Source organism: Esox lucius, chromosome 7 (genome assembly GCF_011004845.1).
Source record: "Esox lucius isolate fEsoLuc1 chromosome 7, fEsoLuc1.pri, whole genome shotgun sequence".
In the NCBI taxonomy this organism is placed as follows: Eukaryota; Metazoa; Chordata; class Actinopteri; order Esociformes; family Esocidae; genus Esox; species Esox lucius.
In genome coordinates this window covers 42,591,388-42,663,476 of record NC_047575.1, presented here as the reverse complement: position 1 = coordinate 42,663,476, position 72,089 = coordinate 42,591,388, and the positions used below count along the sequence as shown (strand labels likewise).

General features: G+C 41.4%; 2 protein-coding genes across 3 annotated transcripts in view; both read left to right on the top strand.

Annotated features, from left to right (window-relative positions):
* Positions 1-24,426, top strand: part of LOC105008995 (globoside alpha-1,3-N-acetylgalactosaminyltransferase 1-like) — a 26,883-nt gene extending 2,457 nt beyond the window's left edge. The window contains exons 2-10 of the mRNA XM_013140743.4: positions 3,460-3,514; positions 7,199-7,225; positions 13,996-14,031; positions 14,708-14,842; positions 21,343-21,394; positions 21,717-21,872; positions 22,422-22,546; positions 22,671-22,833; positions 23,073-24,426. Coding sequence (XP_012996197.3) covers positions 3,460-3,514; positions 7,199-7,225; positions 13,996-14,031; positions 14,708-14,842; positions 21,343-21,394; positions 21,717-21,872; positions 22,422-22,546; positions 22,671-22,833; positions 23,073-23,273 — 950 coding nt within the window. The 3' untranslated portion in view covers positions 23,274-24,426. The remainder of the gene's footprint in view (positions 1-3,459; positions 3,515-7,198; positions 7,226-13,995; positions 14,032-14,707; positions 14,843-21,342; positions 21,395-21,716; positions 21,873-22,421; positions 22,547-22,670; positions 22,834-23,072) is intronic.
* Positions 24,427-41,125: 16,699 nt separating this feature from the next.
* On the top strand, positions 41,126-63,928 carry LOC105009827 (globoside alpha-1,3-N-acetylgalactosaminyltransferase 1). 2 transcript variants are annotated; one of them, XM_034293317.1, is made up of 11 exons: positions 41,126-41,273; positions 47,846-47,900; positions 49,673-49,699; positions 54,544-54,633; positions 54,764-54,799; positions 55,272-55,406; positions 61,135-61,186; positions 61,467-61,622; positions 62,373-62,497; positions 62,660-62,822; positions 63,071-63,928. In XM_034293317.1, exons 1-11 carry the CDS (start codon positions 41,264-41,266, stop codon positions 63,269-63,271), a joined length of 1,050 nt encoding a protein of 349 aa, XP_034149208.1. In that variant the 5' UTR covers positions 41,126-41,263; the 3' UTR covers positions 63,272-63,928. The 2 variants fall into 2 exon arrangements, with proteins under 2 accessions (XP_034149208.1, XP_034149209.1); XM_034293318.1 differs by lacking the exon at positions 54,544-54,633 and having other exon boundaries at positions 41,127-41,273.
* The last annotated feature ends 8,161 nt before the right edge of the window (positions 63,929-72,089 follow it).

Sequence of the window (72,089 nt, the reverse complement as noted above, 5' to 3'; positions counted from 1 at the left end):
GTGTGGTGTTCCCCTGTCTGTGCGCAGAAGGGAGACAGGCGGACTGAAGACATCGGGTGTAACACGGCGCACTACAGGTTGTGATCTGGCCTGTCACCCGATCGGTGGTGGGATTGTGCCTCACCAGCCAGGTGTGGCCTAGAATCAAAGGGACACGGGGTGAAGCGATGATGAACAAATTAACCTCCTCTGAATGGTTAACCGACAGCAGCAGACGGACAGGACAGGTCCTGTGGGTGACACACGCTAGTAACCAGCCGTCCAGAGTGGTCGCTTCTATGGCCTCCCGCAGTAGTACAGAGGTTAACCCTAGCTGTTCCACCAGTGCGGCATCCACAGCTGTCATCCGCACCGGAATCAATAAGCACTTGGCATTGAACGGACTGACCTAACACGGTGAGAGTGGCGTGTGGCGTGCAGGGACATAAGCAAGGCAGGTCAGTGGTAGTTGGGGGGCTCGCTGGTCTCCTCCCTGTGGCTAGTGAGCCCTCCGGTTTGCCGGCTGCTGGGGACAGGAGGCGAGGTAGTGGCCTGGACGACTGCAGTAAAGACAGCTGTTGCTGTTCCTCCTACATCGTTGTTCCTCCTCGTCAAGTTGGTGCTGCCCGACTTGGGCATGGGTTCCGATTCGGACGGTTTCGTCCCTCTGCTTGCGCCCTGGGCGAACGGGTGTTTGGGTTCTTCTGCCCTTCCCGTAAGAACCAGGACCCGAGCTGTCAACTGGGAAGATTGGCCCCCCCGTCTTCTCTTTCTCCTGCGCTCTGGACCCCGGTTGTCCACTTGAATGGCGAGGGATATAGCGTCGTCCAAGCCTTTGGGCTCAGGATAGGAAATCAGGTCATCCTTTAGCTGTTCACACAGCCTGTTATGAAAAACAGCCTGTAACGGTACCTCGTTCCACCCACTCTCCTCCACCAGGGTACGGAATTCAATAGCGTAAGACGCGACGCTGCATGCGCCCTGGTGTAGAGCAAACAATCTTTTGAACGCGTCCTTACCCCAAACCGGGTGGTCGAACACCTTCCTCATCTCAGCTTTGAAAGCAGCGTAGGACTGGGTGGTCAGACTCTGTCGCTCCCAAACTGAGTTGGCCCACTCCAATGCTTTGCCACGTAGCAGACAGGACTCACGTTTGCCAGAGGAAACCTACCCCAACACTTCCAAGTCTATTGGTGTTGTACATCTCAAAGCACCTGCCAGTGTTGTATTCCTTGATATAATGTTTTCCTTTTGACTTTATAAATCAAATTTTGAACTACACTAATACTAATATTTACCGGTCAGGTATCAATATGTTTTTTGATATAACTTAATTGACCACCCGGAACAACCACTTAGCTTTTGCTTGCCACCGATGACATCATTGCCAAATAACAGAGCCATTGTGTGGTGACTACGGAAGATACAACCCCATTTCCAAAAACATAATATAAATGCAAATAAAAATAGAGTGCAAATATGTGAAAATAATTAATCCCTGTATTTAATTGAAAATAGTACAAAACAACATAAAGTGTTGAGACTGAGAAATATTATTGGAAAAATACATTTTTGAATTTGATGCCAGCAATATGTTTCAAAATAGTTGGGGGCCATGTTTACCACTGTGTTGTATAACCTCTTCTTTTAACAACACTGTAAGCATTTGGGAACTGAGGAGACCAATTACTGTAGTTTGAAAGTGGAATGTTGTCCTATTCTTGCAGCTTCTCAACAGTTCGGGGTCTCCTTTGCTAAATTTGTCATTTCATAATGCGCCAATGTTTTCAGTAGAGGACAGGTCTGGAATGCAGGCAGGCCAGTTTAGCCCACGGACTCTTTTACACCAGAGCCATGCTGTTGTGATATGTGCAGAATCTGGTCTGGTACTGTCCTGCTGAAATATGCAAGGCATTCCCTTAAAAAGGCATCATCTGGATGACAGAATATGTTCTTCCAAACCTGTATATATTGTTCAGCATTAATGGTGCCTTCACAGATGTTCAAGTCTCCCATACCATGTGCACTGATGCACCCCCATACCATCACAGATGATGGCTTTTGAACTGTGCACTGATAACTAGCCGGGTGGTCCCTCTCCTCTTTAGCCTCGAAGATGCGGCGTCCAAGATTCCCAAAAATAATCTCAGATTTTGATTTGTCAGAGCACAGGACAGTTTTCCACATCGCCTCAGTCCATCTAAAATGAGCTTGGGCCCAGAGAAGGCATTGGTGTTTCTGGATGTTGTTTATGTGTGGTTTCTTCTTTTCTTAGAGTTTCACTTGCACTTGTGGATGCTGTGACAAACTGTGTTCACAGACAATGGTTTTTGGAAGTGTTCCTGAACCCATGCGGTCCACTACAGAATCCTTTCTGTTTTTAATGGATTACTGCCTTGAGGGCCCAAAGATCATGGCCATCCAATATTGGTTGCCGCAACACTGCCAACATGAAAAACTTTTCCTCCATTCGCTTCAGTATTTTGCTGGTAGGCTATCTAGCGCATGAGCGCAAAATTATGCTTTACAATGCCGGCACACAGAGGTGGTGCGAGATTTTGGGAAGGCAGCTGCCTTCGAGTTTTATGTGCAGGAAAATCCCTAAGTGTTGTTAATTTTGTAAATGACTATTTTAGCTGGAAATGGCTGTTTTACAATTTAATATTTACGTATGTGTACAGAGGCCCATTTTCTGAAACCATCACTCCTTTGTTCCAATGGCATGTTGTGTTTGCTGATTCATGTTTATAATTTTAAAAGGCCTAATTGATCCTTAGAAAACTCTTCTGTGATTATTTTAGCACCGCTGAAGTAGCTCAACCATTGCATTTGTGGGTTCGTTTACAGGCTCAGAATGGGGAAAAATAACTTTCTTCTGAAACTTGTCAGCCTATTCTTGTTCTGAGAAATGAAGGCTATTCCATGCGAGAAATTGCCAAGAAACTGAAGGTCTCGTACAATGATGTGTAGTACTCCCTTCACAGAACAGCGCAAACTGGCTTTAACCAGTATAGAAAGAGGAGTGGGAGGCCATGGTGCACAACTGAGCAAAAAGACAAATACAATAGAGTGTCTAGTTTGAGAAACAGATGCCTCACAGGTCCTCAACTGGCAGCTTCAAAACATTAGAAGTAATATATTGATCAAAAGGATGATATTCAGATCTATTGGGTACCTGCACTCATTAAAATACTTTTTAAAAATTGAAATCATTAAAATAAAAGGAAAACCTCAACATTTACTAAGCTAATCAAAGGTAGGTTTGCTCCAGTCTGACTGATGCACCTGTGTGTGTGTGTGTGTGTGTGATACAAGCTACAGTTTTATTTCTTATTTCAACCTTTCCCCATTATAAGAGTGATATACACAACTTTGAATTACATTATGTATTTAGGAGAATGTTCCTCTCCAACTCATATTGGAAGGAAGAAATACATACAGTATTGCACACTTAACAATGCTTCCTTTTTCTATCAACAGAACAACTACATTGCCTGCTTTTTGTAGTAATAGCTGGTGGGATAATTATTTTCTGGTAAGGACATTTGAGAAGCCTGTATTTTACTCAGGTTGTAATCGTTTTTATATCATTATGATTGTACACTGTTACAAATGTCAAGGTGTTTATAGTTGTTTCAACAAATAATATATTATTATTTAGTTCCATAGCTTTTTTTGTTAAATCAAATGGTTGTTTACAAATGTTATCTGAATGTAACTTTTTTAAGTTTGCTTAACTTGTGTGTCATATGTTTGTACGATTAGAAATCATTATATGGTTATATTCCCTAAATGCATAGAATTAGTTCATAAATAATTGTATATGATGTTAACATATGATTCAAGTTGACATAATACTATTCAATGATGGGACACTACTAGCTTATCCCAAACACATAAAGGTAACCGCTGTTAACAACCTTATTCCACAAACTATTTCAATGCATAAGGTCATGGAAATTCCATCTATGGCTTCCTTTTATGTTCCTGCACTTGTCACACTAAGAACGTATCACATCCCCACATGATCATGCAACAGGCTAAACAGGGCAATGCTTGAAAATCAAATTCCTGTTAGTATGTTATCTCTGGATTAAAATGATGTTCCAAATGTTTAAATTGAGTTTATAACTGGTAAGGGACTTTGATATTTGCACTTAAATATACAAAGCCTACTTTCCCAGTTGAATTAAAACATACACATTCATCAATAAAAAAATTCTTGGCCATTAAAACAAACTGATCCAAGGGGGTCGGTTATATCATAATCCAGGAAATAACCCAACATTAACTATTTTGGATGTTTATCTCCACCTTCTGCCAAGAAAAGATTACTTAGTGAACTCACTGACTGAGCATCATTTTCTACATCAGACAATTTGGATTGAGAATGACAGGACTCAGTGTATGAAGGATTTCTGTGTTGATCTCAACTTTAGCCAGCTAATTACTAGGCCTACTCAGCCAAATCTGAAGGATCCTGATAAGTAACCATGTATTGGTTTAAACAGACAAACACACCAGAGCGATAACTTGCCAGTCATGTTTTTCCTCTGGATATTATAGACCATTGTCCTATTGGTTGTCATTGATGTAAGGATGCCTAGAGCTAAGCTTTGCTTGGTAACTAAAATGAACTACACAATCGTTTGCAATTTGTGCTGGATATTTGTGCTGGATATGTGCTGGATATTCACCATAGTGACCTGAAATATACTTCAGCTACTGTATATCAGAGCTTGAATCAACCTAAAGTTACTTCTCACATTTCAGAATCAATGCATAACACAGGTATGAAATGCTAGATCAGATTTCTTCGTAAATACACTGTCTGATTGTAAAGGAAATCCAGGTAAATTTGGGAAAACTGTTAAAAGCTTAACATTTTTTTATACATTTTTCTCTTCCAGAGCACATACAGTCAGCTGATTATTATGGATAAAAAGTCTATAATTGATGCATTTAATCACTATTTTATTTTGTCAGGGTTCTTTTTGAAAGAGCAACTGTTCCTACTTCCTGTGGGATGGAGCAAGGTGCAGTTGTTGCTCTATATGACATCCCAAAAAACGTTGATCAATGTTTATGTTTTCTCCTATTTACTGAGGGTGAGGTCCTGGATGCGTTGCTAACTATTGACACAAGGAAACCCACTGGGGCAGATAAACTGGAGAAGGCTTTATTTGTACAGTATATGCAGCAACACTTATTGATAGCTCAGTGGCCCATATTTTTAATCTAAATCTAAACTCTGGAATTATTCCACATGTATAGAAAGTTGCTCATGTTCTACCACTCATTATATTCGACTGCAACATCTGTAAATCAAGCCAATGCCAATTTAGAGTCTGATTTCCAAGCATTACAGGAGTCCCTGTTTGAACAAATATATTATATTCTTTAGATCGCTAAATAAATAACTAATCGCTAAATCCTTTTCTAATTGCTAGTTACAATTGCTGACACTAATTGCAACTTAAAAAGACAGAGGTGTGGGAAATTTACCTTTAATTGCCATTTTCGCCTGTGTGTGTCACCTTGTGTGCCTGTAACAAGGCCAAACATTCAAGGGTATGTAAACTTTTGATCAGGGCCATTTGGGTGATTTCTGTTATCTTTATGATTTAAAAAGGAGCCAAACAACTATGTGAGAATAAATGGCTTCATGTGATCACTATCCTTAAATAAAAGGCAGTTTTTAGCATGATCAGTCATTTTTCATTTTCATTTTCAAAATATTATAATTTCTGCCAGGGTATGCAAACTTATGAGCACTGTAACAGCAGCTCTTCTAGCTGCCGACAGCTTGGTTATACAACGCCATTTTTACGCACATCAACAGTCTTGTAGTCCATATCTACTTTTCTGTTTCTTAATTTACAAAATGCAAACATTAAACATACTTGAGACCGTGAATATCCAACTTGTGGTAAAAACTGTATGCGTTCCCACACCAAGCCCCAGTCCCTCTATGTGTAAAACACCGGTTTAAAAACACTGTGCACATACTGCCCCCACCTGGTGACAACCCGAAATACATATACAGTATTTTATTCAACTGCAACATCTATATAAATCAAGCCTTTGCCAATTTACAGTCTGATTTCCAAGCATTACAGGAGTCCTTATTTGATCTTAAATCACTGCTAAATGCAAAAAAAACTAAACAAATTATATTCTGTAGATAAATCACTCAGATCTAAAGATCAGCTTTTTTTTTTTAAATACCCATCACTAAGTTAATAAAGAACTTGAAAGTGAGGGTTATATTCTTATAGTATAATGGAGCCTGCTTGTCTCTGGCAAACATTGTCATTTTTTGTTTATGGGCATATAATCTATATACAAGCAGCAGCTTCCACACTTAAAGCATTAGATGCTGAATTTCACTGTCCTTTGCTTTATATCAGGATAGCTATAGGACTCATCTGTGCTCTTTGTATGAAAATATTGCATAGCCCTCTCTATGTAAGAAGAGAGAAGCCCTCTCTTATTTACAAGGCACTCCTGCAGACAGGTGGAATAAACTAATGACCTGCCTGTTTAACTGAAGATACACATCCTTCTGATCTGGATCTTTGGTTGGGCCAACTTCAAATGTTTTATTCAGGTAAAACTAGTTGAGTAAACAAAAATAACCATGGAACCAGCTTAAAATAATACTTTGATAAATAATGCTGAATTTAATTTACAGCACAGATCATCAACTTGATTGGGCCAATTTCTGTTGAAGCGGATGATCAGGGGGCCTTAATTATAGTAATTTGTGCACTGCAAATAACAACTACCCAAAAATCGGTTTCATGAGAAGAGAATATAAATTTTTTTGTTTGGAAATGTTATATTGTAGGAATAATTCAAAATATTTTCTAAATTAAAGTACATTTTTGCTGGTGATTATAGAACATAGAGTTCAAAATGTTTGGACCATGACCCATTTGACAATTTTTTTGTTGACTGATTTGTAGTAATATATCATTATACATCTATATTAAAAATTTTCTATGATATACTATGTAGAAAAATAGAACAATGTTCTTTTACCCTTGTCTGATGCAGTGCCAAAATCTTAAGGAGCCAATGATACTCACTAGCGGGACAGTTTTGGCCTGCAAACCCCTGTTACAAACCCCTGTTACAAACCCCTGTTACAAACCCCTGTTTTACCTTTGAGTTTGTGTTACTGACTTTCTTTGTATCTATTCTGTTCTGATCCCAGGTTGGTCTCTACACCTGCATCTCTCCGGTAAGAAAACATTTATTGCAGTGCTTGTTGAAAGCTGTGCTCTTACATGGGTAAATGTCAAATGGGTTATGGCTGCACTTGGTATTATGACGTTAGATCAGTGTGTCAGGACATTTAGATTAGATTCAACTTTACTGTCATTGAACAGTTTGAGTACAGTACAACGAAATGCAATTAGCATCTAACCAGAAGTTCAAATAGGGTAGGGCAGGATAAGTATTAAGCATAATGTACAAGTGGGGAATGAATAGTTGTGCGACGAGGCAAATGCAATAAAATGTATGACTGTGCAGTCAAGGAAATTGGAGGTGTAAGGTAGAATGTGCAACTGAAATGCAGGGATAGCAGCAATGAGGTTCCCAAGATAGGCATGTAAATGTAACATCTGAAAACGTCCTTATCAAACTTTGCAAGGCTGAGTCAGAGTGCATTAGTACAAGGGAGTGGTGCAACAAGGTCCCAGGTAGCACTAAGTGGTGTGCGGGTGGGAATAGTCAGTTTATTACATCAAAACATGGTTCTCAAATGTCCATCAAACACCTCTGCTTATCTCACACAAGGTTACATCTTTATTGCTTTGCTTTTAAATAACCTCTACCATAAAACAACCCTTTACAAAGGTACACCTGTCAAACTCGAAAAGGAAGGTTTTGAGTGAGGAACAGAAGGGTTATAATTAAAATAGCACTGCAAATTGAACGCTTCTGTTCCTCACTCAAAACTTTCCTTTTCTACTTTTTTGGAAAGGAAAGAAAAAGGTGCAGTTGTCTGTTAATATTTTCCGGAGCTGTATATAAATCAAAAATTATAGCAAAAATGTACAAATATATACATAACAACAGTGACTAGAAGCAATTCCAGAAAATGTAGAAATGGGAAAATGGCCAGTATGAATAGAATTCTTAAATATTATAAATACAGTTAGGTCTGGAAATATTTGGACACTGACACAATTCTCATAATTTGGCTCTGTACGCCACCACAATGGATTTGAAATGAAACAACCGAGATGCAAATTAAGTGTAGACTTTCAGCATTAATTCAAGGAGTTGAACAAAAATATTGGATGAAATGTTTAGGAATTGCAACCATTTTCAGAGTAACCTAATTTCAGTGGCATGCTCGATCAGGTTGAGATCAGGTGATTGACTCAGCCATTGCAGATTATTTCACTTCTTTGCCTTAAAAAACTCATGGGTTGCTTTCGCAGTATGTTTTGTGTCATTGTAAATCTATAAAGTGAAGCGCCGTCTAATCAACTTTGCTGAATTTGGCTGAAACTGAGCAGACAATATATCCCTATACACTACAGAATTAATCCAGCTGCATCTGTCTTCTGTCCAATCATCAATAAACACTAATGACCCAGTGCCTTTGGAAGCCATGCATGCCCACGCCATCACACTGCCTCCACCATGTTTTACATGTGTGGCATGCTTCGGCTCATGAGCCGTTTCAAGCCTTCTCCATACTTTTTTCCTCCCATCATTCTGGTACAGGTTGATCTTTGTTTCATCTGTCTAAAGAATGCTGCTCCAGAACTGTGCAGCCTTTTTCAGGTGTTTTTTGTCAAAGTCTAATCTGGACTTTCTATTCTTGAAGCTTATGAATGGTTTGCACCTTGTGGTGAACCCTGTGTATTTGCTCTTGTGCAGTGTTCTCTTTATGGTATACATGGATAATTATATGCCTACCTCCTGGAGAGTGTTCTTCACTTGGCTGGATGTTGTGAAGGGGTTTTTCTTTACTATGGAACGGATCCTATGATCATCCACCACTGTTGTCTTCCGTGGACGTCCAGGCCTTTTAGTATTGCAGAGCTCACCAGTGTGTTCATTTTTCTCTCAGAAGGTATCGAACTGTTGATTTGGCCACTCCAAAGGTTTTTGCTAGCTCTCTGATGGATTTTTGTTTTTGTTTCACTTGCATTGAAAGCTCCTTTGACCGCATGTTGTGGGTTCACAGCAACAGCTTCAAAATGCAAATGCCACACATGGAATCAACTCCAAACCTTTCACCTGCTTAATTGATGAAGAAATAATGAAGGAATAGCCCACACCTGTCCATGAAACCGCTTTTGAGTCAATTGTCCAATTACCTTTGGTCCCTTGAAAAAGAAGGGGCTTGTAACAACTCGTCGCGGTGTAGTGTTGGAGGAACCAGGCGCAGGCAGTACTCTCGTTCGTGGGTTTTTATTAAAACAACAAACAAACCAAACACGAACGGAAAACGAAACTAACTACTGATGAAAATAAAGTGCGCGACAACACGTCTTAACAATCAACATTCAACAGTAATTTAACAACACTCACCGGTATACTAACAGACAGCAACAATGACAAGCAACAGCAACAATGATCCACAATGTGGGGAGCAGAGGGGAAACATATATACACATACAAACGAGCTAGATTGGGACCTGGTGTGGAAGATGGGAAACATGTGACAGTCCGGGATGTGTTCGTGAGAATATGGGAACTTGTGGAAATATGGCACGGTGGCGCTGCTGCTCACCGCACCATGACAGGGCTACATATTAAAGAGATGTAATTCCTAAACCTTCAATTTGTATGTGAATATCCTCAAATTGAAGCGGAAAGAGTTTAAGCCCCTATTCATTATTTCACTGTAACTTAAATATATTTTGGTAAACAGACAAAATAACAAAACTTGTGTCAGTGTCCAAATATTTCTGGACCTAACTGTATGTGTTATAGTGCTAATCTGCTAATGTTTATTAAATGTACATAGAAAGTGACCAGAGCATATGAAGTGTTCATGTGATCAATAGATCAATGTTGCTGGTTGAGGAGCCTTATGGTCTGGGAGTAAAAACCGTTTGTTAGTCTGGAAGTGTGTGACCTGATGCTCCGATAACATCTACCATGTGGCAGCAGTGTGAACAGACCATAGCCTGGGTGGCTGTTGTCTTTTACGATGTTCCGTGCTTTCCTAAGGCATCGTGTATGGTAGATGCCTTGCACGGAAGAGAGATTGCAGCCAATGAAGTGCTCCACTGACCTCACCACCCTCTGGTGGGCCTTGCGGTCAGCAGCGGAGCAGCTGCCATACCAGACAATAACACAGCATGAGAGAATGCTCTCAATGGTGCATTGTAAACGTTGGTGAGAGTTTTTGCGGACATGCCAAACTTCTTGTGTCTCCTCAGGAAGTCTAGGCGCTTTTGGGCAGTTTTTACCACGGAGTCTCTTACCTCTCTGTATTTGGTCCCATCGTTCTTGGAACTGAGACCCAGGATGGTGGTGTCGTCCACAAACTTAAGTATGAAGTTGGAGCTGTGTGTGGCCATGCAGTCATGTGTGGACCGGAAGTACAGGAGGGAAATTAGTATGCAGCATTGAGGGGCTCCAGTGCTCCTCAATGTGCAGAGGAGGTGAGGTTGGCCATCCTCACCACCTGGGGTTTACTCGTCAGGAAGTCCTGAATCCAGTGGCAAAGGAAGGTGTTTAGACCCAGGGTTCTGAGCTTGGGAACGGGCAGGCACAATAGTGTTGAATGCTGAGCTTTAGTCCATGAAGAGCATCCTCACGTATGTGTTACCCTTTTCCAGATGAGAGACACAGGTGTGTGTAGTCAGGGCAATGTTATCTTCCGTAGATCTGTTGGGGTGGAATGCAAATTGCAGGGGGTCCAAGGTCTCAGGAATGAAGGAGCAGATTTGGGTTCTGACCATGACTACAGGGCGGTAGTCATTCAGGCAGGCGATAGAAGATTTCTTCAGTAAAGGGACAATCGTGGTCTGTTTGAAGCAGGACGGGAATGCTGGTTGAGACAGGGAGGGGTTGAATATAAGGGTGAAAACCCCCTGAGAACACCGGCCTGGAACGCCATCTGGCCCTGGTGACTTCCGTTGGTTAACTCTTTTAAAGGTTGTCCTCACATCAGCCGTGGCTAGGGACAGAGTGCAGTCTTCCTGGTCCTCACTGGAGGAATTGTGTTGGTCGCCTTAAACCGTGCATAGAATATGTTGAGCTTATTGGGGAGAGAAGCGGCAGACTGGGCACCACACCACATTTGTCTGTTGTCAGAGCCGTGGTAGTTAGACTTGAACTTATCCCTGCATTCTCTTTTTCCATCTCCGATAACCTTCCGTAGGTCAAATCTGGATCTTTTCAAAGCCTCCAGTTCCCCAGACCTATAGGCAGAGATCCATGCCCTGAGCTTAGCATGGACATTACCATTAACCCAGGGCTTTTGGCTGGGGAAATTCCTGACCCTCTGGCTTTCACCATTGATGCACTTGGCGATATGGGCTGAGACAACGTCTATGTTTTCATCAATGTCCCCATCAATGTCCCCATCAACTGCAATGCAAAACATCTGCCAGTCTGTGGTCATCTGCCAGTCTTTGGTCTTACTCGTCATAGGTCTTCTAGTATGCACGTTGTATCCACCTGCAGGGGTATGTAGACATGCTGTGATTATAGTGGGGCTGAATTCTCGCGGAGGGTTGAAGGGCTGTACTTTTACAGTGATGAGCTCCAGGTCTGGTGAGCAGTGTGTTGAAAGTACTGCAACATCCGAACGCTAGCGAGAGTTAACCAGTATGCAGAACCCCTCGTCTCAACGCTTACCTGATTCCGAAGTTCTGTCCTGCTGGTAGATAGAAAAACCAGCTGCGGTGATGGCCGAGTCAGGCACCATAGGATTTAACCAGGTCTCAGAAAATGCCAAAACGCAACAGTTCGCAATGTCCCACTAGAAGCAAACCCCTTAAAAACAATGGATCCCCTTCAGTCACCCATCCTTGGATAACCCCTTTTCCTTGAGATGCATTGATCTCTGGACTCCTTAGCACACACACACACACAAACACACACAAAATGCACACAAAAAATACACTGTTTTAAACATAAGACTAATAAGACCCCTTTAGTACCAAGGAACACTTACACAGATTATGGGAAGGTTCTAAACCCTTCCAGAATGACCAACTTGAAGACACCTGTTCAAGGTAGTTCAGAAACGTTTCACATAAATCACTCTTATCTGCAAAATTGGAATCTGCGCATTCTATTTCTAACTTTTCTTTCATCTTTTTCTAAAAGTGTTAGAAATGTTAGTTGTTTATAAAAATAGATAGACATTGTGTTGCCATGGTTATTACATTTTGGCCACTTTGTGTAACAAAAAAATCAAGGTCAATGGAAAGAGCGTTTTGCCCTTGAAGCTAAGCACAATGTTTGGCACAAGCCTAACAGTGCACATCATCCTTAGAACACCATCCCTAATGTGAAGCATGATGGTGGCAGCATCATAATTTTGGGAATGCTTCTCTGTGTCAGGGCCTGATCGTAGAATGATAATTCGACCTAGATTCATAATTGGTTGAAATAACACCTACCCTGAGTTGTTCCTGAAGGCCGTTATTCACCTCTGTCTCAGCCTGGAATTCTTAGCGAAATCCAATTTCATTAACGGAAACTGTGCATCCTGAGCTACAAAAGCTGCATTGCAAGTGTAAAAAAAAAAAAAAAAACATGAAACCAGGCAAGCCTTGTTAACAAGGGGGACGCAGTCAGTCACTCACTCACTCACTCAGTAAGAGATATTCTTCTTGGACGGCTCCCGCTTACGCGGTCCTGCAAAAATCCCTTTTTTCTAAATTCAGTAATCTGCTGCACTAGCATCCATTTCTTTTTGCCTGGATGCTGACAAAACAGGAGGCAGAAATTGGTGACTTCAAACTGGCACCATGCAAACTATGTTCTGTAGCCACCAAACACCGCCTCTGTTATTCGGCAAGGATGTCATCACTAGCTAGCGAATGCAGAGTGGTTGTAGCGGGTTGTCAATAGTTACGAAAATGCAGATTGATACCATTGTGAACAAAACTGACCGATAAACATAGGAAGCATCAGTGCTGTTGAAAGTATGATTAATATAGCAAAGATTCTAACATTATTTTGAGGAATACAAGATTCTACGTTTTAGTTGCAAGTGTTTTGGATTTGGTTTCCGCTTGCAATGCAACATTTCTGGCCTTTGACGCACAATTAATGAATTTGGACAATGCTGATATTGCTAATTCCAGGCTGTGACAGAGTTATATAATAATAATAATGGGTTGTGGTGAAAGATTACTTAAGGTAAGCACTATTAAACCCAAATATGAATTTAGGTCGAACTGTTCCTCTATTAATAAAGGTCTTTGCATCAGGGCTTGGAAATTTGTGACAATTGAGGTCAAAATAGACAAGAGGTAAGGTAAGAGAAATCCTGGAAGATAACCTGAGAGAGACAGGGAATGGCCACTGTACCAATGCTCTGGGCCCTTGAGGGCATTTTATTTAAGTGGGTGGCAGGGGAAGAGAGGGGCAAATCAAAAGCAAACGAGCCACACTCCTGGGGTGGCTTCTGAATCTACGAGGCAGTCTCCCAGTGGCGGTTAGGAGGAACGGAATATGGATGGGAGGGGAAGAAAACAGTCTTGTATCAGATATTTGAACTGCCTTAGGTACCAATGTTTCTAACTTAAGTTTTCTTTGCAAGACTATGACCATCTTAGTTTAAGTGTTACATTTTTTGACTGGTCTCTCTCTCTCTCTGTCTATCCGTCAGTCTTACTTTAAGCCTTCCTTTGAGAAGGGTTTAACATGGCTCCAGGTACAGCAACAGATTTTGCTCAGTGTAATTGCTGCCTGTCAACTACTGCACAACCTGTACCACACTGTTCTCTATTTAGTGTCAATAGCTTAACCCGAGGGAAGTCCCTTCCTGTAAGAAATAAATCCACTCCTGTTTTTCAGTTTGCAGACCAAGCAAGCCATGCTTATGGAACCAGTGTAAGTGACTGCAAATGCAGACATTGGCACCACATTATAGCTTTTTGTATCATTGTATTCTATATTGACGCCATTCATAGATTGCATGTTATGTCACAATACAGTTCTGAATGTTTGGGCTGATGACCAACTGAGAATTTGAAACAATGCTTCCTCAATGGAAGCTGATAAAGATTTGGCTTGAAAATACAATACCACCCCTAAAGGCAAATATTTGACAGAGGTGCAATCCGCGAATAAGTTATGAGGAGGTGTGGTAAATGTTTGATATACTACAACTAAGAATTGTTTATAGGCACAATGCATAGTGGATACAGACCTTAGCACAGTTCTTACGGTAGCTGTGGTTTATTATCCATGTAACAAACATTGCATGTGCTCAGGCCTGAGAACAGCTATTATAGCTGATCCATAGTCATTGTCAACATGGGCAGAGGAAATTCAGCGGAGCAGAAGATTTCAGCATCTAAAAATACATGTTCTAAAATTATTAAACATGTTTGACTCTGCTTTTGTGGCTAATTCAGTAAACAAAACGTAGCGAGACAGAAGTGCATAAAAATCAGATCAGAATATTGCCACTGCGGTCTAAGAGTACGCTACACTTCCTCTAGTGGATACGTTTCAGTCTGGGGGGGATATTATTATTGTGTTTATTATTATTTTTATTATTCAGGAGGACTGACGTGCTGACTGTAACCCCATGGCTGGCTCCTATTGTCTGGGAGGGGACCTTTGATCCCCAGGTCATAGATGAGGCCTTCAGGTCCTACAACCTCACCATTGCCACCACTGTGTTCGCTGTGGGAAAGTAAGTCACAGAGCAAACAGCATGCATTTACATATAATGTGTAATAGTTATATCATACCAGTGATACTGTTTGAAAGGAATCGGTCAGCTCCACAGAATGGCTATTGCTCCTTTTAGATTAACCCTTTGTTTTATGAATTGTAACAGGCTGTCTGACACATTTTTGTAATCTATGACATGTACCCTAATGGTCAAAAGTTTTAGAACACTCCGTCTTTTCAATTTTTATTAAGTTTAAGCAGTTCACTGGACTTTCAATGTATGCAGTTTAAGTCAAGTGAATCACCTGAAATGGTACAAAGGTAACCGATAAATTGCCAAGGATTTAAAAAAGTTAATGTTAACAAACACTGAAAATGTATGTACAAATGTAATAGTGATAATAAATTCTTTTTTCAGGGAACACATAATGGGTTAACTTACAGCTGTTCTGCAGCAATTTAATTAAATAAAGCCTTGAAAGTTGATGCTAACAATTCCTACAGGTGTCCAAACTTTGGTTGATTACTTCCAAACCATCTGTCTGTTTTAAAGCAGTGTTAGCAAAGCCTGTGTTACTATACACTCTTAAGCAATTTTTTTACTGCAGGAAGTAATACACTCACTTAAAGGATTATTAGGAACACCTGTTCAATTTCTCATTAATGCAATTATCTAATCAACCAATCACATGACAGTTGCTTCAATGCATTTAGGGGTGTGGTCCTGGTCAAGACAATCTCCTGAACTCCAAACTGAATGTCAGAATGGGAAAGAAAGGTGATTTAAACACTTTTGAGCGTGGCATGGTTGTTGGTGCCAGACGGGTCGGTCTGAGTATTTCACAATCTGCTCAGTTACTGGGATTTTCACGCACAACCATTTCTAGGGTTTACAAAGAATGGAGTGAAAAGGGAAAAACATCCAGTATGAGGCAGTCCTGTGGGCGAAAATGCCTTGTTGATGCTAGAGGTCAGAGGAGAATGGGCCGACTGATTCAAGCTAAAAGAAAAGCAACTTTGATTGAAATAACCACTTGTTACAACCGAGTCAGAATATGGCGTAAACCGAATGAGAACATGGATCCATCATGCCTTGTTACCACTGTGCAGGCTGGTGGTGGTGGTGTAATGGTGTGGGGGATGTTTTCTTGGCACACTTTAGGCCCCTTAATGCCAATTGGGCATCGTTTATATGCCACGGCCTACCTGAGCATTGTTTCTGACCATGTCCATCCCTTTATGACCACCATGTACCCATCCTCTGATGGCTACTTCCAGCAGGATAATGCACCATGTCACAAAGCTTGAATAATTTCAAATTGGTTTCTTGAACATGACAATGAGTTCACTGTACTGAAATGGCCCCCACAGTCACCAGATCTCAACCCAATAGAGCATCTTTGGGATGTGGTGGAACGGGAGCTTCGTGCCCTGGATGTGCATCCCACAAATCTCCATCAACTGCAAGATGCTATCCTATCAATATGGGCCAACATTTCTTGTTGAATCAAAGCCACGTAGAATTAAGGCAGTTCTGAAGGCGAAAGGGGGTCAAACACAGTATTAGTATGGTGTTCCTAATAATCCTTTTGGTGAGTGTATGTTGCTATTATATATTGATCATAGCACAACAGCTTAAAATCCCATTTTAACACTGATTGAATTATGCAAGTCAACTGTGAACAGATGACTTTGCGTCGAGTGGCTGTAAGAAAGCCATTGCTAACACAGTAAAATAAGAAAAAGTGGATTGCCCGGGCCATGAAGCATCGCTAGTGGACAAATGTAACGATTAATAAAACATTTTAATCTCTGGTTCATCATGTAGGGTTTTTGTATGCCGTTCATCATGTAGGGTTTTTGTATGCCGTTGAGTAGGTGAAAGGGTGGTTCCTCAGCATGTGACACTGTTTTTTTCCCCCTGTTGTCAGACTTAAATAGGCAATAGCCCACGGCAATTAGCGTTATTGCCCAAATTGTACCCAGGCAATTATCACCCCTCACTGAATGCATGACATCAATGGATGAATGCATGATCCTCCCAGATGAATGATAGTCTTGGTTGAAATTTAATTAAATATAATTTTTCCATGACCTGTCATAGATGTGTGGTGGTGTGCAGGAAAGGGAGCCAAATGCAGAAGTAAAACAAAGTAATTTTCCAAAAATCGAAAGGAGAAACAACTGAACACAATCCGAACAAAATCCCCAAAAGAAGGGAAGCGTCAAAGCGCAAACAAATGGATTACGTGTTCTGTAAAGCACTCTACACTACATCCAACATAGAACAATACCACACAAAGACGCCCAGAAACACAGGAACCTTATATATGCAACCTAATGAGGGAATGGACACCAGGTGCGTGCAATAACAAGACATGACCGTGCCGTGGGAGAAGGAGCGGCGTGACTAGAAGGCCGGCGATGACGCACACCGAATACCACAACGCGCATCCTTGTTACAGTACACCACCACAACCCCCCCCACATGTGTGGCTCCGGTGGACGCCGCGCAGGATGCCAATCTGGAGAAACTCAGGATCAAGAACATCCACCGCCGGCACCGAGCAACGCTCCCCCGGGCCATACCCCTCCCACTCCACCAGGTACTGCAGGCCGCCCCCCCAGACAGAGTACGCCGGGCCCCCCTCGATGTCCAGAGGGGGCGTAGGGACCTCCCGCACCTCAGACTGCTGGAGGGGACAAGCCACCACCGGCCTGACGAGAGACAGATGGAACGAGGCATTAATCCTGTAATCAGGGGGAAGTTGTAATCTATAGGTTAACTCGTTCACTCTCCCCAGGACTTTGAAAGGCCCCACAAACCGCGGCTTCCGGCAGGGCAGGCGGAGAGGAAGGTTCCAGGTCGAGAGCCAGACCCGGTCGCCCACAGCGTAGACCGGGGCGTCGCTACGCCGGTGGTCAGTAGCGGACTTCTGGCGGTCCCAGGACATTGTTTCTGACCGGGGCCCTCAGTTCACGTCTCGGGTCTGGAAGGCCTTTATGGGCCGTTTGGGGGTCTCGGTCAGCCTCACCTCTGGGTTCCACCCCGAAGCTAATGGGCAGGTGGAGCGTGTGAACCAAGACCTGGGGATGTTCCTGCGGTCTTATTGCCAAGACCGGCCTGGGGAGTGGTGAGAGGTCCTGCCCTGGGCAGAGTATTCCCAGAATTCACTCCGCCACTCCCTTCCAGTGTGTCCTGGGGTACCAGCCAGTCTTGGCACCGTGGCAGAGCCAGCCCGAGACCGGGGCTCCGGCGGTGGACGACTGGTTAAACGACTAGCCATAGTCTTAGAAAATACCAGCGCCAAATCGTCATATTCAGAGGGAATGCGCACTGCAGAAACATTGTCTGGACTTTCCACTGAGGTCGCACCAACGGAAACGCCTAGACACCTCTCCTGACATCCCTGAGACCACCCTGTCAACACCCTCTGCGACCAGGAAATAGTTGGGTTGTGCGCCTTCCCAGCTGCGCCTGAGTCTATGAGCGCCTTATACTGAGAATTAGCAAGGAAATCGGGTAAGGCCACCAAAAGTTGTCGCAGCGAGCCCTGACTCGGTGTAATTCATCAAATGTAAATTCATCAAATGTAAATACAAAATTTAAATCTATAACATTATTCATGAAATGAAATATCAGACATTCTTTAATAATCACCAGTTCAACAAACGTATTACACAGTCACTGTTTTAATACTAGGAAAGAAAGAGAAACTAAATGGCACGCACATCCTATCCCATCTCACTTTGAATTTTCTCTACTTATTTTCATGAAGATTAATATTCTACAAATATATATATTTTTGGCTAAATATTTGTTCACAAAGTGGTACACCAACTATATTCTTTACTGCTAGAGCTATGCATTGGCATTGAAATCAACTTGATAGCCTAGGGTGACAATTTTGACATTACTTACTCATGTCAACAATAGACAATTCATGTCACCTATAGATTGGCTGTCAAATTATTTAATATTTTTTACATTTGTAGGGCCTAATAAACAAACCGAAATACTATAGCCTGTGTTCTTAGAAATAATCATTCTATATTTAGTCGTTTTTTTTCTTATGACAAGATCTTCAGTACAAACACATTATTGTATTTTTTCAAATTCATTAACCATGCAAAATAAATTCTGTAATTCATTATATTTTAGACAGTTCTACTGTAAATGGTTTGATGACGACCCAGTAGATGAACTGATGCTCTGGCTGGATGGTGATGCTGCGGAGGAGAAACAGGGACAATTCCTACGCTAATGACAAAAAATGGCAATGTTCGTTTGAAATGGTTAATGTTCGTTTGAAAGGCTTAGTGGTCCTAGTACCCCATGGAGCTGGTTTGGGATGAACTGGGAAAAAGGGTGAAAGCAAGTGCATACAAAAAATTCACATATCAACAGTGAACAAAACATTATTGTAGGCACAGCCCCTCCTGTTGTTAACAGAAAGAACTGCAACAAAATGATGTATTTATTATTTTTATTTCTCACCATAGCGGTATCACTTTCCTCCCGCCTTCTGCGGCTTGGCGACATGAACATTCACATTGACTTCTCAAACTCACCTCTGATTTCACTGCTGTCCTGGACTGCTTTAATATCACCCAACATGTCAATTTCCCAACCCACATCAAGGGCCACATTCTAGACCTAATTTGCACTGTTGCCCTCAACATCACTCACATCTCCCCTTCACTATTAAACTGTGTGGACAATGTGAAACTGCACTGCCGTCACGAGGAGTCGGTGGAATCCCTGAATCCTGGAATATTCAGATGCATGTTTGAGACTGTGTGTGAGGGCGATTCAAGACTTCAGAGGCACTGTGACGCTCATCTTCAAAGGGACATCTAGAACTGTACAAAACAAACTGTTAGTCTGTATGTTTGAAGTGTACAGGGAGGAGATAGCCAAGCAAGTGGATGAGACATCATTTGTTGCCATAAAGGCAGATGAGACAACGGATGTCTCCTGTAAATCACAAATGGTGGTTGTGTTGCGACATGTTGCCTGACAATACAGTGACAGAGAGGTTTTTGGAGTTTGCGGAAGTCAAAGATAAAACTGGACTCAGCCTCTCTAATAGCATCAAAGGTGTGCTGGAACCACTGAAGCTGGGAGAAAAGCTGATCGCTCAGACTTATGATGGTGCGGCTGTAATGAGTGGAAACGTCCGAGGGGTACAGACACTAATGAAAAAGACACCCACATGACCGGGTTGTTCACTGCTGTGCTCACCAGCTGAACCTGACCTTCAGCAACTTTGTTCAGCAAGGATGAGCATCCTGAAGGTGTTTTTTTTGCAGATTTAACTGCTTTTGCCACCCTTTTCTCTGGCACTCCAAAGCCTGTTGCGCCACTTGCTAAGGCAACGCAGAGACGCATTCCAAGGCCACCTCTGTATGATGGAACTTGAAAATCTGTATTTACAAGTATTAAGTACATGTTTATTACAAGTGGAATATGCACATGTGCAATAAAGGCAAATGCAGTGCAAATGCCAATACTAAATGTGCAATTAAGGCAATTAGAGGAGGGCAGAAAGTTTACCAGTATTAGGTATAGTGGGATAATAGTTGTTCCACTCAAATTTCTGCTGTGCCTTTTTGACCAGGGTTGACCAGGGTTGAGGTGTTGAGGCACCAGAAGATGTCCTCAGAGATGTAGACACCTGGGGGGGGGGCTTCAGGCGGGGCGTACAGCTTAGATGTTTGCCTCTTTGTTGTCCGTGTCAAAGCGGGCATAGAACCTGTTTAACTTGTTGGTGGCTCTGGGGTTAGGGTTCTTTGGCCTGGTAGTCTGTGATGGCTTGGATGCCCCGTCACATGTATCAGGGTTCGGAGTTGTTGTAGAAGCGCTCCTCAATCTGCAGTTTGTGGTCATTCTTAGCCATCTTGATGCCCCTTCCGTGTGGAAGCCAAGGGTGGCTTAAGTGGCAAACCAACTTAGTCTGCGTGTTGATAATGCTCTCGACATCGATTTACTTAGCGGAGTTCACATAGTGTAGTGGTTCGCTATCCAACTGTCAATGTTGTCTGAAGAAACGAACCAGCCATGGGGTGATTCATGTCATTGTTTTCCTTATCAGTACAGTATAGCTTTTAGCTAGCCATCCTCAGTCTCTTTCTAATTTTATGTGTTGAATGTAGTGTAGCGAAACCCTTATACCTGTTGTTGGTTTGGATGTTAACTAATGTAGGGATGTAGTTTTGAGAACTGTGGAGTTTTGACTAATTGGTTTGACAATGCAGGAAGAAAACAGACACCACACCTCTACACATGTATTACGTGCACCCAAATCGGCTGTTTAATTTGCGTAGTAGTTAAAGACCCAGTCTATCAAATTGTAAACCGCAGATCGAATCCAGTCAGGGCAACAACATTCATCCCTTCTAATCGCAGGCCGGTAGGACTAGGCTTGTCTAGTTCCTTTTGTTTTGTTTATATTCAAAGTGCCATAATTCTGGAGGGGACTGAAGATTACTCTTTTTAATCTCTTTCCTTCCTCACAGATATACTCGTTTTCTCCGTGACTTCTTAGAATCAGCTGAGAAGCACTTCATGGTAAGAATCAACACCAATTACATTGATGAATGTCCAGCTTAATGTTAGGGAACCTAGGTCTGTATTTGTAGGGTACACAAGGTAAAGGAGGGATGACACAAGGTAAAGTTTTTTCTTTCTGTGTAACCATATAAAAAAAATTCAGGCCATGATATGCCCATTCATTGTAAAAGTGGTGCTGTTGAGACAAAAAAAGGTCCCTAAAAGTTGTCATTTATGCACAAATGTATACCCCATATCATCAAAACCACTCACATTCAAACTAAATGGCTAATTTTATGAGTCAGGAAATTCCATCAAATTAAATTCCATGTGATTCCAGGTGGGGCTGAATGTGCAGTACTACGTGTTTACTGATATGCCAAGTCACGTTCCTATCACCGTGACTCTGGGTGTCGGCAGACGACTCAACGTCGTGAAGGTGCCGAAGTTTGACCGCTGGCAGGAGATATCCCTCCGCCGCATGGAACTCATCCAGGTTACACTATTATTATTATTAAATGCATCATCTTTACTTTAGTAATACTAGTAAAAAAAATTAAGAATTAGTATTTGTAGTAGTAGTGGTGGTACTGGTAGTTGTTTATAGATGGTCTACAGATGCCCCAACTATTAGCCAAATTGCTACGGAAATCCGCTTTTGTGACTACAGCCCACAGTGTTGAGGGTTACAGACCGGTAAGGAGAGGATGTAGGGTGCATAGCAGTTAGTTGTAATGTTGTTGACAGGACTGTAGTTGCTAGGATACACTCTAAATAGAACCATCCGTGATTTATTGCTTATGAACAGGATCCTCCTTCCTGGACGCTGGGCGGTCTAGGAAGGTGGTAAACGAGCTAGTTATCGTCCAGAAGGGTGTACATTGTGGCTCTGTGGACTACATGTTTATTGTACACTTTGTGAGTTACTGAGTACAATAATACCCAGAATACACTTTGCCTGGTCTCAATCACAACACTCTGCACCGACTTATGTTCAGTAACATTAATATTGCTAACATCCACAATCCATGTATTTTGGGAGCAGACTGCTATAGAGGAATACATCCACCAGAGGGCGAACTACATCTTCTGTCTTGACGTAGACATGATCTTCCATGGCCGTGTGGGACCAGAGGCTCTGGGGAAACTGGTGGCTGCTATACACCCCTGGTAACACACACACAGAGACACACACACACACACACACACACACAGAGACACACACCCTTACATCCTTAATACGTTTTTTTTTCTTGGTTAAATGAAGGTTCATTTAGACTACAGGGTCTTACAGGTTCTACTGGGTACCCCGGAATGAGTACCCCTATGAGCGGAGGACAATCTCCAAAGCCTACATCCCCCAAGACCATGGAGACTTCTACTACCAGGCCAACATATTTGGAGGAGCAGTGGAGGATGTTCACAGACTGACCAAGACATGTAGGGAACACCTGGAGGTAAGTATTCCCACACACACACACACACACACACTTACAGACAGGCACACACAAATGGAGGCCTAGGCAAAAAGACAGGCTGGCAGACAGACATGGAGGGGCAGACAGACAGACATCCAAGCACAAACACACCCAGGCATACAGTAAGTCATCCTTCCTCTACCTCCCTCTTTCTTTTCCCCTCTCTTCCTCCCTCTCTCACTCCTTATCCCCCATCTTGTCCTGACCCCTCCCTCTAGATGGATAAGTCTGCTGGAGTGGAGGCTGTTTGGCAAGAGGAGAGTCATCTGAACTGGTACCTGTGGAAGAACAAGCCCACCAAGCTGCTGTCACCTGAGTACGTCTGGGATGACCTTAGAGGACAGGGCGCCAAGGAGATTAAACTGGTCCGCTTCTCCTCCGTCATCAAGAACAAGGCAGAGGTCAGGGAGAACCCTTGAGGGGAGAAGAGGATGAGAAGAGAAGGAAAAGAGTGTACTTGTTTTTATCAGAGCTGTGTGATGTAGTGGAGGAAAAGACAAACCCCTAATCAGATTGTGCCTTCACCATAGCGATATGGTGAAAACAAGTTGAATTTGATCAACAAAAAGGTTTGTCTTTACAATAAATTGACATGTATTGTAAAAAAAGTATTAGGATAATATCCTGCTGTTTCAGCCTCTTAATATAATACCTGGCATGCTGTCATCCTTCAATGCAGTTCTTTAATGTGTTGCTATCTCTATGTTCTGGTTACATCCGAAATAGACCTCTAGAACTCTTGATACAAATGAGCGCACTTTAGGGACAAATGTGACACACAAACCTTAAAGTGAAGAAGTGCCAGCATGGACGAATGCACTTCCTTCTCAATTGTCGAGTCCGGAGCAGCTAGATAAACAGGGCCGTCATCTCTTCAAAAGCCGTCTGATAGACTAGGCTCTGCCATAAAGTGACTTTGGTACTGGTGAAATATACACAAGACAACACTGACCCTGGTCTGGCAATGACGCGGCTAAACGTGAAGCAACGTCTTTATGATCTATCGAACTAGTTGTCTTTTTCACCTTGTGTATGGAAACAGTAGAAAGTTGCAGTCTATGATACATTTGTTTCAGTTTTTCAGACCTGGTAATTCCTTCTCAGCAACCTCAAACAAGACACCCCTATTCTGGGTAAGTGTGTCCCAAATTTTTTATGATACATAAAATTCTTCCTCTAGATCCAAGTCTTTTTCATATTCAAAGCACTTGTAAACCAGTTTAAACATACACTGCAACATTTTTAGAGCACCTTGAGGTAGTGAACTGAAGGAAACTCAAACGTGAGCATTGCGTAACTCACTGGCTGCAATATCTGTCTTGATGCATCGTCAGTAGTGTTCTTTATTGTAAATAACGGCAGGAATATTATGATTAAAATATGATGTAGAGCAGTCGAAAACAAATATTAAGATGATGTCAGACAACAGTGTTGGAGATTTATGTTGATTTGTATTTTGAATGTTTATATTGTGTACTATTGAATGTATGCAGACTATACAGCCATAACATTTTGACCACTGACAGGTGAAATGAATAACACTGATGTTGTTATCATGACACCTGTCAGTGGGTGGGATATATTAGGCAGCAAGTGAACATTCTGTCCTCAAAGTTGATGAAGCAGGAAAAATGGGCAAGCATAAGGATCTGAGCGACTTTGACAAGGGCCAAATTGTGATGGCTAGACGACTGGGTCAGAGCATCTCCAAAACTGCAGTCCTTGTGGGGTGTTCCCGGTCTGCAGTGGTCAGTACCTATCAAAAGTGGTCCAAGGAAGGAAAAGCAGTGAACTGGTGACAGGGTCAAGGCTCACTGATGCACTTGGGGAGTGTAGGCTGGCCCGTGTGGTCCGATCCAACAGACAAGTTACTGTAGCTCAAATTGCTGAAAAAGGTCATGCTGGTACTGAAAGAAAGGTGTCAGAACACACAGGGCATTGCAGTTTGTTGTGTATGGATCTGCGTAGCCGCAGACCAGTCAGGGTGCCCATGCTGACACCAAGGCCAGTCATCTTATTGTGTGCCAAACTGAATTTCTCCTATCAAAGTGTAACTGGAACAACAATTTGAGGTACCTGTCTGGGCCAGATTAGCTTGGAAATGTTGTTTCTGTCAACATGTTTTTGTCAAATGTATTTAATGAAGGAAGAATATTTTCTGTTTTTTAGTTATGATCTGCTTGACTAATTTGTATCTGCTTCATTTGGAATACAGTGAGGGGGAAAAAGTATTTGATCCCTTGCTGATTTTGTACATTTGCCCACTGGCAATGAAATGATCAGTCTATAGTTTTAATGGTAGGTTTATCTGAAGAGTGAGAGACCCTACAAATACAAATAACAACAAAATAAATCCAGAAAAACGTTTGTCAAAAATGTTATGAATTGATTTGCATTTTAATGAGTGAAATAAGTAATCGACCCCTCTGCAAAACCTGACTTAGTACTTTGTGGCAAAACCCTTGTTGGCAATCACAGAGGTCAGACATTTCTTGTAGTTGGCCACCAGGTTTGCACTGGCTAGGCCACTCCAGGACCTTAATGTGCTTCTCCTTAAACCACTCCTTTGTTGTCTTGGCCGTGTGTTTTGGGTCATTGTCATGCTGGAATACCCATCCACGACCCATTTTCAATGCCCCTGGCTGAGGGGCGGAGGTTCTCACCCAAGATTTGACGGTACATGGCCCCTTCCATCGTCCCTTTGATGCGGTGAAGTTGTCCTGTCCCCTTAGCAGAAAAACACCCCCAAAGCATAATGTTTCCACCTCCATGTTTGAAAGTGGAGATGGTGTTCTTGGGGTCATAGGCAGCATTTCGTCCAGCTCCAAACACGGCGAGTTGAGTTGATGCCAACGAGCTCGATTTTGGTCTCATCTAACCATAACACTTTCACCCAGTTCTCCTCTGAATCATTCAGATGTTCGTTGGCAAACTTCAGACAGGGCTGTACATGTGCTTTCTTGAGCAGGGGGACCTTGTGGGCTCTGCAGGATTTCAGTCCTTCACGGCGTTGTGTGTAACCAATTGTTTTCTTGGTGACTATGGTCCCAGCCTTGAGATCATTGACAAGATCCTCTCGTGTAGTTCTGGGCTGATTACTCATCGTTCTCATGATTATTGAAACTCCACAAGGTGAGATCTTGTATGGAGCCCCAGACCGAGGGAGAATGACAGTTCTTTTGTGTTTCTTCCATTTGTGAATAATCGCACCAACTGTTGTCACCTTCACACCAAGCTGCTTGGCGATGGTCATGTAGCCCATTCCAGCCTTGTGTATGTCTACAATATTGTCCCTGACATCCTTGTAAAGCTCTTTGGTACAGAGAGCTCCCTTTAAGAGTGTGCTCCTAAACTCAGCTCGTAACCTGTATAAAAGACACCTGGGAGCCAGAAGTCTTTCTGATTGAGAGGGGATCAAATACTTACTTTGTGTCCCACAGTGTCAAATCTAGTCATTGCCTATGAAACAAAATAGAGAAAAGCAGTAAAAGCGAGTTTATTCCCCACAATAAAATGTAATGTCCTATTTTAAATGCTGAATTGAGTTTGGTTTTTCATTGTTTGTGTTTACGAATGATAAATGGGACAGTTCTTGTGTAATAACTTATCTTGCTACAGTCTGAGGACCATTTCAGATTTTTTATCTGTGGAAACATACATTTCTTGTACATTAAACAATGCATTTGGCCTTTATTTATGGCTCATCAATGGGTAAAGCCAAGGGCTCCGGGAAGGAAATGCCAACATTATGTAGCCTTGCCATCCTCTGTCTCATTCTGGACCTCTGGAACAGGTGCCTTTGCTCAGCGTCCTCCTATATATACACAAACCTGATTCCAAAAAAGTTGACACTGTACAAATTGTGAGTAAAAAAGGAATGGAATAATTTACAAATCTCATAAACTTATATTTAATTCACAATAGAATATAATAGAAATTTGAAACTTCCACATCACTGCATTCTGTTTTTATTCACAATTGTACAGTGTCCCAACTTTTTTGGAATCGGGTTTGTACATTCTCTAATCTGTTGTCTTGACTATCATTTACCTCTGCTTTTAAACCCTGGTAGCTCGTTAATGTGCTTGTGAAATTCAAGAGGTACCAGAGGGAAAAGTGGTGGAAGAAGATAGGCAACCGTTTGGATCGATGGGCTAAATAGATATGAGGTACTCAAATATATATCTATATATAGAGGCACAGACAAGGCAATTCACATGGCATCATACATTTTTTAACATTAAATAACATCAGGGGCGTTACTAGAAAATCATGGATGGGGGCTAAGCCTCATTTTAGGGGGGCTGGGCATACTCCCCAAAACATATTTTCATCATGGATTTTTAGAGTAACAACAGGTGTAAAATCGATCAAAATAAGGTTATTTTTGGTCACGGTTAGCTAAAAGTATCTGTCTCATAGTTTGTGTTAGACACTTATCTAATATGACTTAAATTTGATCCAAATAAAATAAATTAAAGTCCACTCTGTCCTCATCATCCATCCACTTAACGTCAAACCCAAAACAAACATGAATGTGTGAAACACGTGTGTTCTGTTGAAACCAACGAATTTAACATAACTAATCTCAAACCAATTACCGGCATATCCAACTGCAACTTTGAAAAACACCTTTGATCAAGTCATCAATGTTTATGATGATTATTAGTGACATACAAATGCTAGCTAGCATCTCATTAATGGGAAATGTACACTCACCTAAGGATTATTAGGAACACCTGTTCAATTTCTCATTAATGGAATTCTCTAATCAACCAATCACATGGCAGTTGCTTCAATGCATTTAGGGGTGTGGTCCTGGTCAAGACAATCTCCTGAACTCCAAATTGAACAAAATCTCCATCAACTGCAAGATGCTATCCTATGAATATGGGCCAACATTTCTAAAGAATGCTTTCAGCACCTTGTTGAATCAATTCCACGTAGAATTAAGGCAGTTCTGAAGGCGAAAGGGGGTCAAACACAGTATTAGTATTTAGTATGGTGTTCCTAATAATCCTTTAGGTGAGTGTATATTTCAGTAGTTGGTTTAGTGCCGTAGCAAAAATAATACGACCCCCTATTATCGGCTACCGACTCCAATTATTGGCCACCTTACTATTTTGTTGAATTACATTATTGCTTTTTATTTGTATTACAAATCTTAGTTTTCTCCTAAGTGTCTAGAAAGTTGTAGCTAGCTTTCTTGGCTTCCGGTAAAGAAAAAAATCACTTTGATATTAGATGACGTCAGGAGAGTCGTGCAAGTTGAAATTCAGGAACTGCAACTTGACTAAACAATTTCCCTACATGGCATTTTTAAGACTTCAATTTATTTTTTACCTCCATATATTTCTATAAAAAATGCTGGTGGTCTCGCTGAAAGGGTATATTGATTAGCCAAACGTGGCTTTCCATTGCCATTCCATTTTGAACTTGATGAGGATATATTTATCCGACCACTATAACGTTAGCTACGATTTACAGAAAATATCTTGCTTCAGATGAGCGAGTTACATTCAAAGAATCAAACTCAACAGCATATGCTGCCAAATGAACACAATTCTATTACATTTCTAAACAAATATACAAGTCTGCCTTAAGCCATTTCCTTTCATGGCAAAACATACTTTTTTCTTTCACTTGTGAATGACTATCAATAAAGGCGACGATAGCTAACGTTTTCATCAAGTGAAAAGAAGAAAGAATCGTGGAATCTACCAGAAATTTTATAAATGTCGTTGCTCTCAGTAGATTCAAACATAGGTTTTCCACATGAGGCACTGTCTGTAGCCATTATACCACGGCATTACACATTTCAGCAGTCACTAGACTCCATTGAGGACGTTGTTTAACTGACTAACCTTTCTTATTAGGTTTCTCCACCCTGGCGCCTATGAACTGTATTGCTTTTGCCACTGACCGTTTTAACTTTATTAGCCACTAATAGGTGTTGAAGTCTAACACTTCCCGAGTTGGTTTGATGGAAAGGAGAACAACACACCAGGAGTCAAATCAAAACTTTCAGTCTAACAGTTTAATATAACTAGTCTAGTTTGATGATCCATAAGAGAAGGCACTGACATTATAAGACAAATTGGTGTTTTTTGACATATTTTCTGATCTGCACTGAACAAATGTCATTTCCATCACATGTAAATATTTGATTATTATTTAAAAATATTATGATGTACATCATTTCTTGACAGTGTAAGATCACTTTAACACAGTTTTACCAGTTTATACCTATATTGCAATTACCATAGATTTGTGGATTAAGTAAATTAATTGTCATGAGGCCCAAACAAAGTTTACATCCACCGCAACCTGAAATATAATATTGGATTGGTTAGATACGTTTCAGAAAAAGAACTACTTGTGTTATTACATTAAGTGGAACATTATCCCTTAAACTATGCAGAAATGTTTAATGAGCGATTAGAATTATAGAATTATAATTAATAAAGTCGTGGTGAAGAAAGAGCTGAGCCGCAAGGCGAAGCTCTCGATTTACCGGTCAATCTACATTCCTACTCTCACCTATGGTCATGAGCTTTGGGTCATGACCGAAAGGACAAGATCCCGGATACAGGCGGCTGAAATGAGCTTTCTCCGCAGGGTGGCTGGGCGATCCCTTAGAGATAGGGTGAGAAGCTCAGTCACCCGGGAGGAGCTCAGAGTAGAGCCGCTGCTCCTCCACATCGAGAAGGGTCAGCTGAGGTGGCTTGGGCATCTGTTTCGGATGCCTCCTGAACACCTTCCTGGGAAGGTGTTCCGGTCCCGTCCCACCGGGAGGAGACCCCGGGGAAGACCTAGGACACGCTGGAGGGACTATGTCTCCCGGCTGGCCTGGGAACGCCTCGGTGTCCCCCCGGAAGAGCTGGAGGAAGTGTCTGGGGAGAGGGAAGTCTGGGCATCCCTGCTTAGACTGCTGCCCCCACGACCCGGCCCCGGATGAAGCGGAAGATGATGGATGGATGGATGGAATTAATAAAAACATTTTTTAAAGTTATGAAGTGGTGGAAATGACTGGGTGTTGTGGAAATGACAATGAATGGACATCCATGTAGAAAAACAGAAGACATTTATTTGAAACCTTCTGAAGCAGACAATTCTATTTAACACATCATTAGTCATTAGTCTGTTTGGTTCCATAACCAGATGAACAGTTACAGTATTACTGTAAACAACTTTAACCACATCACATGAAAAATGTAAGTTACGCATAAATGCAGATTGTCAAATTGTAACATTCCAATTGGTTAAATGAACTGTTTTGAATTTTGGAATACTTAACCACCTAAACTTCAGTCATGTCAATGCATTGTAACATAAACTATAAAGCATCTTGAGCATGCACATGCTGTGTGTGAGTGAATTTGGTGTTGTAAAATTCTAATCACTCTTAGATGAACACTTATGAAGAGGAAATTTAAAAGACACCTTCAACTATATGATATAAATTATCATATAACATGAACTGTAAAGCATCTTGAACACAAGGGCGGGTGGGCAGAGAGAGAGAGAGAGAAAGAGAAGCAAGCATGTAGGTGTCCAGAGGGCAATTATGGTGACCAGACGGTATGTGTGAGAGATAATGTGCATGAAAGTGAGGTAGTGTGTGAGAGAGAGCGAAAGATAACATTATTATTAGAGAGAGAGAGCGAGGCAATGTGATTAAAGGCCAAATCTTGCAGATTTCTTTCCAAACTTCCGTCTTAATCTCCTTGTGCCGTTTTGTCACTGGTACGGGCTCAGGGATGAGGCCCATTATATCCATTGGTTGGTACCAAATGACATCATCTCTCAGTGGCCAATAAAAGCGATTGATCCCAATACCGGTCATTGTTTTCACTTGAGCACCACTGTATAACTCAACATCCTGAATAATACCTGGGTACACATCTCCATCATACACCACTGCATCTTGGGAAGTGACAGGAAGTGTACTGGTTGTGGGGGTAGCTTAAGATCTTTGTTCATCTTCTCCCGATAATTTCTTTGATTGGTTCTCCATTGTCTCCTTCTTTTGCGTTGTTCTCGCTTTGACAAATCTGCAATTGGCTTTACAACCCCTCTTTCTTTTTTCCTCATGTATCTCTCCCTGTCTCTCTTCAGTCGCTCTTCATATTTGACAGGGTCCTCTTTTAGTCTGTCCCTATAGGACTGAGACCTTTCTGCAGTTGACTTCCGCGGCATCTTAAAAATAGATGAAAAGGCATTTCAACAAATATACATTTGAATAAATACATTAGCATTGTACATTTCAATAAATAAAATATACATATGTAGCCACACAATCTATGAATTGCACCTTGTGAGCATAAATGTAATTTCCACCCAAGAAGGTAATGTGTTGGAAATGACGGTGGTGGAAATGACAATCCTACATTATTTTGTAAAAAAAATCCAAGCAAGTATTACAGATTAGCTATGAATTGGTAGCTAGCATTGCATGCATGAAAAATACATCTATTTATGTTAAAAAATCTATTTATTTACAAACTCAATTGATGTTACGCTATGTTTGGAAATTACATTCAATAAACATATTTTCATTTCAAGCAATATTTACCTTGAGTTTTATTCTCCAAGGTGGTGAAGAAATTCAAAATCTCCATGTCAGACATGTGCTGTGATGTCATTGTTCATAGCCATAGAAAAAACCCAAACAATCTTTCATAACTTTTTAAAAGGGACATTACAGCGTTGTGGTGGAAATGACGGCAATACTGTGGGACAAATACATTTTGTATATAAAAATCACATTAATAGTTAATTAAATACCACAATTATTTTTTTATTATTTCACTGATACTTTATTCAGTCATATTAAAAAAATATATTGTCATTATAAATTTTCATTATTGAAGATCAGAAGTCTGGGTGTGGGACAAGCACAAAACAGCAATATTTGCATCTATAATGATGTTTAAAAAGGTGAAAAAAATCATCGTAGACTACCGGTAAAAAGTTCCTAAAGTACTTTCATCGTAAAGTTAACTATGAAAGTGTGAATTTCGCAAAATTAAATGTTTTTCATAAAATATGATCAAAGGACATGAAGGTGCCCGTAGTCTAAGAATTGTCCTTATATGGATGTCTGTTTCTCTCTTTTGGTGTGTGTGTCCACTCTAAAATATTGTAGCAAACAATATGGGATGGGCAGAATGTAGTGACTGAATGTGCCCTACCGAGTTATATGTTTATCCGGTTTTTACGGTAATAGGAAAGAGGTGCACAGGGTTTCTGGGAGGTGAATTGAGACCTCCTTCTCTTTCGAGTGTGCCTTAGCCAAATACTCTTAGCCTTGAGTAACACAACGTAACTATAGTGTTTCAAGGCTAGGTTTATTGTTTTGTGCAGCTCTAAAATTGCTTTTGAGAAAACATGACTCGAACGAATTGGGAAGAAATTGTAATCGTAAGAAGAAGCGAACGTGGAAAAAACGTGTTTGAACGAAGACATTTTAAGATCGGATGCGAAAATCTATTTAATGATTTTAGCATACACTTTTTCCAAATCTACTTTTTTGCCATACTCTTGAATTTAGTTTTTTCATACTATGAAATATTTCATATACGTTTTTTATTTTCTTACGGTCAATACATTTGAGCTCAATTTGGCTCCATACAACTCCCTAATACCCACGTGTGAAGTGTTATTCTAAAACGCCATTCGGCAATAAATAAGTACCACTCTCATTGCCTTATTTGGAGTAAGCTTAATTAGACGGTCGGGAAACCTGTAAACGCCACAATGATGTGGTTACGGTCCCTTTATTGTGATCACTTCTGGTTATTATTTTGAATGGTCAGTGGCAAAAGAAATGTGACATTCCAGCTTATGAACTGCTTAAAGATGTTTGAATAATGGTTCTTGTTTGAATTACATGTTCAAATTGTTTCTATTGGCTGATGCATTTTTTTGAAACTATGACATTTTAACATTGTGCCAACCAACCCCAGAACAAGTGCCAACCAACCCTGCAATGGGTCTGGTAGGCACAAATGCAGAACGTGATTTAAAGCAAGAATCACCTAATTTTAGAAAACATGTGTACATTAAAACATTTATTTATAACTGAGACCTTAACCTTTTATTAGCTACTGGTTACAATATTTTAACAAATTATGCCAGAGAAATACGTCAGAGAGTGAAAAGTGTGTCAATCCCTACCAGATGAGGTGGTTTCCTGCCCAGTTAGGCATTTTTTAATTACAGTAGGCAGGCAAAAATGGGCTTGGTCATGTTGATTTACAGATAGGGTTGTATAGAAAAAATCTGCCGGTCCCAAAATGTTTCCTCAAGGAACCCCTCCAAAATCCAAGAATACAGGATATCCGTTGTTAGTATGAGGAAATAGTGTCTGAGGGAAAACAATCCCTGCAAAAAGTGGTCTTTGTTGTGGTCAAATATATTGCAGAATGGGTTTGAAACCAGCTCACTGCTTTTTCAGCACAAACTATTCCCACACAGTCCTGTCAAATGAATGGTAGGCGTTTCATAAAAACAAACATCTAAACAATGCGTCGCCATTTGATATTCAAGACAAAAATGTCGCTTGTGAACATGTCTCATACATTACTGTTTGCATGGGTGAATTATTGACCAAGCTGAAAGCCAATCAGGTTGAAAGGCCTACTTTTTCACACACTGTGTGGAGAAACAGATACGCTGGTGGTGTGGAGTGTGACAACTGGTATCCTGAAGTGAGCAAAAGTGTCAGCTAAGTCAAATAAACCCCCATTTAGGAGCCATTTCATGTATTGTATTGCCTAGTTGTTTTGGGATGTCACTCTTCCAAGGCACAAGGTGTCAGTCAAGTTTATGTCATGAGGTGGGTTTTTGTGATAAATGGCCAGGTGTGGGAAGTTGGACTTGTTCTTGGTTATGGGAGCTTATGGTTTCTTACCGCTATCACCATGATACATTACAGCTAACACTACAGGATTATTTTCTCTCGGAACCATCACTCGGCACTACAGTAACAATATCAAAGTAATTTGTTAAAACTTTATGAAATTATATTAAATGGAACATCATACTAAATCACAGCTTGAATTGATTTAATGTGTATAATGAGACAAGCATCACCATAACCAATTAACAAAGTGGCTAATGGACATTTAGGCTATGATAGTAATTACACCCCATTTTACTGTTTATGCCCACTCTTACAAAATGAAGGCGGCACATCTTCGCCATCCAGATCAGTCACAATTCCTTCTGATCTGCTCTCTGAATCAAAGAAATACGCTCTGACATGAAAGAGTTGAGGACTGAGGTCTGTCAAATCAGGGAAACAATCCAACAGCCCCCCACCTGCAACCCCACAGTATCACCCGTTAAGCAGTCTCTCTCTGGGCTCCAACAAGTCCTCTATTGCCGAATCGCTTTCAAGTGTCCTGTACCTGAAGTGTGAATTATCCTTGAGAAGATAAGTTGCAAATACACAGTACACCATCACAAACATGTCCATTACATTAGCTTATTGCATCTCGCTGATACATTAGAGCCAAACACTATCAAACACTCAAACCCTATATTTCCTATTTCTATTTCCTTTGTCTAAATAGATAACAGCTGCAATCTGTAACAGTATCATTAAAACATTAACATTTCTGGTGCTTCCGTTTTGCCAGTGTAGCAAAATAACTCCACTCGTTTCTATAGTTGGTTTAACAACCAACACAAAGAACAGAAGAACACAATTTCTCATTACTCTATAAATTACTCATCCGTTAAGAAAGTTTGCTTACATTGAAGTATCACTCTCAAAGAGTAGTTCATGAACAATTCTCAGTTCACCTATATAATTTACATCTGATTGTGTTGTATCGGAACTACAATCAAATTCTCTATTGTTTCACATAAATGATCAAATACCTTATTGCAAGCATATTGAAACAACTCCCAAATTAGCATAACAGAATTAGCCTTTCCACAGGCAACGGCCAAACCAAGGTGAAACAAAACAAGCATCATGACTCAATTTACCTCCTAAAGTCTAGGGAATCTTCTCAATTTTGAGGCATGTCCATGATATTCAAAATAGCGGTGATCAGTCAAAAATCGTTACTGTCATGCAACAGCAAGATTGTTCAAGCAATGATCAATGTTGGATGACTTAAGGTATCCACCCTTACTACAATCCGTCTCAAAACCATACATGTCAACATTAAGGCTATGGAGAGGAAAATGCATCTAGCTTCCACTGAATGTTAGATTATCCCAAAACTAAACATACTCATGTAGGGGAAATTACCACAGGTGAGGACAGGCAGAAAACTCGAACGGAAAACTTAGAGCAAAGGCCAATCCAGGGGGTGTGCCCCCCTTCCTGGAGCCAATGAAAGGTCCAACACAAAAACGTGACATAGTCTACAGACTGCCCGGAGAAAATGACTTCATGCCTACAACCTAGCCGATATCCTACGTTAACTAAAAGTTCAGAGTTGTTGTTCTACCCATGTAATATCGTTGCTGTTCGCAAAAAAAAATCTCTTATCCTATCAACACAGCAACAGTAGGTGGAAAAACTCAAAATAAAGGCAAGTTAACAGAAAACAGATGCATGAAGTCACTAAAATCAAGGCACAATAATCCAAAGGAAACTCAAACACTGTTACATCAATACCCTATTTGTTCATTAGTCAATTTACCAGTTTAGAATTTAAAACGGCCTCCAGACGGCCCACAGCATTATTACGTGTACAACGAAAAGGTCCAAATCGGGGCCATCTTGGCCACCAATGGGGGTGTCTTCGTCGAATGTACGACACCAACGATGCAGTGCCACCGGGCTTGATGGGACGATGAGTCCCAGCGATCGGCGGAAACACAGAGGGAGAGTGAGGGTGGTCAGAAGGGACGATCCTTTGAACCTGAGCCAAAAGGACTACAACACATAGATCAATACACTCCACTCAAACTTTCCCAAAGTTTCCATCAGTCACCACGTCCTACATTCCGTAGCCTACGCCTTCCAAACAACCTTATAGTATACCTTCTGTAACTTCCAGACGACAACTCGGCCACAATTCACCAACCAGCCCGACAGGCCGCGCATCCGTCACCCAACGAAAATGCCAGTCGCCGGAAAAACCTAATAACACTCAAAGAAACATTTGTTCACATGTCCAAACACCATAAACGACAGAAACAATGTTTGCCGGTCCAGCGCAAACACGAGACCGTCAAAGATGTACCGCCGCACTTACCCATAATTAAACCCAGCAAACCAAAGCACGGTGAAGACGCCGGATCCAGAGCGAACACAATGGAGCGGCCGTCAAGCCGCCATCAGTCACCCCGGTACCTCAAGCCCAGTCGCGAGATACACCCTACACCAGTGCTTAACACAGTGGTCCAACCACCGTACTGTTAACAGTTTCCTTTTAAGCGCTGGAACCGAGCAGGATTAGGATCCCAGACGAGCACCCCAAATTGGGATGGTAATTTCATCGATCGACACTCTTAAAGGAGTAAGAAACAGAGACCAAATTATCTTGCACATTCTAATAGTTTTTTAATCATTTGCAAATGAGAGAGACGCGTCAACCGCTTACAAACATAATCGTCCGAGGAGTCTGTAACTCAATACTTGCACAATCTGTATATATTACATAGCAAAAGGGTTGTGGTAAGTTGTTGCCCATCTGTCCTATGTCAATCAAACACATGCCCTTTATTCTATCACATGTCCTGGGCTTGACACAAGGGACATGGTGTCTTCCCCCATCTGGTTAACTTTCTCAACCCTTGAGGGGGACTTCATCTGGACAACCTACAGATTTACGATTAACCCTATAATCTACTGTTACCAATAAAGAATGCCCCCTAAGACATATACCAGATCCCTCTCTCCTACATTCCTAAGGAACAGAAAGTACTGACACCTTTGTCTAGGCAGGGGGACATGGCCCAAATACCTAATAATCCTCTGATATTATACAGACATGTGTGTCACAATCAAAGTAAAGATTTTCATACCAGCCAATGTAAAGACATTTCTCAATGCACCTTAGTTCAAAATGTCCATAACAGATGTTACAGGTACGGGCAGGCTTGGCAGAATGATCCACGGGGCAGGCAGGCAGGTCAGATGGCAGGCTACTAGACACGGAAAACAGACAGGAACAGGGCAAGGGGAGAGAATAACCACAGGTAGGCGCAAAAGTAGTTTGCTTCAGTCGCTAGGCAAAGGCTTGGCACGTCCACAACAAACAATGCCGGTGGGTAGCAGAACTGGCAGACTTCCATTTCACAATCAAATACCGACCTGGGAAAATATTGACACAGACAGTCTGTCCAGAATGCCTGTCGATGTGGAGACATTTATGAGAGAGTGCACAGAGGAAATGTCATATGATGTGGTTGGAGCAGCCACACAAGCAGTGGAGAATCAGGGAGAGTAGAGTGTGTCTTGGTCCATGGGTGTCTCAGTTAAATGTGTAGCACTAGTTATGGACACATCCCTCATTCCAATAACCACGGGAAAAATCAAACATGACCAGAGGAATGATCCAACTGTTGGACAAGTGATTCAGCTCAAACTGTCCAGGAAAAAAAAACTGTCAGGTCACGAGCTGAAACACCTCAGTCCACAGGTTATATGTCTTCTTAGAGAATGGGACAAGCTGGAAATTAGTGAAAATGGAGTGTTGTACAGGAAAACTACAAGCAAAAAACAACTGGTATTTCCAGAAAAACATAAAAGTACTGTGTTAAAGGAGCTTCACGATGAAATGGGCCACCAAGGAGTCGATAGGACCACAACACTGGTACGGGACCGGTTTTACTGGCCCTACATGCAACGAGAGGATTATGTCACGAGAAGGTGTGTGTGCCTCAAACACAAGAAACCATGCTGTGAGACAAGAGCACCGATGACAAGCATTGTCACCACCCAACCATTTGAGCTTGTCTCAGTGGATTTCTTGCACCTTGACAAATGTAAAGGTGGCTATGAATATATCCCTGTAATCATTGACCAATTTACACTTTTTCCTCAGGTGTGCGCCACAACATCCAAATCAGGGAAAACAGCCGCAGATAAAATCTTTAACAACTATGTGCTGAGATTTGGCTTCCCAACAAGGATACACCATGATCAGGGCGGTGAATTTGAAAACCTACGGTTCACACAACTGAAAAAGTACTGTGGAGTTGCTGGGTCCCTACTCCCTAAACTGCTCCCTACCAACCCGAAGGGAATGGGCAGGTAGAACGGTTTAACCGGACATTACTCAAGATGTTTAAGACCCTCACAGTCAGACAGAAGACGAACTGGAAGGACTCTCAAAACAAACGGATTCACGCGTACAACTGTACCCGCAGCGAAGTGACTGGTTTTTCGCCCTTCTACTTGATGTACGGGCGCTCCCCACAGTTGCCAGTTGACACGTTGTTCAACTTGACCTCAGAACAAGGAAACAGTAATCACCATAACTACATGGAAAAGTGGAAGCAGGGCATGGAAGAGGCGTATGAGATCACTAGGGAAAATGTCCACAAGGCAACCATAAGTAGAAAGAGACATTATGACAGTAGAGTGAAGAGCTCAGTATTACAGCCTGGTGATCCTGTCTTAATCAGGAACATGACACCACGTGGCGGTCCAGGAAAATTAAGAGACCACTGGGAGGATACTATCCACACAGTTGTGCGTCATGTGAGTCCAGATATCACTGTTTATGAACTCAGACCTGAGAGCGGGCAAGGGAGATCGAGGATTTTACACCGTAATCTCCTCCTCGCGTGTGATCACCTGCCACTGGAAACCTCAATACAGCCACATTTCAGGAAAAGAAGTGTAGAGGAAATCGAGGAAACAGAGCAGTCTGAAGAAGAGGACGATGATAATTACTATTACCTAGTACCATTTCAGCAGCAATCCAAACTCGGCCCCACTGAGGCAGTGAATCCTATGTGTACTGGTACACCTATGGAGCTGGAATGCACACAGTCTCAGGACAACTTGCCATTAGAGCCAGAGGAAGACCAAGGAGCAACAAATCCAATAGGCAACTTACTGGAGAGGGAGGACGGTGATGTTGAGGTCCTGCATTTGGAGGATGCAGGTGACCCCAGGGGTGAAAAGCTCCATCAGCCCAGGCGACAACACAGACGGCCCAAGGTCTACACATATGATAAGCTTGGCTCACCAGCCTGTCATAAGTGCACTACGACAGCAAACCAGTATGGTACCATGGACACACACTGTGCAGCCTTATCACTTTCAACACTCCTGGTACTAGGGACATGGAAGGTAGGGACATAGCACCTCTATAACTGTTGTCAATCACAGCACAACCGTGGATCTTTGTTGAAGGAATATAATTGACTGGAACATATTGCATACACAAAAACAAAAACTGTTAACCAGGCAATATTGAACTCTAAGTGGACACTGGATGCCATGACAAGGACACTAAAGGACTTTGTGTGTCTTCTCATGTTTGAAATGAGTCCAAGTCTTCACTATTGTGCAATGGCACTTAGAATTTAGCAGACGTGTTAAGCTGAAACTGTGGCACATTTTGGTCCTATTAATGTTGTATGGTTTGGATCCTTTGTTTGCACTAGGATGTTGGGGACAACATCTGTGTTGAAGGGGAGTACAGGTGCTGTTAAAAAAATTAGAATATCATCAAAAAGTTGATTTATTTCAGTAATTCCATTCAAAAAGTGAAACTTGTATATTGTATTCATTCATTACACACAGACTGATGTATTTCAAATGTTTATTTCTTTTAATTGTGATGATTATAACTGACAACTAATGAAAATCCCAAATTCAGTATATTTTTAGAAATGTTGGCCAACTGAAAAGTATGAACATGAAAAGTATGAGCATGTACAGCACTCAATACTTAGTTGGGGCTCCTTTTGCCTGAATTACTGCTGCAATGCGGCGTGGCATGGAGTCGATCAGTAGGTGGCACTGCTCAGGTGTTATGAGAGCCCAGGTTGCTCTGATAGTGGCCTTCAGCTCTTCTGCATTGTTAGGTCTGGCGTATCGCATCTTCCTCTTCACAATACCCCATAGATTCTCTATAGGGTTAAGGTAAGGCGAGTTTGCTGGCCAATTAAGAACAGGGATACCATGGTCCTTGAACCAGGTACTGGTAGCTTTGGCACTGTGTGCAGGTGCCAAGTCCTGTTGGAAAATGAAATCTGCATCTCCATAAAGTTGGTCAGCAGCAGGAAGCATGAAGTGCTCTAAAACTTCCTGGTAGATGGCTGCGTAGATCTTGGACCTCAGAAAACACAGTGGACCAACACCAGATGACATGGCATCCCAAACCATCACTGACTTTGGAAACTTTACACTGGACTTCAAGCAACGTGGATTCTGTGCTTCTCCTCTCTTCCTCCAGACTCTGGGACCTTGATTTCCAAAGGAAATGCAAAATTGACTTTCATCAGAGAACATAACTCAGCAGCAGTCCAGTCCTTTTTGTCTTTAGCCCAGGCGAGACGCTTCTGATGCTGTGTCTTGTTCAAGAGGGACATGACACAAGGAATGCAACAGTTGAAACCCATGTCTTGCATACGTCTGTGCGTGGTGGTTCTTGAAGCACTGACTCCAGCTGCAGTCCACTCTTTGTGAATCTCCCCCACTTTTTTGAATGGGTTTTGTTTCACAATCCTCTCCAGGGTGCGGTTATCCCAACTGGTTGTACACATCTTTTCCTTCCCTTCGCCTCTCTATTAATGTGCTTGGACACAGAGTTCTGTGAACAGCCAGCCTCTTTAGCTATGACCTTTTGTGTCTTGCCCTCCTTGTGCAAGGTGTCAATGGTCATCTTTTGCACAGCTGTGTATGATTGTGTAGCCTAAAGAACTAGACTGAGAGACCATTTAAGGGCCTTTGCAGGTGTTTTGGGTTAATTAGCTGATTAGAGTGTGGCACCAGGTGTCTTCAATATTGAACATTTTCACAATATTCTAATTTTCTGAGATACTGATTTTGGGGTTTTCATTAGTTGTCAGTTATAATCATCAAAATTAAAAGAAATAAACACTTGAAATATATCAGTCTGTGTGGAATGAATGTATACATTATACAAGTTTCACTTTTTGAATGGAATTTCTGAAATAAATCAACTTTTTGATTATATTCAAATTTTATAACCAGCACCTGTATATTATGTGGTAACTGTGAGTAATTCTGAAAAGATAGGTAATGCAGATTCTTGTCAGTGCATTAATTGGTCGTCGATCCATTGGTAATGTCTCAGGGTTTTAGTGGGGAGATCGCTCTTCTCTTTCTCTTACAATACAGACGAGTGAAGGCAAGTGCTGCACGTGTGGTTTCTTAATCTTCTCCGGTTACTATTCTCTTAAGGGTGCAATAGGTGCATCTCACACTGTACTGAGTACTGGGACCAGATATGTTGAAATGCTACCAAGTGAGTACCAATTAATGGAAAATAACTATGTAGATAAGACGAGTGATGGTAGTAGGTACACGGAAGGGAAGAGTACTGAATAGGGTTGCAACGATATTTTTTTTAAATGACCGAATAACTGTTACTACTGAAGAACAGTAGGCGTACGCAGCAACTAATTGGCTTGAATTTGGTATTTTGTTTAATATTCAGGGTTAGCCCGCCATATAGCTCTCGCAAAGAATGGCCTATTAAGACGATATCGACGTGTTTGTTTGTGTGTGTGTGTGTGTGTGTGTGTGTGTGTGTGTGTGTGTGTGTGTGTGTGTGTGTGTGTGTGTGTGTGTGTTTGTTTGTTTGTTCTTGTGCATGTGTACATATATATATTTTTTGGAAAGGAAAGCAAAAGGTGCAGTGCATGGTCTCTTAATCTTTTCCGGAGCTGTACATCTATACCTGTATATATATGTGTGTGTATATATAGTGTGTGTGAAGTGCATCTAAAAATTGTTTTAAATGTTTTGGTAACAGTCCAGAACGAGACACTGGTGGTTTGGAAGCTGAGCAGAGGCGTCGCTAGGATCACAATACTTTCGGGTCTTAGCCCCCCCCTCCCCCCAAACCGGGACTTTGAATGTACATGCGGACATTTTTGATATACACGCTCCTTCCTTTGATTTGCACTTTTCAATTTAACAGCAATGCTTTAGAAAGTTAAAATTGGTAACTGGAAGTGTTATTAATTAGATTAATAAACTGATAAGCGTTACACGGACCAGGAATGTCAATAGGCGTAACTTAATATTAAGGAACCCCTATTTTATTAAGTAATGCCCCCGACTTGAGGTCTGCAAATATACTATAATCAACTAAAATATACAAGCAATGTATTTATTCTGAACATAGACCCATTAACGTGTTATTTAATAAGAAATCACTCATCAGCTTTATAACTGATTGCAGACAATTTTACCGTTGTCTATTTTTGGCTGTTATTCTATTTTCTTGTTAAAATTGGCTTAAATTTAAATAAAACACCATATCGATTATTGCCCGATCTCTATTCCTTCAGCTGTACTAGGCTCTGCTGCTGTCGCTGATCCAGCGTCTTCACGTTCATATATTTTAATTGTATAGTTTTTTACACTGTATACAAGTTAATTGTATAGTTTTTTACACTGTATATTGAATATTTAGCCTAATGTTTTTGGTGACAGTACATAGCCTACCCTAATCTGATGGTCTTTTCACCGGTCATCTTTGTTTGTCTCGCGATCTCTCTTTAAATAAAGGACTATCTGTAATTCTAGGCTACTAAGTCACCTAAAAAGTTAAAAAGAAAGTAAAAAAAGAATGCGGTTTAGACGTAGTTGGAGGTTATTACATTTTAATGAAATATTTTGACATACATATTGCCCTATACATAAAAACTATTCTATACGCCTTAAGTTAATGTATTGTAAGATGTTCAGGGGACTGTATGTGTTGTACATTTTGTTGCTGGATTTAGTGCAAAGAGCCCACATAAAACTAATGAACACTAGTAAATTAACAAGAATTACCTCATCAAAGATTCATCTACTCATTTTTAAAATATGAAATGTTTGCAATAATAAAACTTAATCTTCATTTCTCAATGTGCACAACCTTAGATTTGTATTCATCCTTTGTGAAGTACTATTTAAACAGCAATTTTCTTTAGTATATATATATTAATATCTTTACAATATAATTAATGTCTTTACAATATATACTAAGCAAAACAGGAAAATAGATTAATTTAATATTATTCAACTTTTTTGGAAAGGAAAGCAAAAGGTGCAGTACATGGTCTCTTAATCGTTTCCAGAGCTGTGTGTGTGTGTGTGTGTGTGTGTGTGTGTGTGTGTGTGTGTGTGTGTGTGTGTGTGTGTGTGTGGGTGTGTGGGTGGGTGGGTGGGTCCGGGGCAGCTTCAGCCGAACCACCGAAGGGTTGATGATCTTGTCAATGGCAAACGATACCATGAACTTGGGGGACAGTTTTTTTTCGAATCAGTCTGTATCGGCAGGTTCTTTGTGGCCCACCACACTTTTCCCCAATGGCGTAGGCTGGAGCAGGAGCGCGGCGGCGGTTGGCCTGGTGTTGGTATTGGCCAGAGGCGCGGTGCCAGGTCCAGTGGCAACGATGGATGTGCGCCTGGATGGATGGCACAGAAATGTCTGCTGTTCTGCTGAATTGCACTGTTACTAGTAAAGCCCCAAGGGGTGTCAAGACAAGATAACCCAATCTTAGCGGCCATGTGTTTTCTAAGGGCTTTCCGTCTGTGTGTGTGTGCATGGGCTACAAATCTTTCAAGAGCTCATTGTGTGTCTGGATTACTCATTAATATATTTCATAAAAACGTGTGATTATTCATGCATATTGATATATTCATAAGACGTGTGATTATATATGCAGTTTATAGAAAATTCCCTCACACGTGTAGTGTGTGTACTCCGCCTTAGTGGAGCTGGAACTCCCAGGAGGAGGGGTTGGATGAGACCAGACACCACAAAAGGCTTCTCCGCACCCTCCAGCCAATGCTCCCATTCCTCCAAGGCAACCTTGACCGCGAAGAGTTCCTGGTTACGACGTCGTAGTTGGGAAACAGAGGGAGAAGAAAGCGCAAGGATGGAGCTTGCCATCCTCTACGGATCGTTGGGATAGGACCGCTCCCACACCCATGTCCGACGTGTCCACCTCCACCACGAATTGCCGGGACGGGTCTGACTGGGAGAGGACGGGAGCAGACGTAAACCGACTCTTGAGGTCCTGGAACAGCCCTTCCGCCTCAGGGGTCCATGCGAATGCTCTGGCGCTGGAGTTGAGAGCGGTTAATGGAGCAGCCACACTACTGTAATCAAGGATAAAGCGCCTGTAGAAATTTGTGAACCCCAGGAACCTCTAAAGCTGTTTCCTTGTGTCCGGTCTCACCCATTCAAGGACCGCACTCACCTTTTTGGGGTCCATCCTCACCTGCCCCTCAGTGATGACGTAGCCTAGAAAAGAGACCGTGTTGGTGTGGAACTGGCACTTCTCCACCTTGCAGTACAGCCAGTTCTCTAGCAATCGGCGGAGGACCTGTCGTACATGCTGTACGTGTTCGGCCTGCGTCTTGGAAAAGATCAAGATGTCGTCAAGGTAAACAAACACGAAGCGACCATTCATGTCTTGAAGCACGTCATTGACCAGACATTGGAAGACGGTGGGGACGTTGGTGAGCCCGGACGGCATCACCAATTACTCGAAGTGGCCCAAGGGGTGTTGAACCCCATCAGCCATTGGTCAACCTTTCTCACCCTGACCAGGTGATAGGCGTTGTGGAGATCAAGCTTTGTGAACACGGTGGAGCCCTGGAGATTGACGAAACCGGTGTCCATGAGAGGCAGGGTGTATTTATTCCTCACTGTGATGTACAAGCCGTGGTAGTCTATGCAGGGCTGGAGTGACCTGTCCTTCTTGCCCACGAAGAAGAAGCCGGCGCCCAGGGGAGAGGAAGAAGGACGGATGATCCCAGCTCTCAGGGAGTCCTTGATGTATTTCTCCATCGCATCGAGCTTGGAGAGGCTGTAGAGCCTTCCGCTGGGATTGGTGATGCCCGGCAAAAGCTTGATCGCGCAGCCGTAGGGCCTGTGTGGTGGCAGTGAGAGCGCCAGTTGCTTGCTGAACACCTGCCCTATGTTGTGGTACTTGGCAGGGACACTGGTCAGGTTGGGGGCCGGTGTGGTGTTCCCCTGTCTGCGTGCAGACGGGGGACATGCAGACTGGAGACATCAGGTGTAACTCCAGGTTGTGATCTGGCCCGTCACCCGGTCAATGGTGGGATTGTGCCTCACCAGCCAGGTGTGGCCTAGAATCAATGGGACACGGGGTGAAGCGTTGATGAACAAATTAACCTCCTCTAAATGGTTAACCGACAGCAGCAGACGGACAGGACAGGTCCTGTGGGTGACACGTGCTAGCAACCGGTCGTCCAGAGTGGTCGCTTCTATGGCCTCCCGCAGTAGTACAGTGGTTAACCCTAGCTGTTCAACCAGTGCGGCATCCACAGCTGTCATCTGCACCGGAATCAATAAGCACTTGGCATTGAACGGACTGACCTGACACGGTGAGAGGGGCGTGTGGCGTGCGGGGACAGAAGCCAGGCAGGTCAGTGGTAGTTGGGGGGCTTGCTGGTCTCCTCCCTGTGGCTAGTGAGCCCTCCGGTTTGCCGGCTGCTGGGGACAGGAGGCGAGGTAGTGACCTGGACGATCGCAGTAAAGACAACTGTTGCACTCTCCTCCGCCAGGGTACGGAATTCAATAGCGTAAGCTGCGACTCTACATGCACCCTGGTGTAGAGCAAACAATCTTTTGAACACGTCCTTACCCCAAACCGGGTGGTCGAACACCTTCCTCATCTCAGCTTTGAAAGCAGCGTAGGACTGGGTGGTCAGACTCTGTCGCTCCCAAACTGAGGTGGCCCACTCCAACGCTTTGCCACGTAGCAGCCAGGACTCACGTTTGCCAGAGGAAACCTACCCCAACACATCCAGGTCTATTGGTGTTGTACATCTCAAAGCACCTGCCAGTGTTGTATTCCTTGATATAATGTTTTCCTTTTCACTTTATAAATCTAATTTTGAACTACACTAATAACAAGATTCCCGAAAATAATCTCAGATTTTGATTTGTCAGACCACAGGACAGTTTTCCACATCTTCTCAGTCCATCTAAAATGAGCTCAGGCCCAGAGAAGGCATTGGCGTTTCTGGATGCTGTTTGTGTGGTTTCTTCTTTTCTTAGAGTTTAACTTGCTCTTGCACAAACTGTGTTCACAGACAATGGTTATTGGAAGTGTTGCTGAACCCATTCGGTCCACTACAGAATCGTTTCTGTTTTTAATGCATTGCTGCTTTGAGGGCCCAAAGATCATGGCCATCCAATATTGGTTGCCGCAACACTGGCAATATGAAAAACATTTCCTCCTACGGTCACCTTCGCTGCAGTATTCTGCTGGTAGGCTATCTAGCACATGAGCGCACATTTTTTTACAATGCCGGCACACAGAGGTGGTGCAAGATTTTGGGAAGGCAGCTGCCTTTGTGTTTTATGTCCAGGAAAATCCCTATGCGTTGTTAATATTGTAAATGACTATTTTAGCTGGAAATGCCTATTTTACTATGGAATATCAACGTGTGTGTACAGAGGGCCATTTTCTGAAACCATCACTCCTTTGTTCCAATGGCATTTTGTTTGCTGATTCATGTTTATAATTTTAAAAGGCCTAATTGATCCTTAGAAAACCCTTTTGCGATTATGTTAGCACCGCTGAAAACCGTTGCGCTGGGTAAAGATACAATAAAACTGGCCTTCTTTGAACTAAGTCAGTATCTCATCCATTTCATTTGTGGGTTTGATTACAGGCTCAGAATGGGGAAAAATTACTTTCTTCTGAAACTCGTCAGCCTATTCTTGTTCTGAGAAATGAATGCTATTCCATGCGAGATATTGCCTAGAAACTGAAGGTCTCATACAACGACGTGTAGTACTCCCTTCACAGAACTAAGCAAACTGGCGTTAACCAGTATAGAAAAAGGAGTGGGAGGCCCCGGTGCACAACTGAGCAAAAAGACAAATACAATAGAGTGTCTAGTTTGAGAAACAGATGCCTCACAGGTCCTCAACTGGCAGCTTCATTAAATAATGCCTGCAAAACACCAGTGTCAACAAGGCTGCAACTCCGGGATGTTGGCCTTCTAGGCAGAGTTACAAAGAAAACGTAATATCTTAGACTGGCCAATAAAAAGAAAATATAGGTAAAAGAAAACAGACAGTGGACAGAGGAAGACTGGAAAAAAGTGTAATGGACAGACAAATCTTAGAATGAGGTGTTTGGATCACAATGAAGAATATTTGTGAGATGCAGAGCAAATTATGCTGGAGGAGCGCATGCTGCCATTTGTCAAGCATGCTGTAGGCAATGGGATGGTTCTATAAAAAAGGTATAGTTTGTGTTAACCTTAAGAGTTAACCCTCAAGGGTTAATGAAGAAATTATGTTTTGGGACAACACGTCCTGAAGTGTTCCCTTCAGAGCGACCAAGGCATTTGCCATCAATTTGTTGCATTATGCTTTTTCACAATAAGGGTCTGGTCTGAAATGTGTTCTGATAATCACTAGGCTATATGACACTATTATTTAGACTGCGATGGGCATGCATGAAAGAGGCAAAAGGGACACTGAGCAAAAATGATATTCAGATGTATTGGGTACCTGCACTCATTAAAGTACTTTTTTTAAAATTTAAATAATTAAAATAAAAGGAAAACCTCAACATTTACTAAGCTAATCAAATGTAGGTTTTCTCCAGTCTGACGTGTGTGTGTGTGTGTGTGTGTGTGTGTGTGTGTGTGTGTGTGTGATACAATTGTAGCTTGTATTTCTTATTTCAACCTTTCCCCATTATAAGAGTGATATACACAACTTTGATTTACATTATGTATTTAGGAGAATGTTCCTCTCCAACTCATATTGGAAGGAAGAAATACATACAGTATTGCACACTTAACAATGCTTCCTTTTTCTATCAACAGAACAACTACATTGCCTGCTTTTTGTAGTAATAGCTGGTGGGATAATTATTTTCTGGTAAGGACATTTGAAAAGCCTGTATTTTACTCAGGTTGTAATCGTTTTTATATCATTATGATTGTACACTGTTACAAATGTCAAGGTGTTTATAGTTGTTTCAACAAATGATATATTATTATTTAGTTCCACAGCTTTTTTTGTTAAATCAAATGGTTGTTTACAAATGTTATCTGAATTTAATTTTTTTAGGTTTGCTTAACTATATATTTGTATGATAAGAAATCATTATATGGTTATATTGCCTAAATGCATAGAATTAGTTCCTAAATAATTGTATATGCTGTTAACATATGATTCAAGTTGACAAATAATACTATTCAATGATGGGACACTACTAGCTTATCCCAAACACATAAAGGTAACCCCTGTTAACAACCTTATTCCACAAACTATTTCAATGCATAAGGTCATGGAAATTCCATCTATGGCTTCCTTTTATGTTCCTGCACTTGTCACACTAAGAAAGTATCACATCCCCACATGATCATGCAACAGGCCAAACAGGGCAACGCTTGAAAATCTAATTCCTGTTAGTATGTTATCTCTGGATTGAAATTATGTTCCAAATGTTTCAATTGAGTTTAAAACTGGTAAGGGACTTTGATATTTGCACTTAAATATACAAAGCCTACTTTCCCAGTTGAATCTCATTAAAATGTGTGTCTGTCAGACTATCCCTGATGTTTTCATTCTCTAAAAAACATAGTTAACTGAAAAACATTTGGACACTGAGATTGCATTGCATTGCAGGGTTACTCTGGCAAACATTGTCATTTTATCTATATGCAAGCAGCAGCTTCCACACTTAAAGCATTAGATGCTGAATATCACTTTCCTTTGCTTTATATCAGGATAGCTATAGGACTCATCAGTGCTCTTTGTATGAAAATATTGCATAGTCCTCTCTATGTAAGAAGAGAGAAGCCCTCTCTTATTTACAAGGCACTCCTGCAGACCGGTGGAATAAACTAATGACCTGCCTGTTTAAATGAAGATGTTAGAACCATTTAAACACATCCTTCTGAATTGGATCTTCAACTTCAAATGTTTTATTCAGGTAAAACTAGTTGAGTAAACAAAAATAACCATAGAACAAGCTTGTAATAATACTTCGATGAAACTGCTGAATTTAATTTACAGCACAGGTCATCAACTTGATTGGGCCAATTTCTGTTGAAGCGGATGATCAGGGGGCCTTAATTATAGTAATTTGTGCACTGCAAATAACAACTACCCAAAAATCGGTTTCATGAGAAGAGAATATACATTTTTTAGTTTGGAAATGTTATATTGTAGGAATAATTCAAAATATTTTCTAAATTAAAGTACATTTTTGCTGGTGATTATAGAACATAGAGTTCAAAATGTTTGGACCATGACCCATTTGACAATTTTTTTTGTTGACTGATTTGTAATAATATATCATTATACATCTATATTAAGATTTTCTATGATATACTATGTAGAAAAATAGAACAATGTTCTTTTACCCTTGTCTGATGCAGTGGCAAAATCTTAAGGAGCCAATGATACTCACTAGCGGGACAGTTTTGGCCTGCAAACCCCTGTTACAAACCCCTGTTACAAACCCCTGTTACAAACCCCTGTTACAAACCCCTGTTACAAACCCCTGTTACAAACCCCTGTTACAAACCCCTGTTACAAACCCCTGTTACAAACCCCTGTTACAAACCCCTGTTACAAACCCCTGTTTTACCTTTGAGTTTGTGTTACTGACTTTCTTTGTATCTATTCTGTTCTGATCCCAGGTTGGTCTCTACACCTGCATCTCTCCGGTAAGAAAACATTTATTGCAGTGCTTGTTGAAAGCTGTGCTCTTACATGGGTAAATGTCAAATGGGTTATGGCTGCACTTGGTATTATGACGTTAGATCAGTGTGTCAGGACATTTAGATTAGATTCAACTTTACTGTCATTGAACAGTTTGAGTACAGTACAACGAAATGCAATTAGCATCTAACCAGAAGTTCAAATAGGGTAGGGCAGGATAAGTATTAAGCATAATGTACAAGTGGGGAATGAATAGTTGTGCGACGAGGCAAATGCAATAAAATGTATGACTCTGCAGTCAAGGAAATTGGAGGTGTAAGGTAGAATGTGCAACTGAAATGCAGGGATACCAGCAATGAGGTTCCCAAGGTAGGCATGTAAATGTAACATCTGAAAACGTCCTTATCAAACTTTGCAAGGCTGAGTCAGAGTGCAGTAGTACAAGGGAGTGGTGCAACAAGGTCCCAGGTAGCACTAAGTGGTGGGCGGGTGGGAATAGTCAGTTTATTACATCAAAACATGGTTCTCAAATTTCCGTCAAACACCTCTGCTTATCTCACACAAGGTTACACCTGTATTGCTTTGCTTTTTAATAACTTCTACCATAAAACAACCCTTTACAAAGGTACACCTATCAAACTCGAAAAGGAAGGTTTTGAGTGAGGAACAGAAGGGTTCAAATTTAAATAGCACAGCAAATTGAACGCTTCTGTTCCTCACTCAAAACGTTCCTTTTCTGCTTTTTTGGAAAGTTAATATTAATATTTTCCTGAGCTGTATATAAAGCAAAAATAATAGCAAAACATTTTAAATACATAACAGTGACTAGAAGCAATTCCAGAAAATGTAGAAATGGCAAAATGGCCAGTATGAATATAATTCTTAAATATTATAAATACAGTTAGGTTTGGAAATATTTGGACACTGACACAATTTTCATAATTTGGCTCTGTACGCCATCACAATGGATTTGAAATGAAACAACCGAGATGCAAATGTGCAGACTTTTATTCAAGGAGTTGAATAAAACAACCTAGTTTCAGAGTAACCTAGTTTCAGTGGCTCAAATGTAATTGGACAAATGAACAAAATCATAAGTAGAATGTTAACTTTTAATACTTTGGCGAGAATCCTTTGAAGGCTACAACTACTTGAACTCGGGTGCGCATGGAAATCACCAAATGCTGGGTATCCTCCTTTGTGATGCTTTGCCAGGCCTTTACTGCAGCTGTATTCACTTGTTTGTTTGTGGGTCTTTCTGCCTTAAGTTTTGTCTTCAGCAAGTGGAATGCATGCTCGATCAGGTTGAGATCTGGTGATTGACTCAGCCAACGCAGATTATTTCACTTGTTTGCTTTAAAAAAACTCATGGGTTGCTTTCGCAGTATGTTTTGTGTCATTGTAAATATAAAAGTATATAAAGTGAAGCGCCGTCCAATCAACTTTGCTGAATTTGGCCTAAACTGAGCAGACAATATATCCCTATACACTTCAGAATTCATCCAGCTACTTCTGTCTTCTGTCACATCATCAATAAACAATAATGACCCAGTGCCTTTGGAAGCCATGCATGCCCACGCCATCACACTGCCTCCACCATGTTTTACATGTGTGGCATGCTTCGGAACATGAGCTGTTTCAAGCCTTCTCCCTACCTTTTTCCTCCCATCATCCCATCAGGTTGATCTTTTTTCATCTGTCCAAAGAATGCTGCTACAGAACTGGGCTGACTTTTTCAGGTGTTTTTTGGCAAAGTCTAATCTGGCCTTTCTATTCTTGAGGCTTATGAATGGTTTGCACCTTGTGGTGAACCCTCTGTATTTGCTCTTGTGCAGTCTTCTCTTTATGGTAGACATGGATAATGATATGCCAACCTCCTGGAGAGTGTTCTTTACTTGGCTGGATGATGAGATTTTTTTTTTTTACTATGGAACGCATCCTATGATCATCCACCACTGTCGTCCAGGCCTTTTAGTACTACAGTGCTCACCAGGGCGTTCTTTTTTTCTCTCAGAATGTACCGAACTGTTGATTTGGCCACTCCAAATGTTCCTGTTAGCTCTCTGATGGATCTTTTGTGTGCAGTTTTTACCTCTGAGTCGGCTTGCTTGCAACAGGTAAGGTCATCTTGGATGAACACACAGAGGAACTTGCAGTCGGAGACGCTCTCCACGTCAGCTCCATCGACGTGTATGTGATCACCCCTCTGCTGCTTCCTGAAGTCCACGATCATCTCCTTAGTCTTGCAGATGTTGAGATAGAGGTTGTTGTCCTGGCACCATGTTTCCAAGTCACTTACCTCTTTATATTTGGTCCCATCGTTCTTGGAGCTGAGACCCAGGATGGTGGTGTCGTCCACAAACTTAAGTATGAAGTTGGAGCTTTGTGTGGCCATGCAGTCGTGTGGACAGGGAGTACAGGAGGGAAATGAGTATGCAGCATTGAGGGGCTCCAGTGCTCAGAGTATGTGCAGAGGAGGTGAGGTTGGCCATTCTCACCACCTGGGGTTTACTCGTCAGGAATTCCAGGATCCAGTTGCAAAGGAAGGTGTTTAGACCCAGGGTTCAGAGTTTCGGAACGGGCTTAGCAGGCACAATAGTGTTGAATGCTGAGCTTTAGTCCATGAAGAGCATCCTCACGTATGTGTTACCCTTTTACCCTTTTAAAATAACAAAAAAACAGGTCACCCACATGGAAGGCTGTTTTGCTAACCACTCTACCACAGAGCTGTATATTCGATGGGTGTCAGTATAGCCTCTTGTGTTTATCCTGAACAAATCCCCTTTTGCCAATGGCCATTTTAACAGTTAATTGGCCATTTTAACAGTTAATTGGCCATTCATGAATGATATTGATACAGATAAACTGACGTTTCTTACTAACTTTACCTCCACCACAAATAGTGTCTATGGACTGTATGGCGTTTGCCACTGGCCGGTTTAACAGCATATTTGCCAGTAATAGGCTTTACCAGTATCTACTAACGTACTGGAATAGTCATAGGAATTGAGCAATTCCTAGCGAGTCTGCCAAAGCAATTTCATTTTATGGCATAAGAACTTATTTTTTTCTTTCATGGCATAACAACATACTTTTTTCTTTCATTCGTGAATGATATTGATACAGTAACTATCAATAAAGGTGACGATAACTACATTTTTAATCAAGTGAAAAGACGAGAGAATCGTGAAATCTACCAGAAATAGTCACAACGCTGTATAACCGCAAACAGTTTTATTGCGGCCCACAAATAAAATGAATGTCATTACTTTCAATAGATTTGAACTTAGTTCTTCCACGTGAGAGGCACTGCCTTTAAACCCTACGCTACAGTACTACAGATTTTAGCAGTCGCTAAACACCATTGAGCATTGGACTAAACTGACTAACGTTTCTTATTACGTTTACCTCCACCACAAATAGCGTCTACAAACTGTATAGCTTTTGCCACTGGCTGTTTGAACAGCTTATTAGCCAGTAATAGGCTTACTAGTATCTACTAGCTTCCCAGGAATAATCATAAGAATTTAGCAATTTCTAGCGAGACAGAAGATGAACTTTTCCATGCCAGAAATAATCGCGATATAACCGTATGCAGTTTTAGCTAAGACTTACTATAACGTAAATACTGTATGTTGTAGCCTGCAAATGTGTTTGTCTATCCTGACCCAAAACACATGCAGGATGCGTACCTCGAAAATCCACTAGAAACAGTCGCAATATAACCGCAAACTGTTTTATTTCAGGCTTACTATAATATAGATACTGAAGGTTTTAGCTAGCAACAATGTCGTCTACACTGAATAACTCATAATGCGTATTCCGCTTTGCCTGTGAGGAGATACGAACACAGGACCTATAATTTACAGGTCCGCTTCTCTAACCACAACGCTATTTAACAAGGGGGACTCAATCAGTCACTCACTCAGTAAGAGACATTCTTCTTGGCCGGCTCCACTTACGCGGTCCTACAAAAATCCCTTTTTTCGAAATTCAGTAATCTGTTGCACTAGCATCCATTTCTTTTTGCCTGGATGCTGACGGAACAGGAGGCAGAAATTGGTGACTTCAAACTGGCACCATGCAAACTATGTTCTGTAGCCACCAAACACTGCCTCTGTCATTCGGCAATGATGTCCGTTACATCGAAAATGCAGATTGATAGCATTGTGAACAAAACTGACCGATAAACATAGGAAGCATCAGTGCAGTTGAAAATATGATTGATATTGCAAAATATCTGACATTACTTTGAGGAATAAAACATTGACAGATTCTACGTTTTAGTTGCAAGTGTTTTGGATTTGGTTTCCGCTTGCAATGCAACATTTCTGCCCTTTGACACACAATCTATGAATTTGGACAATGCTGATATTGCTAATTCCAGGCTGTGACAGAGTTATATAATAAGAATGGGTTGTGGTGAAAGATTACTTAAGGTAAACACTATTAAACCCAAATATGAATTTAGGTTGAACTGTTCCTCTATTAATAAAGGTCTTTGCATCAGGGCTTGGAAATTTGTGACAATTGAGGTCAAAATAGACAAGAGGTAAGGTAAGAGAAATCCTGGAAGATAACCTGAGAGAGACAGGGAATGGCCACTGTACCAATGCTCTGGGCCCTTGAGGGCATTTTATTCAAGTAGGTGGCAGGGGAAGAGAGGGGCAAATCAAAAGCAAACAAGCCACACTCCTGGGATGGCTTCTGAATCTACGAGGCAGTCTCCCAGTGGCGGTTAGGAGGAACGGAATATGGATGGGAGGGGAAGAAAACTGTTTACAGTGAAAAGGTATTTGAACTGCCTTTAGGCACCAATGTTTCTAACTTAAGTTTCATTGTTTCACAGTTTCACTGTCAATCAGTCTTACTTTAAGCCTTCCTTTGAGAAGGGTTTAACATGGCTCCAGGTACAGCAACAGATTTTGCTGAATCACAGGTGAGTCAACTGTGATTGCTGCCTGTCAACTACTGCACAACCTGTACCACACTGTTCTCTATTTAGTGTCAATAGCTTAACCCGAGGAAAGTCCCTTCCTGTAAGAAATAAATCCACTCCTGTTTTTCAGTTTGCAGACCAAGCAAGCCATGCTTATGGAACCAGTGTAAGTGACTGCAAATGCAGACATAGGCACCACATTATAGTTTTTTGTATCATTGTATTCTATATTGATGCCATTCATAGATTGCATGTTATGTCACAATACTGTTCTGAATGTTTGGGCTGACCAACTGAGAATTTGAAACAATGCTTCCTCAATGGAAGCTGATAAAGATTTGGTCTAAAGTGCAAAATACAATACCACACCTAAAGGCAAATAATTGACAGAGGTGCACTCCGTTAATAAGTTATGAGGAGGTGTGGTAAATGCTTGCACAGTTCTTACGTTAGCGGTGGTTTATTATCAAACCTTAACAAGCATTTTCATGTGCTCAGGCCTGAGAACAGCTCTTATAGCTGATCCATAGTCATTGTCAACATGGGCAGAGGAAATGCATAAAAATCTGATCCACAAGTTAAATATTCAGTCTGCGGGGGATATTATTATTGTGTTGATTATTATTTTTATTATTCAGGAGGTCTGACGTGCTGACTGTAACCCCATGGCTGGCTCCTATTGTCTGGGAGGGGACCTTTGATCCCCAGGTCATAGATGAGGCCTTCAGGTCCTACAACCTCACCATTGCCACCACTGTGTTTGCTGTGGGAAAGTAAGTCACAGAGCAAACAGCATGCATTTACATATAATGTGATACCAGTGATACTGTTTGAAAGGAATCGGTCAGCTCCACAGAAAGGCCATTGCTCCTTTCAGATTAACCCTTTGTTTTATGAATTGTAACAGGCTTTCTGACACATTTTTGTAATCTATGACATATGTACCCTACTGGTCAAAAGTTTTAGAACACCCCGTCTTTTACATTTTTATTGAAATTTAAGCAGTTCACTGGACTTTAAATTTAGGCATTTTCAGTCAAGTGAATTACCTGAAATGGTACAAAGGTAACCGGTAAATTGCCAGTGATTTAAAAAAGTTAATGTTAAAAAGCATGTCATAGTGATAAAAAATGCCATAGTGATAAAAGATGCTTTTTTCAGGGAGCACATAATGGGTTAACCTACAGCTGTTCTGCAGCAATTGAATTAAATAAAGCCTTGAAAGTTGATGCTAACAATTCCTACAGGTGTCCAAACTTTGGTTGATTACTTCCAAACCCTCTGTCTCTTTTAAAGCAGTGTTAGCACAGCCTGTGTTACTATACACTCTTAAGCAATTTTTGGACCGAAATTTACTGCAGGAAGTAATATATTACTATTATATATTGCTCATAGCACAACAGCTTAAAATCCCAGCTTAACACTGGTTGAATTATGCAAGTCAACTGTGAACAGAAGACTTTTTAGCGGCAGGTTGTAGAAGTCGAGTGGCAGTAAGAAAGCCATTGCTAACACAGTAAAATAAGAAAGTGTCTTGCCCAGGCCATGAAGCATCGCCAGTGGACAAATGTAACGATTAATCAAAATTGTAAATCTCTGGTTCATCATGTAGGGTTTTTGTATGCCGTTGAGTAGGTGAAAGGGTGGTTCCTCAGTGCGTGACACCAACTGTCAAACATGGAGAAGGAATCGTGATGGTCTGCGGCTCTTTTGCTGGATACAGAGTCGGCGACTTTCACAGAGTGTGTGGCACACTGAACCAAAACGGCTTCCGCAGCGCCATTGCAATATCCTCTGGTGTACACCTTGTTGGTCAATGGTTCGTCCTACAGCCAGACAGTGATCCAAAACATACCACCCACATCCTTCCATGACTTTTTCTAAATAGACGTATATTAAATTGTTTCGTTGTCAGAATTCTACACTGACAAAAGGAAAACTATTTAGACACTATTTACCTGTTTTTTTCCCCCTGTTGTCAGACTTAAATAGCCAAAAGCCCACGGCAATTAGCGTTAGTACCCAAATGGTACCCAGGCAATAATCATCCATCCATCACTGAACGCATGACGTCAATGGATGAATGCACGATACTCCCAGATGAGTGATAGTCTTTGTTGAATTAGAATTAAATAGAATATTTCCATGACCATTCAATAATTTAATTACGCTATTATTGAAACATAATACAAACAATATAGGCTACTTGACATTTCAACGTATGTATCACACTTTATGTTTTTCAGCAGGAGAATCAGCATTCTTGTGTAGGCTAATTCTCTCTCTCATCTCTCTCATGTTCATCCGCTTATCCGGTATCGGGTCGTGGGGGCAGCAGATCCAGCAGGGGACCCCAAACTTCCCTTTCCCGAGCCACATTTGCCAGCTCTGACTGGGGGATCCCGAGGCGTTCCCAGGCCAGTGTCGAAATATAATCTCTCCACCTAGTCCTGGGCCTACCCTGAGGTCTCCTCCTAGCTGGACGTGCCTGGAACATCTCCCTAGGGAGACGTCCTGGGGGCATCCTTACCAGATGCCCGAACCACCTCAACTGGCTCCTTTCGACGCGAAAGAGCAGAGGCTCTACTCCGAGTTCCTCACGGATGGCTGAGCTTCTCACCCTATCCCTAAGGGAGAAGCCTGCCACCCTTCTGAGAAAACCCATTTCAGCCACTTGTACTCGCGATCTTGTTCTTTCAGAGAGAAGAGCATTGCAGTTATCTAGTCTAGAAGTAACAAAAGCATGGATTAATTTTTCTGCATCAGTTTTTGATAGAAAGTTTCTAATTTTTGCAATGTTTCGAAGATGAAAATAAGCAACTCTTGAGACATATTTTATATGTTCATCAAAGGAGAGGTCAGGGTCAAGGGTAACGCTGAGGTTTCTTACAGTTTTTTGGGATACGACCATGCAGCCGTCGAGGTTCACAGTGAGATCTGCTAACAAAGCTCTTTGTTTCTTGGGTCCTAAAACGAGCATTTCTGTTTTCCTTGAGTTTAAGAGCAAGGAATTCTCTGTCATCCACTTCCTAATATCTGAAACCCATGCTTCCAAAGTAGCTAATTTAGGGGCTTCTCCATGCTTCATTGAAATATATAACTGTGTGTCATCAGCATAACAATGAAAGTTTACGTTGTGATTTCGGATTACATCGCCCAGAGGGAGCATATATAGTGGGAACAATAATGGGCCCAGAACCGAGCCTTGAGGAACACCAAAGCATACCTTTGACTTGTCTGAGGATATGCCATCCACACTAACAAACTGAAATCTTTCAGATAAACAAGATTTAAACCAGGCTAGCTACTCCCCCTGGTTATAGCTATCTGTGCCAACCCCACCTCACTGGCCGCGGTGGTGGCCTTGCTGTTTTGCAAAAATCTATTTATAAAGTAACTCAGCTGTGTCTTCCCTCATTTCTCTCATTTGAATACATCGCTTACAAATCAGCCTGTTCCCTCACCACTATTCTTCTTTATCGCCCTCCACAAAACAATGATTAATTTATTTCGGACCTAGCAGAACTACCCACCATAGCAGTATCACTTTCCTCCCACCTTCTGCGGCTTGGCGACATGAACATCCACATTGACTCCTCAAGCTCTAAACTCACCTCTGATTTCACCACTGTCCTGGACTGCTTTAATATCACCCAACATGTCAATTTCCCAACACAACATCAAGGGCCACATTCTTGACCTAATTTAGACTGTTGCCCTCAACATCACTCACATTTCCCCTTCACTGTTCCCCTTGTCTGACCATAAGACCCTGCATTTCTCTTTTTTATTTTATTATTATTATTATTATTATTACAGTGTAATTTCATATTTCAGGCCTGATTGTCTGTCTGTCGCCAACATTAGTCAACAAGAAGAGTGAGGAGGGTAGATTGTCTTAGCTAGCTTATTATCTTCACAAACACCAGATAATAAAGTGGATTTCATACTCGAGCACCGGTTTGAAACCCTTAATTTGGAGGAGAAACTTAAAGTAATGCGACTTGGTGCCCATCAGCCATGAGATATTGTCATGGTAAAAGTAACCTTGGGTTTAAAGTGGAGTGGTTTTTGAAGAAAATGTGGCTAACGGTTAGCATACAAAAGAAGGCACTCTTCTGTTTTCCATGTCTTCTATTTGGTGGAGATTGTACTTGGTCGAGGACGGGTTACAAAGAGGATTGCAAAACGAGAGCAGTGGGAGTCATCTGGACAATGCTGTGAAATTGGGCTTACTTGGAAGGGTAAATGTCGCAGCTCAAGTTTACAATGACTACAGGCGCTCCATTGAGCAGCATAACAAACAGGTGGAGGAAAACACGATGAGTCGGTGGAATCCCTGAATCCTGGAATATTCAGATGCATGTTTGAGACTGTGTGAGGGCGATTCAAGACTTCAGAGGCACTATGACGCTCAGCCCATCTTCAAAGGGATATCTGGAACTGTACAAAAACTGTTAGTCTGTATGTATGAAGTTTACAGGGAAGTAAGTAAGTGGGCGAGACATCATTTGTTGCCATACAGGCAGATGAGACAACTAATGGTGGTGGTTACATGTTGACAATACAGGTTTTTGGAGTTTGTGGAAGTCAAAGATAAAACTGGACTCAGCCTCTCTAATAGCATCAAGGGTGTGCTGGAACCACTGAAGCTGGGAGAAAAGCTGATCGCTCAGACTTATGATGGTGCGGCTGTAATGAGTGGAAACGTCCGAGGGGTACAGACACTAATGAAAAAGACACCCACATGACCGGTTTGTTCACTGCTATGCTCACCAGCTGAGCCTGACCTTGCAGCAACTTTGTTCAGCAAGGATGAGCATCCTGAAGGTGTTTTTTGCAGATTTAACTGCTTTTGCCACCTTTTTCTCTGGCACTCCAAAGCGTGTTGCTGCACTTGCTGAGGCAACACAGAGACACATTCCAAAGCCACCTCTGTACGATGGAACTTGAAAATCTGTATTTAAAAGTATTAAGTACATGTTTATTACAAGTGGAATGTGCACATGTGCAATAAAGGCAAATGCAGTGCAAATGCCAATACTAAATGTGCAATTAAGGCGAATAGAGGAGGGCAGAAAGTTTACCAGTATTAGGTATAGTGTAATTACAAGTGGGATAATAGTTGTTCCACTCAAATTTCTAAATGGCATTCTAGGAAGCTGGGCACCAGTGATGTGCTGGGCAGTTTTCACCACCCGTTGCAGGACCTTCTGCCAAACCGCACTGTGGATTTCGCAATTTGTCAGAATGCTCTCTATTGTGTAGCAGTAAAGGTTCGCAAGGATCTTTGAGGACAGGTGGGCTTTCTTCAGTTTTCTCAAAAAGTACATGCGCTGCTGCGCCTTTTTGACCAGGGTTGAGGTGTTGTAGCACCAGAGATGTAGACACCCAGGAATTTGAAGCTGGACACACACTCCACCTCAGTACAATCGATGATGACTGGGATGTAGCTTTTAGATTTCCTGTAATCCACAATGGGATTGTTGTGGAAAACACTTTAGATTTCCAGACAAAAAAGATGCAAAAACTCAGAATCCAAAAGTAGACTTTATTGACATCATAAAGCCGTGCTGATCTGCAGAGCAACCAAGCCATGTTGGTCTGCAGAACAACCGATTTCCAAACCTTAAACACACATTTTTATACAGTATGGTTATACAATTATATTAGATCCTCCCATTATGCTAATTACTGGATGGATCCTTCTCGAATCTTCCATCAATGTTTTTCACAACCCTCTGGGATTCGCTCCCCCAGCCACTACTCATCATGACTCAGCATATTCTCTGAAATGGAAAATTTCCTTATCTATGGTCTCACTCATCCGCCCAAGATTTTGCCAAGACAGTCAAGCACAAGCTACAGGTCCTTCTGTCCTCAATATGAGATAACAACAACAACAACAACAACAACAACAACAACAACAACAACCACCACTCATTGCACTGACCATGCCATGACCTGTAGGCTGACTCATCATTGTCACTAATCAGGCCTACCACCATGGTGTTGTCTGTGAACTTCACAATGGTGTTGGAACTGTCTAAAGGAACACAGTCGTGAGTGAAGCGGGAGTACAGGAGAGGGCTCAGGCTTCGGGGGGGGGCGTTCAGCTTTGATGTTTGCCTCTTTGTTGTCTGTGTCGAAACGGCATAGAACCTGTTTAACTTGTCGATGAAGGAGACGTTCCTGGCTGTGGGGGTAGGGGTCTTTCGACGAATTGGTTTGAAAATTCAGGAAGAAAACAGACACCACACCTCTACACAAGTATTACGTGCACCCAAATTCGCTGTTTAATTTGCGTAGTGGTCAAAGACCCAGTCTATAACATTGTAAACCGCAGATCGAATCCAGTCAGGGCAACAACATTCATCCCTTCTAATCGCAGGCCGGTAGGACTAGGCTTGTCTAGTTCCTTTTGTTTTGTTTATATTCAAAGTGCCATAATTCTGGAGGGGACTGAAGATTACTCTTTTTAATCTCTTTCTTTCCTCACAGATATACTCGTTTTCTCCGTGACTTCTTAGAATCAGCTGAGAAGCACTTCATGGTAAGAATCAACACCAATTACATTGATGAATGTCCAGCTTAATGTTAGGGAACCTAGGTCTGTATTTGTAGGGTACTGTAGGAGGGATGACACAAGGTAAAGTTTTTTCTTTCTGTGTAACCATATAAAAAAAATTCAGGCCATGATATGCCCATTCATTGTAAAAGTGGCACTGTTGAGACAAGAAAAGGTCCCTGAATGTTGTCATTTATGCACAAATGTATACCCCATATCATCAAAACCAGGAAATTCCATCAAATTAAATTCCATGTGATTCCAGGTGGGGCTGAATGTGCAGTACTACGTGTTTACTGATCTACCAAGTCACGTTCCTATCAACGTGACTCTGGGTGTCGGCAGACAGCTCAAAGTCGTGAAAGTGCCGAAGTTTGACCGCTGGCAGGAGATATCCCTCCGCCGCATGGAACTCATCCAGGTTACACTATTATTATTATTAAATGCATCATCTTTACTTTAGTAATACTAGTAAACATTTTTAAGAATTAGTATTTGTAGTAGTAGTGGTGGTACTGGTAGTTGTTTATAGATGGTCTACAGATGCCCCAACTATTAGCCAAATTGCTACGGAAATCCGCTTTTGTGACTACAGCCCACAGTGTTGAGGGTTACAGACCGGTAAGGAGAGGATGTAGGGTGCATAGCAGTTAGTTGTAATGTTGTTGACAGGACTGTAGTTGCTAGGATACACTCTAAATAGAACCATCCGTGATTTATTGCTTATGAACAAGATCCTCCTTCCTGGACGCTGGGCGGTCTAGGAAGGTGGTAAACGAGCTAGTTATCGTCCAGAAGGGTGTACATTGTGGCTCTGTGGACTTTGATGGCAATTTCTAAAGTCAAAACGATTTACGAAAATGGTAGGTAAGACAGGAAAACTCACAATAAACAGTTCATTCTTGCAAGGAGTGAGTACACAGGTTACAAAGTAACAGTGAATAATCTCTAAATTAATACAGGACAAATACCAGATCCCCCTCTCCCAAATTCCTCTACTTATCTAAACATGGGGACCCAGTCCTTTAATCAGTAAGACTACATCAGTTTGAGAAATTTCCCTGACAGGACTACATGTTTATTGTACACTTTGTGAGTTACTGAATCACAACACTCATGTTCAGTAACATTAATATTGCTAACATCCACAATCCATGTATTTTGGGAGCAGACTGCTATAGAGGAATACATCCACCAAAGGGCGAACTACATCTTCTGTCTTGACGTAGACATGATCTTCCATGGCCGTGTGGGACCAGAGGCTCTGGGGAAACTGGTGGCTGCTATACACCCCTGGTAACACACAGAGAGAGAGAGACAGACACACACACACACACACACACACACACACACAGAGACATACACACAGAGAGAGAGACACACACACACCCTTACATCCTTAATAAGGGTTTTTTTCTTGGTTAAATGAAGGTTCATTTAGACTACAGGGTTTTACAGGTTCTACTGGGTACCCCGGAGCCAGTACCCCTATGAGCGGAGGACAATCTCCAAAGCCTACATCCCCCAAGACCATGGAGACTTCTACTACCAGGCCAACATATTTGGAGGAGCAGTGGAGGATGTTCACAGACTGACCAAGACATGTAGGGAACACCTGGAGGTAAGTATTCACACACACACACATACACAAGCCACACACTTACAGACAGGCACACACAAATGGAGGCCTAGGCAAAAAGACAGGCTGGCAGACAGACATGGAGAGGCAGACAGACAGTCATCCAAGCACAAACACACCCAGGCATACAGTAAGTCATCCTTCCTCTACCTTCCTCTTTCTTTTCCCCTCCATCCCTTCCTCCCTCTCTCACTCCTTATCCCCCATCTTGTCCTGACCCCTCCCTCTAGATGGATAAGTCTGCTGGAGTGGAGGCTGTTTGGCAGGAGGAGAGTCATCTGAACTGGTACCTGTTGAAGAACAAGCCCACCAAGCTGCTGTCACCTGAGTACGTCTGGGATGACCTTAGAGGACAGGGCACCAAGGAGATTAAACTGGTCCGCTTCTCCTCCATCATCAAGAACAAGGCAGAGGTCAGGGAGAACCCTTGAGGGGAGAGGGGAAGAGAAGAAGAATGAAAAAGCTATGAGTAGGAGACAGCAAATGTACTTCAATCACAGACTGCCTTACTTTACTTTGCTGTATTTTCATAATGACTCAAAGTGACTATTTACTGTAGAGAAGGTTATACTCTGTCACACCTGATTCAAATGATCAGCTCATTATCAAGTCCTTCATGAGATACATCGGGTCTATTCCATTGTTGAAACACAACAAATTCCTCTCTGTAATATGATTTACAATCAGAAGTCTTCAAACATAGATAGCAGCTGGTTATGTCGATTTATTCGGTTGCATGGGAGCAAGTCAACAGCACGTCAGAATCAGAAGATAGAGCAACCCATCCTGCACCACTAGTGTAAGTCTTATGGTTACAGGGGGCTTTAAATACTCTTGACCAAAAGGTGTGATTCTTTGTTTCAAAAGGTGTGAAAACTAAGGAGTACCCCCCCAACCAACCACACACACACCCACACACCCACAATAGTGCGCCGCGGATTACTTGTTATTCAGAATGGTGGTCCCTGGCACAGAACCAGTTGAAAACCCCTGGTTTAGAACTTGCTTTCAGCCTCCAGTAACTTGACTAAAGAATTAGAATGTTAATAGAATATTTCAAACATTCCTTCATTCATCTTCATCCGCTTATCCGGTATTGGATAATACAAAACAGTCATTACGTTCTTACTCAGTAACCTAACAACACTTAATGCTGGTTATTTATAATAGAACAGAACAGAACTCACCATAGCTATGTAGGTGATTCGGCGTTCAATAATTTTCAGTTTGATGACCAAAAAAATCTTGATCTCTGTTTGTTTCGGGAGTTCATCAAATTGTGGTAAAACAAGGTCATAATCCACATGTTGTATTGTCCTATTCAGAGCATATAGCTTATACCATACGATAAAGTCACTAAAATTATCCTACTAGTTTTCACGTTACTATAACGTGGGATTCCTAGCTTTCAAAATGGCTATCGTCTTTCCTCACGTGCAATTCACATTTGCTAAAGCGCCATCTAAGGACACGGCAGTGTTTAAACACAGTAAAGAACTGTCCCCCATGAAGTATAAAAGTCGAGGCTATAGGCGAGTAGTTGAGCCGGTACCATGCAGTGGAAAATGGCCATTAGTTTGGGGAAAATATTATGGTAAGCAATAGTGAGAGACGGCTGTTTCCTCTATATATCTACACAAAGGTCCTTTACACAAGCAATAGTGCAAAAGTCATAGTCTATTTTATTCATAAAATACCAATGTTGACCAAAATTCTGTACACTAAGATTTAACAATATTAAAATAAAGTTAATACAAATAATCAGTACAAGAATAAAAGGGGTACAATAGCATCTCTGCAGGAAGAGAAAGCAAACACAACAGATAGAGCAGATCACAGCGCACGCCCTCTCTTCGGCGGCTAGCCGCCAGCTTAACGCAGTCAAGCCGCTGGTGGAAAGATGCCTGAGATGCAAATTAGCTTATGCAAATTGAGATCAGGAGTAAAGCGGCAAAAGCTGGTGGCCTGATGGCTGTATGACATTAGAGCCGCCTGCGGCCCGCCAGCAGCAAAACGCCGGCAGGCCGCCATCAATCAATCAAATGTATTTAAAAAAGCCCTTTTTACAACAGCAGTTGTCACAAAGTGCTTCCACAGAAACACCCAGCCTTAAACCCCAAGGAGCAAACAACAGTAGTGTTGAATTTCAGTGGCTAGTAAAAACTCCCTAAGAAGGCTGCATTTTAGGATAAACCTAGAGAGGACCCAGGCTCAGAGGGGTGACCAGTCCTCTTCTGGCTGTGCCAGGTGAGATATTAATTAATAAATGCATGTGGGCTAAATCCAGAGTCTATTTAAATGTAGACTAGGTCAGAAATATGACCAGAATGACAAGGACTGGGACAGCAACGGGCCCCCCAAACCTGGTACTCCGCAGGTGTGGACCAGGACCTCATTTCCTCAAGTTTAAAACTTAAAATTCAGAAAATGCATTCAACAACGATTTATAGTGGAGAAGGAGAACTTAGTGTGGAAGGAGAACTGACCCAATCCCCCAGCACAATATTATAGCAGCGTAAGACCTTGGAACTGAGACGGGGGGTCCGGCGACACTGTGGCCCTACCCGGGGGAGGCCCTGGGTAGGGCCTCCCAACAGGCAGGAAATCAATCCACCCACATTGCCAGGCATCAACCAAAGGGACACCCACCAACCGCAACCACCCTGAATGAGGGCCGAGTATTGCCAGGAGAGTACAGCCCAATTGCATAAGTGCGCAACCGAGAGACAACAATGTCTTCCCCGAAAGGCATTGGAAAGGCAGTCTTTCATAGGTCTGGGCTTGGTGTGGCCTTGGAATGATCAGGGCTACAGATGTGAGGTACCCCTTTGTTGGAAAAGGTGTATCAGTGGTGCAGGACTCAGAACCCTTACATTGTGTGAAACAAAAATGGAATCTCACACAACAAAAAGTTAAAATCTTAACCAGAGTTTTGTATTAACTAGCTTAAAATAAACCCCAATATTGTGTATTGCCTTTTCCCAATGTAGCATCTTCATATCTTTCTCCCTCTTTTTTTGGGACTGTAATGCCCCAAACCAGATCGATTCGAAACAGATGATCAAAGGTTGTCAATGCTTCGTAGACCTACCCATTAAAACAACATAAATGCCAATCAATGCTCGCATTTTCCACCATAAAGGAAAAGTATGAATTCAAATATTGCTTAGTGTCTTATCCCGTTGCTAAAACCTCACATTGAGGAAACGGCTTAATGTTTTGACCAATCGTCTTATTGTAACTAACTCACAGACCACAAGCCTACCTTTCACTCAAAACATTATACTATCAGGGGCTATCGGAAACAAAACTGCATGGCCCAGCTGTACAGGGAACCAATTACAGGCTGGGACATTTAGAAACAAAAATAATTACTAAGGTATTGATAACTGCTAAATTAATCACCTTAACATGCTGTATCCTTTATCATAAATAGATTCCTCTCAAATACTTCAGCCATCATATACCTGTAACTCATACTCCAAATTACTCTTCTATATTTCAGTTAACAACTTCATTCTCCCCCTTTTCTTACTCTAGAAAACGTATGTCCTCTGGAGACCAAGCCTTCAACTTTTTCAATGTTTAGGGGAGGAGAAATGTTTTAATATACTACTCCTTCAAATGCAATATAACTAATAGAGGACTACATACCTTTTCTATCTAACTGAATGAATGTTGGGCTAAACCGATTTCAATGGCAAAGTGAATGAAAAAGCACCACACTCTAAACTTTTTTAAATAGACCCAGTCTAAAGACCAACCAGACACACTGTCTTCATCAGGGTACAATGAAAAACACTACAAATCACATGCTTTTATAGGGTATTGTAAAGTGATCACCATGAGTTAATTCCATTCATGTAACCTTGCTTTTGTGGAATTGGACTATCTTTTGTGGTGACTAAATATGGTTCTACAAATACTAAGACTGTTGCTTGACCAAACAAGTACAAACCACTAACATTTCTATGACTTTATGGCCTATTTAAAAAAAAATCTCACTGTCCGTTGTTACTTTAGATTGGCCAGGGCTCTAAAGAATTTGCTGAAAAAATTCAAAAAAACTACAAGCCGTAGATTGTAGCCCATCCTCCCCTGAGTCCGAATATAGCACTTTATATTGTCATGGCACACTTTCTGTAGACACTATTGAATTTTGAAGGGTAGATGCAAAGATTTGCAAAGAATGTTGAAAAATCGATTGGCCGTAGATTGAAGCCCATCCCGTCACGTGTCTGAATATAACACTTTTGTTGTCATGGCACACTTTTGAGTTGTAATATCATTATAAAAAATGATATTTTGGAAGAAAATATACAAGATCTTTGATGGATACATTGAAAAGTGTGGATTGTAGTTCACCTTCAGCTGATCAAGAACCCATACTTTCGTTGTCCTAAATTAGCTGGTTTTGACGGGCGAATATGAATGTCCACTGAATGTCCATTATAAAACTAACTTTACCTCGCTGTTTCAAGGTTTCTTTGTCAAATGCACTGAACAACACAGCCAGGACGAGTTGCACCAAAGAATTTAGTTTATTAGATTAGGCAACTATTTGTTAGATAGCTGTAACATGGCACTGCCTTCAAGATAAAACATTATATGGAATTTACCACCACATTTGAGGAGAAAAGGTGTGTTGGGAAGCACTCTGCCAAAGGATGATTATTTGCATTTGACGCGGCCACATCAACTCCCTCCATACAGGTAGGCCATGTGATTCTGCTTGCTTTGCATCTCTAAAAATAGTGTTCATTTGTTATCATTGGCCGTTGACGTCATTTACTTTAAGCTAAGAGTGCAGGTTTATGATCACAGTTTATTTCTTTCATATGCGTTTTGAAAATCCATCACTGGTGGCCATATTAATCGCAGGTTACGTTTGCGCAGGTAAATCTTATTTCTATGCGGGTGTTCAAAATTGCAAACGTGCATTTGCGTTGCCGGGTGTTTCTGCAACATTTTGACAATGTTGGTGGTGGTGGTTGAAATAGGCCCTGGATTAAAATATGTGACCTGTACACTATACTTATTAAGAGACCACTGGAAATTGAACGCTTCTGTTCCTCACTCAAAACTTTCCTTTTCAACGGGACTGTTCCGCTCCGTGTTTTCTGTGTGTCCCTGGTTTGTCATGTCCTTGTTTGGTCTTTCCTGTTCTCGTTTCAGTTAATTTTCACCTGTGTTTAGCCCCCACCTGTTTCTGTTCTCCTTGTTAGTCTGTGTATTTAGTTCAGCCATTTTCTCCTTGTCCTTGTCGGTCATTGTTGATGTGTCCCGTTTCGTGGTCCTGGCGCCATTTTGTAGTCTGTAGTGCACGGCACTCGGTTTTGTTTTCTTTCTGTTCACATTAAAAGTTCAGTTTTCTACTCTGCGTTTGCCTCCGCCTCCCTTGAATCGTGACTGTGGTGGTCTCTTAATTTTTTCAGGAGCTGTATGTACTATGCATATGTCAGTGGCATTATTTTATATATCCAGTTCATTCTATTTTTCTATGCACTGATTTTGAACTAAAGAAATGGCCACTATGCAATGTTTTTGTCCCCAGCCATTCTTCAGTCAATATTGTGCAGATGAGCAGGTTGAAGAATAATGTTCAGAGCAATGGGGAAGCCGGTTTAGTAACATAGCAATGCAGATTCCTATTGCAGAAAATCCTTCTAGGCTATATTTCTTGGTAAGATATACACCCTTCCACTGTGTTTCAGAACCTATTTAACTGTGATTGTAGGTCGTGGTTTAAAATGATTCAGCCACAGTTTATACAAGGAATATGCTTTTATATGCTTTTTTATAAGTGCCAACACAGTTTTTCACCATGTGTACAATTGTACAAATTAACAGATGTACAATACTTCAAGTAAGGTGCAAACATGAGGAAATACTTGTATGTTCCCTCACAGCAATGCAACAACAGAATGTTCTCTGAAGTATACCAACAATTTATAGGGGTAACAAAAATACATCTTTCTTGCAAATTCCAATGTTTTTTTTTACAAAAGCCTGTTCACACTTCATTTGTGTATTCTTATTTTTTCCTAACCTTTTGTTTGCACAAGTAATAGATAAATACTGAATGTAAAAGCGCACGTTTAATCAGTGTGTAAAGAAATAAAGAGAGATCAGTCATCAAACAACATTTGCCCACTTTTGAAGATGTACAGCGATTCACTTCCTCATATACTCAAACTGGAATCGAAACCTGCGTACAGCACAGAAACAAAGCTTCATGCATTATATAAAGGCCGTTTAGTGAGACTGAAGACGAACTTTACACTGCCTAAAATAAAATAATTTCATGGCACAACAACTTTCATTTTTCTCTCATGAGTCAGTGACATTGAAGCAATAACTATCAATATAGGTGACAATAACAGCTTTTTTCGTCAAGTGAAAAGACCAGAGAATTGTAGAAACCCCTCCTAATGCACAAGGTGTTGTGGTCTATACCCCAAAACGCATGCACATATGCATGTTTCGAAATCCACCAGACATGGTATACCATCAGGAAACTTTTGTCATACAATTTTCAGCGTACTATGGTTTGGGACATACTAACCTTCTAGCATAATCTGGCATACAATATAGTATTTAAGTATGCGATTCGAGATTCAGACGCAGGGAATCGAGGTCAGGTTGGTACGATATTGGATATTTAATGGATATTCAAAACCCGACATCAGGTCCTGTTTTCCCACACTCAGCCGAACTATAACCTGGTGTATTGAATGACATTTACAGCAGTCTGCTTATGGTTAGGGACCATAAGCAAATATATGCCTCAAATCTATTTATTCAATAGCTTTTTAACCATGTGGCTTAGAAAACCCAAACCACTTTCAGATTGTTCAGAGAGCAAACCCATGTTACACAGCCTTTGGTTTTTGCAAAAAACTTTTTTTGTTTTTTTATATTAGAAAATTTAAAAAGTCAATAGCTCTGTCCTCTCTCAGCACTTATGAACACTAGGCACAAACCCCGATTAACCATGATCCTTCACATTGAGAATATGTTTAATTAGCCAACAATGCATCTGGGGGTGTGGTATATGGTCAAAATATGAGCTGTTCTTAGGCACAACGCTTAGCAAAGTACATGGAAACAGCACATAGCTGTGGTATATTGGCAGTTGGCAGTATAGCACAAATCTCCAAGATGTTTCCTTTTGTTAATAATTAAACCTGTTACCAATGCAAACAGGTACATAAAAAATATTTCTTAATCCCAAGGCTTACTTGTAATGACAAGTCTTTAGAGGTCTCAAAACATTAGAACACATTGGCCACTTTCCCCAGTTATAGGCTAACTTACTATTTTGCTAAATTATGTTATATTTCCTTTCTCTAAGGGACAGCTCATAGTCTCATCTTAAGTGTCTACTAAAATGTTTTAGCTAGCTTTCTTGCATTCTGTTACGAAAAAATATTGATCATTTTGATATTTCATGTCAGGTTTGTTGCACAAGACGATTTCACAATTTGCAACAATTTCCATATGTGACATTTTTTTCCATTTAAAAAATTCTACATTTGCCTCCATACATCTCTATATAAAATGGTGGTGGGCTGAAAGGGTATATTTAATACTGGTGGCCTGAAAGGGTATATTTATAGTGATGGGCTGAAAGGGTATATTTAATAGTGGTGGCCTGAAAGGGTTTATTAAATAGTGGTGGGCTGAAAGGGTGTATTAAATTGTGGTGGCCTGAAAGGGTATATTTAATAGTGGTGGGCTGAAAGGGTATATTTATTAGTGGTGGCCTGAAAGGGTTTATTAAATAGTGGTGGGCTGAAAGGGTATATTAAATTGTGGTGGCCTAAAAGGGTATATTTAATAGTGGTGGCCTGAAAGGGTTTATTAAATAGTGGCGGGCTGAAAGGGTATATTTAATAGTGGTGGGCTGAAACGGTGTATTTAATGGTGGTGGGCTGAAAGGGTATATTTATTAGTGGTGGGCTGAAACAGTGTATTTAATGGTGGTGGGCTGAAAGGGTATATTTAATAGTGGTGGGCTGAAACGGTGTATTTAATGGTGGTGGGCTGAAACAGTATATTTAATAGTGGTGGGCTGAAACAGTGTATTTAATGGTGGTGGGCTGAAACGGTGTATTTAATGGTGGTGAGCTGAAAGAGTATATTTAATAGCAAAATGGAACATCGAATTGAATCAGATCAATGAACAGTTGTTAATTGATGTTGCATTGCATTTTATTATCAATGTATTACACAGGAGTAGAGGGACAAAATCTATAAAGCACCTTTGGGATGAGAAGGAATTGGAGGTCAGCAGAATGTATGTGTTGCCGAAAAACCTTCAGTCACTGTGTGGTGCTATAGTCAGCAGGGGTCATAGGGACTACATTTCCATAGTCTTTGTGAACACATTGATGGCGAATACAAAGCGAACAGAAATGTATTTGCCGTTGTTTGCAAACGAAAGTGAATTTATTGAACACACCTCTAACAACTAAACTGGGAAAGGGAAACAATCACAGTAGTATCCCGTAATGTCTCAGACGTGCATCAGACAGCAGGACTAGACAGTAGATGGCGACGTTACAGCTTTAATTTAAGCCCACTCTTAGTTTTAGTGTCTCATGATCAAAACAACACACTTGCCCAAATAAGAATGTGCATTTTGGAAACAAGCCCAAAACATATTCCAATATTTGCAAGCAACTTTGTGAATAATGAAGCATCTTTGGGAAAGTCTGGTTGAAACTAGTAGGCTGAGTTGAATTTTATTTCTAAAAATGTATTTTGATTCCTCCCAAAAATAATGGCGCACACAGGAGAATGGTTGTTTGTTCATACTTCTAGAGACCAGGACAAGCAAGAGAATGAACCAAGACCCAATGTAAGCGTTTTCATTAGTACTATATATCATTTTATTAAAAAAACAATGCTTTTATTCTTACAAAGAGCCTATTACACCGATCAGCCATAACATTATGACCTCCTGCTTAATATTGTGTAGGTCCAAGTCAATATCTTAAACTCTTTGTTGTGTTCCTCAAACCATTCCTGAACCATTTTTGCCATTCCTGAATCCATTGTAGGGGCTTTCGTCAGTGGACAGGGGTCAGAATGGACACCCTGACTGGCCTGTGGTTACGCAGCCCCATACGCAACAAACTACGATGCACTGTGTTCTGACAGCTTTCTATTGGTACCAGCATTAACTTTTTCAGCAATTTGAGCTACAGTAGCTCATCAGTTGGATCCGACCACACGGGCCAGCCA

Coding starts and splice junctions, on each gene's coding strand:
- LOC105009827 (XM_034293317.1), top strand. Junction 55,407..61,134: donor ACTGTGTTTGCTGTGGGAAA/GTAAGTCACAGA, acceptor CTTTCCTCACAG/ATATACTCGTTTTCTCCGTG. Junction 61,187..61,466: donor CAGCTGAGAAGCACTTCATG/GTAAGAATCAAC, acceptor ATGTGATTCCAG/GTGGGGCTGAATGTGCAGTA.